The sequence below is a fragment of the Mus musculus genome, chromosome 2, assembly GCF_000001635.26.
Source record: "Mus musculus strain C57BL/6J chromosome 2, GRCm38.p6 C57BL/6J".
Taxonomy (NCBI): Eukaryota; Metazoa; Chordata; class Mammalia; order Rodentia; family Muridae; genus Mus; species Mus musculus.
The window spans coordinates 172,322,482-172,383,429 of NC_000068.7; the positions used below are offsets into that span (position 1 = coordinate 172,322,482).

Consider the following 60,948-nt stretch of genomic DNA (forward strand, 5'->3'; position numbering starts at 1 on the left):
GTTTATCTGGTTTGGTTTGAGACTATTTAATTACATAGCCCACACTGCCCTCAAATCAGCTATGTAGCCCAGGCTGGCCTCTAACTCAGATCCTCAGCCCTTGGCCTCTACAGTGCTTGTAGCACAGGTGTGCCCACCATGCTCACGCCAGCCTCTCCCTTTCCCCACAGCATCTGCTTTTGTAAAATGCCTGGTAACTCCTGTTTCTCTTTCTCTGCCCCCACACCCCGCCACCTCCCGTCCACTTCACAACCTGTCAAAAACCCCACGGCTTTTGTGCTTCTTAACAGTCTTCATAATTCCTTCTGGAGTCATGGTCTGAGTCTTTAACATTTGCCCTGCAGTTTGCCTCTAAATGTTTAAAACCGATAAGTGACTTCTGTGTTGTTGTAAGATCGTGTGAAGGGAGTGGGAGTAGTATTGCTTTTAGTGCCTGGGAAGGTAGCTATTGCTATTGGTTACCAGTATTTTCATGAAGTGAACACCAGTTGTGGGTTAGCCAGACACCAAAGGAGTCCTCAGTAGTCTTACTTCCTGGAATCCACACCTTTGTGTGGCCCCAGCATTGAACAGCAGTGCTTAACTAATGGACTATTACAGACCAGTGGTGCACGGGTTTCAAAGTGAGGTTGTAAAGAGCACCTTGGCCTCTGCTGTGTGCCTTTAGGATTACCCAGTGCTCTGTATGGTCTGGAGAATGACCTGGGGTGGCCATGCTTTCAGTTCTGAGTGGACGAGTTTACTAAGTGTATATATAGCAATCAAAAGTAAAAGGGACAAATAGCAAGTGACGGGTAGATGACAGATGACAGACAGACAGACAGATGACAGACAGACAACTAGATTATAGATATAAATATATAGATGACAATTACTGATAGAGATAAATACATACATAGATGACAGGTTATTGATTGATAGAGATAGATACAAAGACAGACAGACAGACAGACATCAAGACAGGTTGTCACCATGGCTGGACAGCTCATGGTGACTCCCTTTCCACCATGGTGGAGACATTCCATGGTTGAACTTCTCTCATCTCCTTCATCTCCCATTACAGGAACTTTTCTATTATGAGATAGGCCATAGTAACCTCTGCTAGAAACAATTTGCCTTCTTTCTCAGCTGTTCTTGGGGCACGATATTTTTGTTCCTGGACTGTTTTACTGTTTTCTCCCCTACCCCTGTGACAGAGTTGTGGGACCAGCCCATTCCCAAACAAGGGGCCTTGGAGGACACTTTGAGACAAACATGGTTGGCTCTAAAATGAGGAAGGAGGCAACCCTGCTTCAAGAGACAGCTTCTGGGCTGGCGAGGTGGCTCAGAGGGTAAGAGCACTGACTGCTCTTCCTAAGGTCCTGAGTTCAAATCCCAGCAACCACAGGGTGGATCACAACCACCCATAATGAGATCTGACACCCTCTTCTGGGGCGTCTGAAGTCAGCTACAGTGTACTTATATATAATAATAAATAAATCTTTGGGCCCGAGCGAGCGGGGCCAACCAGAGCGAGCAGAATTGACCGGGGGTCCTAAAAATTCAATTCCCAACAACCACATGGAGGCTCATATACATAAAATAAATAAATCTTTAAGAGGGAGGGAGAGGGAGGGAGGGAGGAAGAGGGGGGAGAGGGAGGAAGAGAGAGCGCGCTTCTCCATGAGCTCTGAGTGCTTGGCCCTTGTGCACCCTCCAGGGCATCCTTGAACATCTCACTGCTCTGACAAAATGCCTGATAGTAGCAACGGAATTGAAGAAAGGTTGATTTGGGTCCATGATCTAAAAAGGAATACCATCCCTCCTGGTCAGAAAATACAGCAGTGGCAGCATGTGGCAGCTGGTCCCGTCTGTGGTCATCAGGCAGAAAGTGGTGGATGTTGGGTGTTTAATGGCTTCCTCCTTTTCTCCCCCTGGATCAGTCCAGGATCCTAGACCATGGAAGAGTTCAATCCGCCCTTAGGGCGGGCTCTCCTTCTCTGTTAAACTCCTCTGGAAATGTCCTCACGGTTTCTGCCTAAGCTGTCTCCTGGGTGATTCTAAATTCAGCCAAACTGACAATAAAGATTTACTGTGACACAGACGCATCCTTTCTGAGGAGCAGGCGAGGTGTCTCAGTGGTTAAGAATGCTTGCTGCTAGTTGAGAGAGAGGGCCATTAGAAGGCTTCTGTGACAACGCCTCCCCGCCCCTGAAAAGTAACAACCTCGACAGGAAGCCATGGAAGGGAACTCTTACAAAAGCATGGTAAGGATGCTTAAGTGAGCTCTGCACAATTGATTGCTTCTGGCAGGGGTGGGGTGGGGAAGGACTCCGGCTTCTTTAATGGGTTGGCCCCTGGGAGTTTGACCGTGTTCCAGTGGGTGTATGAGCAACACAGGTGGACTTGTGCAGGTTTCTTCTGCTATTTTCTTTCTTCTTTTGGGGGTTGGGTGGTGGGGAGAGTGGTCACGGGGTGAGGAGTTGGAGGTGGGAGGACTTGGAAATGAGCGTCATTGGGGTGCATTATGTGAAACTCCCAAATCTTCAGTAAAAATATTATGTTAGAAAAAAATGCTTAAAAGCACACTGAGTTGGTATCAGTTTTAATCTTTTTATCCAAACGCTGTTTCATTTGTCTTGAATTTAAGTGCTTATATTCAACCTCTTAATGAAAAGTATATGGATATGTGAAGTTTCGTTCCCAGCGCCCACTTTAGGTGGCTCCCATGCCCCTGTGACAATGGCTCCAGGGAATCCCACACTCCCTTTGGCCTCAGTCACAGCCTTACTCCTATGACATACACACAGAGAGATAACACTCGCAGACACATAAAGATAAAATACGTAGATTTCATCTGAACTTCTGACCAGAAAGAATGCGGCTGATAAGAAAATGTCAATACTGCTTTAAGTTCCTCCGTGGCAGGGAAATTGACTACACAGGAATCGACAATCGTTAGGGATTTACTAGAGACACAGCCAGGTTTCAATAACACAAAGTTTATTCCAAATGGCAGCATCCTAAATCAGATAGCGGTCTCTCTGTCAGAGTCGATCCTTTCTCCCTGCGCGAAGTCAGCTTTCCTTATTAAGCAACTCTCTCCCGAAAGCTGAGAGTGTAACTTAGTGGTAGGGCTCACCATGCATAAGGCCCGGACATACACACACACACACACACACACACACACACGCACGCATGCATACGTAGATACACATAAACATATACACATACACACACACATACACATGCACATACATGAACACACACAGGAATACACATTCACACAGATGTACAAACATGAACATACACATGAACATGCACACACACACACACACACACACACACACACACACACACACACACACACTTCTAGAAGCCAAATCAAAGCCAGTCCTCCACACTTCCTAGGTCACAGCTCAGCATCTCACTGAGACCTTTAAGATTCTCTACTTAACAAGGGGGGAAGTCTCCCAGGAACTCACCACTGGGCAACAGTGCCTCCTCCTTCCCCTTCCAGTGCACTCCAGACAGTTGCACTATTTGCCACAGACTCTGAACCTGTCTTCAGCTTGGACCCAGAAATGTGTGAATCAAAGAAGTCCTTCTACTGTTCTTGCCCAGGTGATACTGGGCAGGTGGTCCCCTGTCCCAGGTGATTCTGGACAGGTGTCCCCAGTCCCAGGTGATTCTGGACAGGTGTCCCCAGTCCCAGGTGATGCTGAGTAGGTGGTCCCCTGTCCCAGGTGATGTTAGGCTGGTAGTCTCGTGTCCCAGGTGATGCTGGGCAAGTAGTCCCCTGTCCCAGGTGATATTGGGCAGTTGGTCCCCTGTCCCAGGTGATGCCCTGTCTTAGGTGATGTTAGGCAGGGAGTCCCTTGTCCCAAGTTATGCTGGGCAGGTAGTCCCCTATCCCAGATGTTAGGCAGTTGGTCCCCTGTCCCCAGGTGATTCTGGACAGGTGCTCCTCTATCTCAGATGTGTTAGGCAGGCAGTCCCCTGTCCCAGGTGATATTGGGCAGGTGGTCCCCTGCCCCAATTAATGATAGGCAGGTGGTCTCCTGTCCCAAGTAATGTTGGGCAGGTGGTCCCCTGTCCCAGGTGATGCTGGGCAGGTGGTCCCCTGTCCCAGGTGATGCTGGGCAGGTGGTCCCCTGTCCCAGGTGATGCTGGGCAGGTGGTCCCCTGTCCACACCTGAAGAGAATATGCTCTAAAAGCTAGCGCTGCTCTTATCCCAGCCCCTGCTCTTATCCCAAGTCATTTGCCCAAGCAATTGCATTGCACAAAATGGGAACGACGCTGAATGCATTTACCTGCACAGAAGAGCTGGCTTGCGGGATAGAAATGACATTGAAAGCTTTTATGAGCACAAAGGAGGGCCTTCTCCAAGTCTGAACCTGGAGGACAGCAAGCTGTGCTGCACTGTGTGACAGTACGAGGCGCCACGTTCCTCTGTCTCTCGTAAGACCATCCAGCAAATACCTCGAGGGTCACCTGCAAGAGGCAGAGGCCACTCCCATCCTGAAACTTTTTGTCCTCTTTTCTACTTTGGCGACGCTAAGAGAATTACATCTGTTTCTTATTGGTTGGCACGTATGACCAAGATTGTATTTAAGAGCTTTTTAATGTCTCCAAAACTGGTGTAAAGGCTGGAAGACGGCCCAGCTGGTAAAGCACCTGCTGACTTAGGTCGTGTGAGCCATGAAGCTAGAGAGGAGACAGTGAGAGGGAAGAAGAGGTCTTAGCAGAAAGCGGACATCTTTACGTGAGGCTTGGAAAATACATGTGATATCAAGGCAGAGGGGACATTTCAGGGAAGAGAGAACCCAGCAAGAGTTGAGCAGGATGGGGCAGGGAGAGTGGGCAAAGGGACCAAAAGAACAAGTATGTTCAAAAATGCCATAAAAATCCAAAAATTCAAAAGCTTGCATTGCTTCTACACTTTCCTGACATGATACTTCGTCCTTTTCAGTCATGGATAAAAAGAGACAGAGACAGAGACAGAGACAGACAGAGACAGAGAGAGGGAGATAGAGACAGAGAGAGGGAGACAGAGACAGTCAGACAGACAAACAGACAGGGAGACAGGAAGAGAGAGAGAAACAGAGACAGGGACAGATACAGAGAAACAGAGACAAAGACAGACAGAGACAGATAGAGGGGGAGAAAGAGAGAGAGAGAGGGAAACAGAGACAGGGACAGAAGAGACAAGACAGAAAGGAGGGAGAGACAGAAAGACAGAGAGGGGGAGAGAGAGACAGTAAGACAGAGAGGAGGAGAGAGAGACAGAGACAGACAAACAGAGAGAAAGAGACAGAAAGGGGGAGAGACAGAGACAGACAGAGAGAGACAGACCAACAGAGAGGGGGAGAGACAGACAGACAGAGACAGACAAACAGAGAGAGAGACAGAAAGGGGGAGAGACAGAGACAGACAGAGAGAGACAGACCAATAGAGAGGGGGAGAGACAGACAGACAGAGACAGACAAACAGAGAGAGACAGACGAGGGAGAGAGAAATACACAAGAGATTTTACATCCCGCAAGTCAATTAGCAGAGTCTTCTGTGTGACAAACCACCACTTCACAACCTGCAGAGATGGTTCCTGCTCAGCAGACATCAGCTACCCAGCGGCACTTAGCTGGGGTGTCAGCCTCCAGCAGGCTACCCAGACCTGTGCATGAGGTAGCCGCAGTTCTAGAAACAACAGCAGGACCAGGGAAGACCTTTTGCAGGCTGAGTTCACAACACACGGAGCATGACTTCTGCTCAACCAACCCTGTTGATCAGAGTTTAATCAACATGCTAAGCCAGAGCCAGGGGATTCAGAAGCAGCCTCCAGCCCTGGGTAGGAGGAGGCAGATTCCTTCCGGCAGCATTTTGATGAAAGGGTTGGTCACTTGAGGTATACAAGCCGGGAAGTACTGGCCTGGAACGAGTGAGCAATGGCTCCTCAGACACACACGGTCCCCTGCGCAGTGCTTCCCTCTATTGGTTTGCTCAATTACGTAAGCTTCCAGTGCACAGGGCATGCGAAGACTGACCACTAGCATCCCGAAGTGACTTCCCATCCAGTATATCCCAGATCTCAGACAGACTTCTCCCCAGCATATCCCAAATCCCAGCAACCTCCCACCCTAGTATATCCCAAACTTTACCCCAGTGTACCCTAAATTCCAGAGTGACCTCTGACTCCAGGATAACCCAAATTCTAGAATGACCTCCTGCCCCATGGTATGTCAGTTCCCACTGTATGTGGCTATGTGACTTCTACCCCAGCAAACTGCAAAGAGCCAACACAACTACAGCTGCACCCTGACAATGCTTTGTCTTCCCAAGAAATCTCTCCTTTCTGCTCACCCTGCTTGTCCTTCTCCAGCCAGTAGCCAATGGAACAGTCTGCACGGCTAAGGGTCCTTAGTTGGTAACCCATAACCCGGATTGTGAACAGGCACCACTCTGGAATGGGATTTACATGCCACCATGTTGGTTCCACAGCCGCCACTCACTCGGGGTCTCTCAGGCCCAGAGCCCTCAACTGCAGATCTGTGCATGCTGTGTTTGCATAATACTCTTTGGAGATATGTTCATTGAATAGTACCTTTTGTACAAGCACAGGATCGTTTTGAACATGCTAACAATATTCAATAAGGAAATAAACCAACAATGGTTCGTTTCTTTGTATTTAGCCCTGTGTCCCCCAGTGTGATGGAGGAATGGCAGCATCCCACAAGAAGCAATTTGCACTCACACAGAGGCGTTTTGTTGAAAGGTGGAAAGACTCTGTAACTCAGGAAAATCATCTTTTAAGTACTTACATTTGCAAATTACAGCTTTCACAAAACTACCGCAAATGTTATGGGCTGCTGTAGCTCTGCCTCTGTGATCGTGGCCGTGGGAGAGCCTACAGCGCCACCTTCTGGGTATTGGTGTCTGCTACAAGGGTGCCCTGTGCTGAGAGCCGCTCTTGTGGCGACTGACCAAAGCAATCTGCACTTGATAGCCTCAGAGCCACGCAACTCGCAACTCCGCAACTCGCCGTCATGCCGGGGTGGCTTCTGCAGTCCCCTGAAACCTCTTACCTAGTGTCTCCCAACAAAGCCAGCAGCTCTCCCCCATCAAGCATGCCAGAAATGTACGGGAACAGGAAGAGCTCCCAGGAACTGGCCAGCCACGTGGGATAGCACCCCCATCCTCCTTCACCTTTCTGAGGCCTCAGTTCTCTTACTTGAAAATTTAAATGAAGCCAGACTTTTGGGGTTGTAGTGCCAAGAACCAACAGCAGCTGGAAACATTAAGCCTGCGCTTCCTCTAAAGGATGCTGCAAACATGGCCATGATCATCACCAGCACTCCTTACAGTGGGAAGAGGTGGGCATCATGGGATTAAGCACCCAACAAACTCAGAATATTGTCATCCCATGGACGCAGGGGTATTCCCGCACCATTCACCGATGGGAGAAAAAAATCTCATTAAGAATCTTGTTCAATGTTAACTAGAGCCCTTGGGAGTGTTCTGTTTTCCTCTGAAGGTCCGATGGTTTTAGTACAAGCAATAGACAATAGACAATAGACAGACTAACAGGAGAGACACCACACAGGTTTATTATTGTGAGCAGCAGCTAAACAGGGTATGGCGAGAAGAGAAGAGAAGAGAAGAGAAGAGAAGAGAAGAGAAGAGAAGAGAAGAGAAGAGAAGAGAAGAGAAGAGAAGAGAAGATCTTCTGAAGGTCAGACGGCTGAGGTTTAAATCTCTCTTCCTGGTGGGAGAGAATAAAGGTGCTGGTGATTTTAGAAGAAGGGAGAGGTTTAGGGTGGGCAGGTGCAAAAGAGTCAAAGCTGGGCTGGGTTCTTCCAGATGTGTGACTGAGGCTCCCTTCTTGCAGGTTTAATTCAATCTTCCCTGGTTAATGAAGTTTCGGGCAGACTGAAGGCCAGGACTGAGGCAAAGTACTAGCCTAGTGTGCACGAAGTCTTGGATTCCATCGTGTGCCATGCAGGGTGGTGCAAGCCTGTCGTCTCAGCACTTGGAAGGTACAAAAAGAAGGATCAGAAGTTCAAGGTCAGTGAGTTCAAATGCCACCTGGACAATTTTGAGAGCCTGTCTAAATGAAAAGAGAAGGAGGAAGAGGAGGAGGAAAAGGAGAAGTAAAGGCTTTCTCTTGGCAAGTAGAGGAGGAAACTTGGATTATCACCAAGAGTTGGGAAATTGTGTAACCCAGGGAGTCTGACAGAGCCATGGGGGGTCTTATTTATTTATTTAGTATTCTTTGAGAATTTCATACGGTATGTATAATCATATTCTTTTCCATTCCCCAACTCCCTCCCCACTTCCTACTCACCCAACTTCATGTTCTTCCTCTCTCTCTTAAAAAGAGAAAAAGAAAGAGAATTTTTAAAAAGAAAGAAAACAAACAAACAAAAAAACCAAAGGTACTGAAAAACTCGGAGTCCAATTTGCATTGGCCAATGACTCCTGAGCATGAAGCTGGTCCTCGACTGCAATGGGCATGCTCAGTGTCACTCCATGGATGACAGCCGCTTCTCCCTCCCCCAGCAGCTATCCTTTACAAACAGCTTCCTGGCTAGACCTGGGCCCTGGTTTACGAAGCTACTGCTCTGTGCGGGGACCTCAGTCTGGCTTGAGCTTGTACAAGTTCTGCCCGTGTCATTACAGTCTCTCAGAGATCATTTGTGCAGCCACCTTGCTGTATTCCCAAAAGTAACCCCACCACTGTTAATCTGTGTCCTGATTTGGAAGATAATGGCCCCATAGATTCATCTGCTTCATGCATGGTCCCCAGTAGGTGGAAATGTTTGAGAAGGATTGGGAGGCGTGGCCTTGTTTAAGGAGGTGTGTCACTGGGGATGGGCTTTGAGGTTTTAAAAGTTTACACCACTCCCCAGTTAGTTATCTCTCTCTCTCTCTCTCTCTCTCTCTCTCTCTCTCTCGTTCTCTCTCCCCCCATACTGTTTGCAGATTGAGATGTAAGCTCTCGACTACTTCTCTAGCTCTGGGCTCACCCACCTTCTGTCATGATGGATGAGGACTCTTAACCATGTCTCTGAAACGGTAGGCCTCAGATAAACGCTTTCTTCTATAAATCACCATGGTTATGGTGTCTTGTCACAGTAATAGAAAAATAACCAAAGCAGCAGTAGGTAGCTGGAGTTAGGTATTGCTGTGACTGGCCTGCCATGCTGCTCTTTAAAGGAATGCGGAGGGTCGGGCAGTGGTGGCACATGCCTGTAATCCCAGCACTTGGGAGGCAGAGGCAGGTGGATTTCTGAGTTCGAGGTCAGCCTGGTCTACAGAGTGAGTTCCAGGACAGCCAGGGCTGCACAGAGAAACACTGTCTCAGAAAAAAAAAAAAAAAAGAATGCAGATACTTTGGGAGTTTGGACTAGGAAAGCAGGTGAATGCTGTAACGTTGAATGCTGTGAGCAAGGCTTACTTAAAGAGTCATACTAGTAGGAGCCTGGAAGGCTATAGTATTGAAACCAATGTGGGCTATGGAGGCCCAGCTCAGGAGCTTTCAGAGGGCACCAGCAGCTGGACTAAAGACCATTCTGGTGATACATTCTGTGGTTGGTTTTTGCCCTTAATGTGGGTCAAGGGGAACAGTCCTCCGTTGCGGCAAACTGCACAGCCACGATGGAAATGAGTACGGCAGTTCCTGCGAAAGCCGGAGTCAATGAACCTCCAGCCCCAGCGATGTCACTCTTAGGCATAGGATGCTCCATCCTATCACAGGGGCACCTGCTCAACCGTGCTCAGTGCTGTTCTAACCATAGTGGCCAGAAACTGCAAACACCTTAAATGCCCCTCAACAGAATGGATAAAGAAAATGTGGTACATTTACACAGCGGAGTATCACTCGGCTGTTATAAAAAATAAATAAATATGACATAATGAAATTTGCAGGCAAATGGGTGTAATTAGAAAAAAAATCATTCTGAGTGAGGTAACACAGACCCAGAAAGATAAATATGTCATGTATTCACTTTTATGTAAATACTAGCTGTTAAATACATGATAACCAAGCCACAAGCCATAGACCCAGAGAGGTAAGGCATAGCTCAATGTCTCTCAACCTTCCTCATGTTATGACCCTTTAATACAGTTCCCCATGTTGTGGTAACCTCCAACCATAACATTATTTTTGTTGCTACTTCATAACTGTAATCTGGCTACTCTTGTGAATCATACATTAAATAGTTTTTTGAGACAGAGCTTTGCTAAAAAGTGTTGAGAACCACTGGCATAGAAGAAAGGACTGCGATAGGAGACATACTGAAGGGAGAATAGAATAGGTTTTATGGGTGTACTACAGCCTTGTGGAGGACAGGAACAGGAAGGTTGGAGGGGAGGAGGAGGGGACATGGGGTTGAGTGAGGGAATGCACAGCAAGACAGCTAGAATTGAAAAAGAGGATCTGCTTCCTGCTAAATTGAAAAGTCTGGGACTAATTCATTGGAAGACGAGACTTCAGGACAGACTGATATTAGCTCTGTTGCACGGTTATTAATAACCCTTCTATTACGCGCCTTTAAATGGAAAAGAGCAAGCAGGGCAAAAAGAAACACCAGATGTACAGTCTAGGGAGAAGAAGCACACCAGGAGATTTAATGACGGAGCCCAGGCTTGTGCTGAAAGACAGAGACCCAATGAGATGTGGAAGAAAGAGAGTCGCCCTCCAGGACAAGGCCCCACCCAGCTGATCCTGCCACTGTTGAAAGGAAGAGGTCTGAGAAAGTTTCCATTCCTACAAAGCAGCAGCAATCAAAACGTATGCCTATGTAATTCAAGGAGGAGGTAATCAGGCAGGCAAAGTCATGCCAAGCAGGCAGGCAAATTTGGCAGCATGGACCATGAGCTTCTGGCTTTACAGTCACAAGGGACATGGAAGTTAAGGCTTGCAGGGTCTTCCTCCATGGTTAAGGAAATCTGCTGAGTGCAGCCCATGATGGGCACCCCTCATGAAAGCCCCGGGAGGCCACTGCCTGTGAAAATGAAGCCTGGATTGCATTGAAGATGACAGGATGTTGGAGGTGCCCGTTCCCTGAGATGTCTGCCAGAGAGAGCTTCACACAGAGTGGAACCAACCTAAGAGAGATGGAAAGATGCTGCAGGCAGCAAAGCCAGAGGGTAGAGCCATCTAAGACCTCTGATGTTAGACGGGAGCTTCAGAATTGGAGTTTGGTCCTTGCTTTGGCCCAGTATCTCCTCAACGTTCCCCCATTCCTCCTTTTTGGAATGAACCGAGAAGATATCAAGATGCAGTCATTGAATAAGTAAATAAGCTCGCTCCCAGTCCTAAGGAAAGCTCTTTCTGCCCACTCTCGAAAGCTTTCATAATCAAGTCTGTGAAATAAGCAGACAATATGTAAACCAACCAAAGAAACCCCACTGTCTGCATCTGCACAGGAAACTCAAACAGATTGGAAGGTCACAGCCCAGCCAGATGGCTGAAGTTCATACAGCACTCTGAGCACAGAAAGGGCTGTGTGCCTGGGGGCTCCGGTCGGTCGAAAGAGGTCATCAGCAAGGGACAGAAGTGACTGAATGGTGCAGAGACACAGCTGGGCCTTGTCTCCGAGGACAGGCCTCGTCACAGTAGCCTCTCCCTGCTGCTGCTGTCCTACTGGGATTCTTTCAGAGGTGGATGTCACTGTGGCAGAAGGTCACCTTTTTAGAGCTGTCCCTATGTCTACAGGGTCTCCAAAGTGCCAGTTCAAAATAGGTCAAAGAAGTGGGGGGCACATTCTGCAGGCCCGTACCATCACTCTGTCCAGGGATGGCACAACAGGGAAGTGTGAGAAAGTTAGAGTTATAGTCGTAGTAGGAAGAAGAAGAAGGAGGAGGAGGAGGAGGAGGAGGAGGAGGAGGAGGAGGAGGAGGAGGAGGAGGAGGAGGAGGAAGAGGAGGAAGAAGAAGAAGAAGAAGAAGAAGAAGAAGAAGAAGAAGAAGAAGAAGAAGAAGAAGTTGTTGTTGTTGAGTTTTTAAATTTCCCACTGTTGCAGTATAACAGGCTGACAGGCTTTTCAGATATTGACTTTAGCCATCATACCTACGCTCCTCAGACCTGAGTCAGAGTTCCCTCTGTCCGTTGGTGTTAGTAATGGCTTCCCACATTGCCATTAGCGAGCATTTCATACAAAGCACCCTTCACCGGCCCAGTTCTTCTGGATCCCGCCGGAGTACCCAGAAATGATGGGCTCTTTCTGAAAAGCAGTACAATTCTCGGAATGCTCTGTAATTCTGTCCTCCAGTCAACGACTCCCCAGCCACTGATGACTTACAATCAGCGCCTCTCCGCAAACAGCTCAATGTTCCAGGCACCTGAGATGCTGTGTCCTGAGCTGCCCACCCTCCAGCTTAGGCCAGATGCGCCTATCAGCTTCTTCTCAAAATAGGTGAGTGAGAAAAGCCACAATGGACCCGGTATGTACTGACATACTGGCCTTGGGGCGACAGCATCCTGACTAATGCTGGGAACACACTGAGTCTCTCTCTCTCTCTCTCTCTCTCTCTCTCTCTCTCTCTCTCTCTCTCCCATCCCTCCCTCCTTCCTCCCCCTTCCCTCCTCTTTCCCTTTCCCCCCTCCCCCCCCCCATCTCTCCTAAAACAGAGACTGCCTTTGTGCCTGGTCTACAGACAAGGAAAGAGAAAGTCAGAGGTGTGGACGGGCTTGCTCACTCACATGGTAAGTGTGAGTTAATGCTTACTCACATGGTGAGTGTGTGTTAACGCTAGGCAACCAGATCCCTAAGCCTGAAGCCATAAAACAACCCTTTGCCTCAATGCGTTGGGCTGATCTTCCATCTGATTTGTAGAAACAGAGAGAGAAGGCCCACAGGGAAGAAACTGGGAGGAAGCCCAGAGCTTCATTACTAACTCTCCTTGTCTATATTCTTACCCTGTGGTCTGCCCAGGCTGAACATACTAGAGACACTGTCCAACAAAGGCCTCCCGCAGCGTTCACTCTAAGTAGAGGGGAGCAGGCGTGTACCCAGCGCCACACTAGGAAGTGGTTAAGCCAAAATCTGGCCAGCTTGTGTTTACAGCCACGATTCTTCCTCAAAAGCACGGGAGAGAAATGAAGACAGTCTGGAATTCAGTCCGTATCCAGGACTGGGAAGACGGCTCGATGGAAGGAAGGGCCTAAGTGTGAAGTTCCCCAGAGTTCAGGTGAATTCCAGGTGTGCTTGATGTCCTACCTGCTACTCCAGCCTCAAGGAGCAGAGGCAGGAGATCTCCAGAGCAGTCTGGCTAGCCAGAGTAACCACATCAGTGAGCTCTGGGTTCCATTGAGAGCCCCTGTCTCACTGAATTAGGTGAAAGGGTAAAGAGAGATGACTCTTGGGCTTTTAGACCCTCATCCTAGCTGCCTGGAAGTCAGTATTCTGCTAGCAGCCCTCAGATGAAGATGGAGAACTCTCAGCTCCTCATGTACCATGCCTGCCTGGACGCTGCCATGTTCCTACTTGGTGATAATGGACTGAACCTCTGAACCTGTAAGCCAGCCCCAATTCAATGTTGTCTTTATAAGACTTGCCTTGGTCATGGTTGTCTATTCACAGCTGTAAAACCCTAAGACAATGCCCATGCATGGAAAGGTTGCTTCCCAGAAGTCACAGAGATGTGTGTTTCCTTATTCCCACATTGCAACAAGAGAGCTGGGGTTCAAGAGTTTTTTTTTAATATTATTGATTTAGTTATTGGGGGGTGTCATGTGAATGAGAATGCCCAGGGAGGCCAAGAGGAAGTTGGGTCCTCTAAGGCTAGGTGACAAGTGGTTGTGAGCCAGCTGATACAAGTTTTGGGAACTGAACTCAGTTCTTCTCAAGAGCAGCAAGCCCTCTTCACCTCTGAGACATCTCTCCGGGCTGCCCCTCAAGTTCTCTTCTGATCATGGGACCACACAGCTAGTAGTCACAAACAAGCTCCAGAATTTAATTCTGATCTGTTTACCCCCAGAGATAATGTCACGATCCTTAGGTAGGGATGAAGAGTCAGAGCACCTGACAGCTATGTGTTGGAGACGTGTACTGACTGAAGAGATAAGTGAACAGGGGGAGAGTATCTCAGAGAACAGGATGCTGGCAGGATCTGGGGGCTCAGGACACCATGAGTAATGGGAACTAGAGGGAGGCCAGTGGATTCAAGGATCAAAGTCCGGTGCTGACAACGGGCTGGAAAAGGAGACCATCCATGTACTTACTGCCGAGAGATGGTGTCAATCATGGGACCAGTGCGGTTGGCGTGAGAATGTCCCCCATGGGCTCATAGATTTGAATACTTGGTCACCAGGGAGTGGCACTATTTGAGAGGATTAGGAGGTGTGTACTTGTTGGAGGAAGTGTATAACTAAGTGTCTTTGTTAGGGTTTTACTACTGTGAACAGACACCATGACCAAGGCAACTCTTATAAAGGGCATTTAATTGGGGCTGGCTTACAGCTTCAGAGGTTCAGTCCTTTATCATCAAACGCAAGAGCATGGCAGCATCCAGGCAGGCATGGTGCAGGCAGAGCTGAGAGTTCTCCATCTTCATCTGAAGGCTGCTAGTTGAAGACTGACTTCTGGGCAGCTAAGACAAAGCCCACACCTACAGTGACACACCTACTCCAACAAGATCACACCCTCTAATAGTGCCACTTCCTGGGCTGAGCCTATACAAACCATAACGCTAAGAGTGGTCTTTCCAAAAAGGTAAGGTTCCAAAAGCTTATTCCAAGCCGAGTCTCTCGCTCTCCCTGCTGCCTGTGTGTCCAGTAGAGCCCTCAGCTTCTTCTCCAGCCTTAGATCTGCCTGTGTGCTGCCATGCTCCCCGCCACGCTGATAACGGAATAAACCTCTGGCACTATAAGCCAGACCCAAATGAATGCTCTCTCTCTATCGCTCTCTCTCTCTCTCTTGTGTTTTGTTTTGTTTTGTTTTGTTTTGTTTTTTGTTGTTGTTTTTCGAGACAGGGTTTCTCTGTATAGCCCTGGCTGTCTTGGAACTCACTTTGTAGACCAGGCTGGCCTCGAACTCAGAAATCCGCCTGCCTCTGCCTCCCGAGTGCTGGGATTAAAGGTGTGTGCTACCACGCCTGGCTTATGAGTGCTCTCTTTTATAAGAGTTGCTATGACCATGGTGTCTCCTCACAGCAATAAACACTGACTGAGAGGGCACCACGGAGGTCCTGGATCTTTGGAAATAACTCTCAAGCACACCAGTCTCAACAGCAAAAACACAGGCAACGCTACTAAAGGGAGCAGCGATGTCAGAATATCCATGAACACGGTCTGACCCCACTTTCATCCAGTCCTGGGAAAGTACTACAGCAGCACTCGGGTGTGTGCTTGCCTCCTGACCATCGGGTGGCAACTCAACAGACAGCCTTGCTGGGAAAAGTGAACCGCAAGCCAAGGGAAGCAGAAGGGAGCGGTAGCCATGTTGTCATGGCTCCTCCATGTTGTCATGGCTCCTGCCCTTGTAGAGCCCAGGCCCATACGCATTTTGTCTTGCTTAACCTTCTGCTATCCCACACTGTGGCTAAATAGACCTTTCCTCTTTATAAATCCCTTGCCTTGTGTATTTCATTGTGGTTAGAGGAAGCTAACCAATGCTCCTTCCTTCTGAGCAATGCTTTGAGATAAGATTTCACAGGGGCATGGTTCCCAGGTGTTGGTGATTTACAGTGGCTTGAGCACCAGGAGCCAGGGCCACTGACAGATTTCACAGGGATGTGAGTCCCAGGAGGACAGGGGCATGAACACCAGAAGGCAGGGCCATGATGTCTCAGAGGCCACAGAAACTGTGCTGAGCTCCCTCCTGCTTTCAAATAGCTTCCAGTGGGATGAGAGTCAATACTTTGCTCTGCCATTCACTGAGAACCAGCTCAGAGTGTGAGCCAAGCCGGGCTCCTCTCCTTCCCGCTACAGAAGGAAATCATTTTCTATAATGAGGTCTTCAGGCTGTTCCCTCGGAAGGAAGGCTCGTCACCTGTCACTCAGCCTCCGTCTGCCTCATTACTCTCGAGACGAACAGCCAATTTTCCTGGATTCCTGTGTCTTCCTTCCCTCCGTGTCGTGCAGCTGTGAGTCTGATTTGCAAAAAAGCCATCACCTCATAATCTGACCATCAGAAAGACGTAAAGGGGGCATGCTACCAACCATATTTCTGTTTTAAATTCCAATAAACATGAGCTGAAGCGTGAGGTTTGAAGGTGCTTGTTTCCATCGGCCTCTATGGCCCCTCCCCTAAGGGCTTCTGGGGAGAGCATGTGTTCCATCCACACCCATGTTGATTCAGTGTGTGTCCGTGTGTGTGTGTCCGTGTGTGTGTGTGTGCGAGTGCACACGCGTGCATGCATGTGCACACTCACACACTTGTGTGCATGTGTACAAGTGTGTGTGTGCACGAGCATGTGCCCCCACGTGCATGTACACACACATGCACACACACACACAATGATACACATATGTAGGTCAGAAGACAACTTGTAAGAGTCAGTTCTCTCCTTCCACTCTGCAGGTCCCAGGGATCAAACTCAGTCTGTCAGTCTTGGCAGCAAGCACCCTTTCCCCGCTGAGCCATCTCACTGTCCCAACCCTGTTTTTCTTCATGTCATCTCTCTTGCTGTATCTACGTGAGACCAGACCTGCAGACGCTGCAGAAATCTCGCCATATCTTTACCACAACTTCTTCAGGACGGCACACAACATCCAGGAGCCCCGTGAAGAAGGGCACACAGATACCGACAGGATCAGAACCCCAAGGAAGGAAAGCAGGACACGTAATCACCAGCCACCGGCTCCCCAGCTCAGCTACAGGTCACCATGGGCTGCACAGGAAGGATGCCACCAGAATGTCATTGGTGTGAGGTTCAAGCCAGCTCCACGCTGTGTGATTGATCCTTAGTCTGTGTGTTTGCATCTTTTCTTGAAACAAATTAAATCATAACCTGAGTCCCCATTAGGCCACCCTGACCAAAATTCCATCCCTACATCCTGCATGAACACGCCAGGGGAAGAAAGGTATAGAAATTGTGGTACACAGAATATTCTGGGATGTCTTAGTTAGGGTTTTACTGCTGTGAACAGACACCATGACCAAGACAACTCCTATAAAAAAAAAAAACAACATTTAATTGGGGCTGGCTGACAGGTTCAGAGTTTTAGTCTGTTATCACTAAGGTGGGAGCGTGGCAGCATCTGGGCAGGCGTGGTACAGGCTGAGCTGAGAGTTCTACATCTTCATCTGAAGGCTGCTAGCAGAATACTGGCTTCCAAGCAGCTAGGATGTGGGTCTTAAAGTCCAAGTCCACAGTGACACACCTTCTCCAACAGGACCACACCTTCTAATAGTGCCATTCCTTGGGTGGAGCATATACAAATCATCACACAGGAGAATCTCGATGTCTTCAGTGCCGTACCAAGGGGCAATTTGAGATTTCGGGAGCTACTAGGTGTTCAGTTTAGATCAACATAGAAGATTAAGGTCCCTTATTTCTACCTTGCCCCTGAGAGTGTATCTCCAAAATGTCCCCTCAGTTCAGGTTTCCCCAGCATCCCTAGCTGCTCTAATTTCATTCTGTGACTATGGCAAATCCTATGATCAAAATCTACTTAAGAGGGAGGGAGGGAGGGGTTCCTTTTACTTATATCACCTGTCACTGTCACCATCCATTATTGAAGGAAGTCAGGGCAGGAACCCAAGGCAGGTACTTAAATCAAAACCATGGAGGAATGTTGCTGGCTAGCTCACTCTCTGGCTTGCCCTCAGGCCCAGTGCTGGCCAGCTTTCTACACAGCTCAGGGCTACCTGCCTAGGTGGGAACCAGGGAAGAGACTAGGCCCTCCTTCATCAATAACTAATGTAGACAACCTGCCGTAGACATGACGACCACAGTCCAAGCAGACCTAGAAAATTCCTCAATCAAGGTTTTCCACTCAAATGACTCTAGGTTGCGGCAAATTGAAAATGAAGGCTAAGTAGACACCAGTCTTCCTCTGTACACTGGTCGATTCTGGAGGCTTGTGTGGTACCACGGAAGCCTCACAAGGCTTGGTACTATAGCTATGGCTATCCCTACCTTGGAAGGTTGAAAGACTTAGCCATAGGAGGTGGGTTCAGCCCGTTTGAGCAGAGCTGGGAGCTCAGCCTGAGACTGTGGTCTCAGCCGGTCTGTACCGCACATCCTCCAGAGCACCCGGGTGAAGCAGGAGTTGACAGAGCTCATGGTAGCAAAATCCACAGCCGTTACGAAGCAGTTCTATTAGTTACACAGTCGTTCTGTTAGCGGAGAGACACTCCCTTAACTCTGAGTGGAATTCTTCATCTTCAGTCTAACCCGAGGGCCACCATGCCTTTCTGTGAGGGTCATGGCCAGGTGACACTCTGGACCAGAGGAAGGCTCAGCCCCACAGTTGGTGCCCTGTCTAGTGTCTGGCAGGATGGTCACACTTTATTTAAACAGAGAGAGTTCAGTGCCCCTGGTCAAGCAACATAAGGCCCTTAGCTCTCAGGCTGCTGGTCTGTCTGAGGCACAGCCTTCATGTCCCTGCCTGACCAAGCTAACACATGGGATCTGGATTGAGGACAACAGACCCTGGCCCTAAGAGGCCTGCAGTTGGTGTAGTGCCCACTAATTGGCATTTCTAATCATTTTGGAAGAGGGACCTTTCATTTTCAATGCAAACCGAGTCTTTTGTTTATTTCCTTTCTTACTTCACAGCATGCTCTGCCCTCCTCCACCACCCCAGGCTGTATTTCCACCGAAGCCTGGGGAGGGGGGCCTTGTTAGAGTTCCCTGCATCTCTTCCTACTTGAAACAGATTTTGCCACCATGATTTTGTCACAGGGACTCTTCCCACTGGGTGCCGGAATGTTTACCAAAGCGTGACACTTTCCTTTTCCTTTTTTAAAAAAAATGTATCATCATCCTCATTATCATTTTTGACAGGATCTTACATAGCCTAAGCTGGCCTTGAATTTACTATGGAGCTGGAGATGACCCTGAGCCTCTGCCCTTTCTCCTTCCATTTCCCAAATGTTTGGATTACAGTTGTCCCACAGCATTCCTGGCTTACTTTGGGGTTCCTTTTGTCTATGTCCTCGCTGGTTCTGGGATGCAGGTAGAAGGAGCTGGTGCAGGTGTAACGTGGACACATAATAAACAAAAGCCATTGGGGCCACTTTTGCCTGCTGGTGGCAGAGGTCTGGGTCCGGTACACTGTTGTCATCAGTAGTGGTCTGCAGCGCTTCGCTGATCAATCTGCTGAAAGACAATGACCCAGACAGAAAGGCTGGGAGCCCTTCCTGGAAGGGATCCAGCCCAACTCTGCAGGAGTTCCTGACAGCCAGTCCTTAAAGCACTGAGAACTGGTTCCTTGATTCCGAGCCCTTTGCAGCACTGAGGAGTCTCACCAGGCCCCTTGTCAAGGACAAGGACAGAATGAGGGCCTAATCCCTTGCAGATGGCACTCCTGCTGAGGGACCTCTGGTGACTGTACTCCTGAAACCTCAATTCCTCATGTACAAAAAAATAATAATAATAAACAGAAAAGGGTCTGTGGATAGTAAGAACATTATTAAGCCCTGGACTCAATGCCCAGCACAGAGGGGAAGAGAGAAAGAGCACAGAGCAGCTGGGCTGAGTCTTTGGTCCTGCACGGCCCTGGTTCTCCTCTAAAGCATTTGTGATCTTGGTGGCTGCGGTTTGTACTCTTATAAAACTTTGAACTATTGTCTCTGGACATCCTATACAAGCAGAATGTCTGTATTATCTGAGATTTGAGGACATCATCCACAAGATGGACAAAATTAAGTTCAGGCATGGACGTCTGGGTGGGCTCAGCCTAAGATCTCCCTGGGTAACTTTTCAACCATTTATTTATCAAGGGATTTATTGGCAGTAACTCCTTAACACCTGACACTTGACATCTCCCTTCCCTGTGTGGTCAGATCAAACCAACGGGGACAAATCTCATCCCAGCCAAGAGGGACAATTGAGACCAAACCACCAGATGGCTGACCAGAGAGGTCTTCAGAGAATACTGTTCCGAAACAAGGTGGAGGAGTTGTCAGATCAAAATGAAGTCACACTGTACACAGTGAGTGGCACTGGCCTGTAATCTCAGTGTTTGGAAAACCAAACAAAGGACGACTATAAGTTTGAGGTCAGACCCTGTCCGAAAGCCGGGGACAGGAAAGCACAGCCACCTGTGTCAGCCTCTCCAAAAATAACTCCAGTTGAAACGTTACCTGATGCGAGTACCCGAAGTGCCTGAAATGCCTTCCGACCTCAGATGCTATTTGCGTTCTGTTTGTATTTCTGATGCAGAAACATCTTGGAGAATTTGAGACTACCTCATAGCTGCTTACTGTACTCCGATGTGGTCAATGATGTGCCGGAGAGTTCTGTTACGGAGGGGAAGCCATTCCGCCAAATGAGTAGTGTGCGTGTTGGAAGGGTGTCTCCGTCCTCATGGCATGAAGCTGGAGTGTGTGAGTGTGGGAAGGATGCTGTCCTCCACGTGGCGCAGAGCTCCTAAGTGTGAGTTACTACTAGCCGTGGGGGGTTATAGAGGGCAGAAGGGAGGAAGAGCCCTTTCACTTGCCGTATTCTGGACACACCTGTACTTGGGTGTGTACATTCAGAGCATCTACACACACACATTATTGATCATACGAATGAATGGTCAAATGGTCAATATGAACGAATGGTCAAAGGCTGGCCATTCCAACACACTGTTCCTCATCCTCTGTTAAATTTAAAGGGAAAAATTTAAATGTATTTCTCTCTCCCCCCAAGAACCATAAAGCAGAAATCACAAACTCAGTTCCTAGGAAGCCAGAGCGGGAGGCCTGAGTGAATAAAGGAGACCCAGACACAAGAGCATTGTGGGACCTAGGAGGCCCTCCAGATGAAGTGCTGGGAGCCCTCTCTGACACCTTTGAGACATTCCGGATCAAATGCCCTCTCCTTTTGTGCACCAGGCACTAGGTAACAGCCCACTCTAACATTTGTGTCAAGACTTCTCCCAACAGTCTTACAAGAGGAACTCTTAGGGTGTCTTCAATTTACAAGCGAAAAGGTGAAGCTCAGAGAGGCTGAGCCACTGACTCCAGGTCACACAGCTGGAGTTGCAGGACCAATGTGACTGAGGACTATACCTTTATTTTTTTTTGGAGGGGGGGGTTCGAGACAGGGTTTCTCTGTGGCTGACCTAGAACTCACTTTGTAGACCAGGCTGGCCTCGAACTCAGAGATCCACCTGCCTCTGCCTCCCAAGTGCTGGGATTAAAGGCATGCGCCACCACGCCCGGCTTAGGACTATACCTTTAACTCATCTTTATAGCTTGAACACCCTGAGCAGAAGCAGTCCACACAGGATCAGTCTGCCTCCTTCAGACACTGGTACCGGACTACCACAAACAGAGCTCAGGCATAACCAGCGTGGTTTCTGACTCTGAGAGCTCTGCCAAGCTGGAATCCAGCCAGCACATCTTGAGAATGTTAGCTTTATACATTTTATTCTTTTGGGTCAAGGAGACTGAGCTTGGGGGCTGGTCTGGAGCTCCTGCCTCTACTTCCCAAATACTGTAGTTATAGGCTGGGCCACGGTGCCTGTCCTGGGGACCGCTGGCATTGTTTCACTGAAGTATGATTGCTCTGCATAAAAGTGAGCTTTGCTTATTGTGGTGACCCTCACTGCCCTGTCAGCCCCCTGCTCCTTGAATCCCCGCCCAAATCCCACTCACAATCCTAGATAGCCGCTGACCTTTTTGGGGGGGGGGGTCCAGAATTTTGCCTGTGAACTTTGCATTCTCTGAAGATGAAATCCTCCTGCATGTTGTGTTTGTGGCTGGAATTTTCCATTTGGCAAAGCAGTCCTGAGACTTGTCCCTAGGATGAAGGTGTTCACGCCTTACTTTAAAAAAATTTTTTTATTATTATTGCATGGGAGGGAGCATGTGTACAGGCCAGAGGAGCACTTTGTGGAGACTGTGGCTCTCTCCCCCCACCTCCCAGCCCCCACCCCCACCTTGCCTGGGCCCCAGGGTGGAACTCAGCTTGGATAGCAAGTGATCCACAGATGGAAGTTCCATTCTCCAGCTGACAGATATCTGGACTGCCCTGCTATGAGTATTGCTGTCTTCTGAGCATGTGTGTAGGACAGGTTCTCCTGGGGTCGAGGCTGGCCTTGAACTCTTAATCCTTCTGTCTCAGCCTCCTGGGTGCTTGAGTTACAGATCTGCACCACCATGTCAAGATAACAGTTTACTATTATTTCTTTAAGTTATAAGAACAGAAGGGTTAATTTTGGCTCATGGGCCTAGAGGTCCAAGGTAGAGGGGCCACATCTAATGCCAGCAACGCCTTCCTGTGGGCCCAAGTCCCCAGGCAGTGCATAGTCACCAGGTAAGAGAGAGTGCCCTCTTGTCAGATTTTAGTCCGACAGAAATGTGAGTCTTTGCTTCTCTTGAGACACTATGGGAGCGGAGTTGCTGACCAACCTGGTTTGTGTACTTTTAACTATCTGTGAAAGTACAAAACTTTTCTCCACAGTGGCTGCTTTCATGTTCACAGCCGCGATATAGTAGGCTCATTTAGAGGGCTTCTTCAAGTGAGAGTTAACCTCTATAGTTCCTTTCTTCTTTAAAGCATTCACGTAAGCATCAGTCTTCCAGGTTTCACCCATTCGGCTGAGAGGAAAAACAAAGAATGCATTAGCCCTCGCTTGAAACAGCCGCCAGCCGCGCTCCACAGTCCGGAAACTCAAAATCCTGGAAAGTTCTGAGAAAATGCATTCCACAAAGAACTGGCCTGAGGTCCTGAGAACTAGGCTGATAGACTTGGCAGGTCCCCAGCCCCGCCCACTCCGCTTCAGGAGGCGGAACTTAGCCAAGGAAGCGGGGCTGAGGGGCGGGAACAAAAGAGAGCGAGCGTCTCCAGATGCCCCACCCACTCATGGATAGGCTGCTTCTGCGGAGGGCGGAGCTGTTGGGTGGAGCCCAAAACCTGCGCTCCGCTATAGAGCCCCGCCTATCCCACGCTCAGCTCCGCTCCGGGGGCGGGCCCTAAAGGTGTTGGGGCGGGGCCTGTCGGGGGGTGGAGCTCGAGGCCCCGGTCTCGGCCCCGCCCACCGCGCTGTGTTGGAGCTGATTCCCGAGTGGGCACACTGGAGCTGCGCTCGCGGCGCGCCATGGCCGGGCTGTTGACGCTGCTTGGCCCGGCAGGAAGAGTGAGCACCCGGCTGCGGCCCCTGGCCCCTTGGCTCCTGGGAACCGCCACCTCCTGTGCTCCACCGCTCTGGGCCTTAGCCTTGTCCCATCCGGTTCCGGACGCCCGACTGCTGCGCACGGCCCGCGGGGACTGTCTCAGCCGCCAGGTAAGACTCCCCACAGCCACTCGGACCCTGATCCCCAAGTGGCCGGAGCGCCGTGCCAGGGCCAGCCCCAATGGACAATTTTTACATTGCACCTGACCGAAACGGGTCACCTCCGGGGTCCCTGAGTTCTCAGATTCCTAGAATCCGAGAAAAATCTCTTTCAGTTAGCAGCCGGAGAAACTGAGGCTAGGAGTGGAATGGTGCGCTGCCCAAGGTCATGGAGTCGCCCGCCGAGCCCCAGTTTCGAAAGCCAGAACAGTGGCGTTACCGAGCCGATCGCAAGGGGCCTGAATTCTATATGAACTTCCAGTCCGGCCCCTGGACTTGTTCCTTTTGAAGTTCAGTTGAGGCCTGGGCACTGGGCCCAGGAGGCGGCATCGCCGGTGCCGCCGGTACATCTACCGCTTCCCTGTGCTCCTTGCGCCACCCTTTTATCTAGCTGGAAGAGCAGGCTCAGAGCAGGCAGTCCATCCCGTTTTGTTGTGGTTACTTGCCCTGAGTGCTCAGAGTGAAAACCAGCTTCCATTCAGACAGCAGCATATCTCAAGTAGGTCTCAAAAAAAAAAAAAAAAAAAAAAAAAAGCAGGAGTTCAGAAGTAGTAGATCGGAAGCGTCGAGGTCTGGGGGAGTCTGAAAGAAAGATCACTGCCATGAATCGGGCAGTTCTGAGTACTGTCTGCTCCCGTGGCTTTTCAGTTAGGGATTGGTCGCTTTCCTTGAGTGCCGAGCACAATGATGGAAGGACTTCCTTCCCCTCTCTCCTGCCTGACAGACAGGACACTGGCCTCAGCTCTGCTCCTGAGCACAAGTCAGGATACTCACAGCGTACCGTGCTTCAGGGCACCGCATAGCTTCCCTCTCCTCCAGAAAGTCTTCCCTGACTACCAGTAGTGTGCCCCCCCGCCCTATACTGTCTCTTCTCTAGCGCTCAGATCTTAGCTGCCTTCACGATCTGGTACAACCTCTCACCTTGTTCTGCCACATCAGCCCTGTTGGTAGCCTAACCCTAACCCTAACCCTAACCTTAAACACACACTCTGCCTTGACAGGTGTGTTTACAGCAAGGATAAGTCTGGTCTCAGGCTCATAGGATCCATGTCTCTGCTTGCTAAGTCAATCACTTTGATCAAACGCTATCCCTTTTCCATGTCTGTAAAATGAGATGTTACTAAGTCATTTCCCAGAGGGTGAATGTGATAGGCGACAGCATGCTAGCTGGCATCTGGTACATCATGGCTGACACCAGTGATTTCTGTCATCCGTGTCACACCGCCCAGGGCCTCCAGAGCCCAGGAGCTGAGCTTGTACTTCAAAAAGGATACTCCTCAAGAAGCCAACTGTGGGGGAGGGACCTGCCCTGGGACTCAGTCCGGCATTCCCACTCCACCTCCAACCTGCCTGCCTTCACTGGGAGGCCAGCTGGGGTCTCCAAATGTTCTAGATAGTAAATCAAGTGTCTTGAGTGACATGTCAACCTCTTGCCTACAGCAAGGACTGCACTGTGCCAGAGATGGGGAGATACGCCACACAAGGAGCCCTTTCAGAGCTCAGGGTTCAGGGTCACATAGACCAAGTGAGTGGAGGCCACTTGTGACCCTGGGGGGGGGAGGGGGAGGAGTTCGTATGCAAGTGGCTTGCTGGCTGGCGTCCCTTATCTAATGAGCAGCATCCCTCCTGACTCACTCCTTGCTTGTCTTGGTGTGTCTCCTCCCTAGGTTTCACTGTTTGTTCTCTGCTCCCTAAAGTCAGAGTCTTCTTAGAGGTCTGTCCGTCTGGTTTGTTGCAATGTCCCTGCTCTGGAACACTCTGACAGGCACAGTGCTGGGTCTGGGATTGGGCTGTGCTGCCTCTGGCTATGTGCTCACACACACACACACACACACACACACACACACACACACCCCGGACTTTGCAGATCCTCTTCTGTTCATGGGGATATTGTGAGGATTGCACTAAACTAAGATTTTCATGGCACTCAGAACACGGCCCAGTACAAAGTCAACACATACGGTACTTATCAAATGGATGGGAGCAAGTGTTACCACACAGCGTGATCAACTCAATCAACCTTCTTTTTCTAATATGGCTTCCTCTGGTTGTTTTGAGACAAGGTCTCCTGTATTCCAGCCAGGCTGGCCTTCAACTCAATAGGCTTGAACTTCTGATCCTCCTGCCTCCACCTCCAAAGGACTATAGGCTTACACCGCCAAGCTGGGTTGATACTGTGCTAGGAAATGAGAGTATTGCATGTGCTAGACGCTCTACCACTGAGATGCATCCCCGCCTGAGCACTTTGAGGTCAGTGTGTCAGTGTGTCAGGGAAGTCCAGAGCCCTTGCAGGTGGCAAACAGCAGTACTTCGTGGGGAAAGAGTATCTACCGGTGCCCCATTGCTTGCCAGCCACTCTCATGAATCCCTTTGCTTCAGCTTCTTTAAATCCCTCTAGGACTTGGAAGAAAAATGCATGGTCCTTCATGTCTTGCCAGAATGGTCATTCCCTACAGGAGAGACTTTTCTAGATGTTCTGGTTCTGGGGGACAGGAAGAAAAGCTGCCTCGGCTTTCTTTTATTGGCCAGCCCTTACCACTCCCCCCTCCCTGAGACAAGCACTCCCCTACTAAAAAGCTCACAGGGGCTCTGGTCCCTTCTGATAAGTAATTCTCTCCTCCCCTGGGCTGCAGATGGGGTGGCCAAGCTGATAAGACAATCTGCAGACCATCCCAGTGCCCGCACCTCCATTAGGCCAATGTCAGTCAAAAGCCCATTGACACTTGGCCCAGGCAATCTCAGTTATGGCCCAGTCTCCGTGCCCCAGAACAGCCACAGCTGTCTGCTGAGGCCCCCTTTGTCTCATACTCTCAGGTTTGGCAAAAGGCCTTCTGGCCCAGAAGGGAGAATAGAAAGGCAGCCAGACTTCCAGCCAGAAAATAAACAGTAGCTTCTACCAGGCTAGAGGAGCAAACATTAGGGCCAGACATTTGTTTGTTTTAGAGAGGGGAGGAGGCTGGAGAGATGATCCTGTGATTCAGAGCACTGTCTGCTCTTATAGAGGACATGGGGTTCAATTCCCATCACCCACAGGACAGCTCACAACTCTCTGTAACTCCAGTTTCAGGGGAATCTGAGGCCTCTGGTACATAGATATACATACGTGCAGATAAACACCCAAACCCATAAAATAAATACTAAAATTAGATAGGGGAGCCTTGCAAAGCCCAATGGAGATACAGTTTGCTTAGGACTTGAAGGCTACAATGCAGAGAGACTCATGAAGGATTTCCATCTAACATGAGGGATGGACACATCCACACTCCCTCCCTGTAGCACATCCTGCTAGCGGGGCCAGCGCAGAGGCCGGGTGAGCCAGGGCTTTCTTCTCTAAGTTTAGTGATTACCTTCCAGGCACCTCCAGACATGATGATGACAAGGCCCAGTCCTCAGGCCTTTACCCAGATCTGCAAAAAATCAAGGTTGGGCTCACAGGCAGAGGGACAAAGAGAAGGGTCCTCTAGCTGCCCCCTGCTCTGAAACCACAGAAAGTAGGATTTGTGCACTTGGGGCTGGCGAGGGACATGGGAGGGTGCTGAGCCTTATCCCACGAGTAGGAAGTGAGGACCCAGAGCTGCAGCAAGTGGCTGTGTAGGTGCAGTTTGGGGACTCCTGCTCAAAACACAGTAGTACCATTTCCCCCTCAGTAGGGGAGTCCTGTGCCATCCCTAGCATTCTGGTGCATCCACTTCCTTGCCTTTGCAGAGTTGCTCTGCTGCAAAATCAGGGAGCAATCTGCCCAGCTGCAGGATCAATAACCAGAGGTGGCATCGAGAGCCAAAGACTCAAAAAAAAGCCTTCGGTCAGAAGCATTCTCTTGCAGAGGTGTGTTTTGTCTAATCCAAGTGTGGCTGTGACCTCTGTTGTCTGATCCAAAGTTCCCAGGCTCAGAAGATGATCCAGCGCATGTTAAGATCGTCCCATGTGAGCAGCCAGGTGGCTTGGCGGGTACACTTCTTTCTTGCCTTGCACACCTGGCAACACTGAGCCCAATTCCAGTTCCCGCTGTGTGGTTTGAATGAGGATGTCCCCATAGGCTCAGACATTTGAACACTTGGTCGTGGTTGGTGGCACTGTTTGGGGAGTTGCAGCCTCTCCGTGGGCGTGGCCTCTGGGTTTCTGGTCCTCCCCACGTCCAGTTTGTTCTATGCTTCCTGATACGGTATCTCAGCTTCCTGCTCCCACTACCACGCCTGCCGCTTGCTGCCACCGCACCAGGATGGATTCATCTGTCGGGAACCGTGGGCCAAAATGAACTCTTCCACAGCTTGCTTTTTGGCCACGGTGTTTTATCACAGCAGCAGAAAAACAAATATTACACAGACACAAAGGTGGGGGAAGAGAATCCACTCTACAAAGTCGTCCTTTAACTCCATGTACATACTGTGACATGCATGCCTGTGATGCCTGCCTGTGTGCCCGTGTACACACACACACACACACACACACACACACAGATTGGCTAATTTCTTCCCCCACCCTGGTCAGTATTTTGTCCAGGACTCGGCCTGCCCTACCGTGTTTCCTGTCTCAGTAAAGGCTCATGGCTGTTGGAGCTCCATCCTGTTCAGCCCTGCTCCCCTCTCGGGATAGTGCGGACCTGGTGTTGTGTGCTCACACCACAGACTCGGATGGTCTGAGCTGTCACATTAGCCACTTTTCTCATTTCGGTGACCAAATATTGTGCAAAAGCAGCATTAGGAAGGAAGGACTCATCGTGGCTGGGCTTTGAGACTATTCCATCTTGGTGATATCATGGGGTCAGCCCATCCAATTGCCTCTGCCGTCAGAAAGCAGAGAGACATCAACGCAGGTGTTCAGCTCACTTTCTTCTTATTCAGCACCAGAGCCCTGCCCAGGGAATGGAGCCTCCCACATTCATGGTGGGTCTTCCCTCCTCCTTGGAAAAGCTCTCACAGACCTACCCAGAGGTGTCTCCTAAAGCTATTCTAATCAAGTGTCACACTTCTGGCCTTGATAACAAGCCTGTGTCGCTCCTCTGGTGCTCAACACATTTATTAGCTCCCTCGCTAGAGGTCCGAAGTCTAAAACTTGCTTCACTGGGCTAAGGTCAAGGTCACAGCTGGGGTAGTTTGTTTCCTGAGGTTCCTGGGCAGAATCCATGTCCTGCCTTTTGCTGCGGCTTCTAACAGCCTCCCGCCCCACCCCTGGCCACACCGACACATCGTAAGCAAGCAGTACAGCATCTTCAGGAACCTGCTAACACCTCCCCTTGGATTCCAATTCGTGCCCACTCCTTGCCCTTCTAAGGACCCTTATATGTTCTCACTGGACCCACCTAGGAAAATCCAAGTCACCATTCCCAACATCCCAACATCCCAACATCCCAACATCCACGGCCAGACTCCATCCGCCAGGTCCTTCTGTGCTAGGAGAGGACCTGGACGTCCCCCGGCCGCAGTTCTGCTGACACAGCCTGGCTTAGCGGGAGTGGTGGTCACTGACATCTGAGGAGGAGGCAGGGGTGCAGAGATCAGATAAGGATAAAGGCCGGTGGCAGCTACCAACCTAACTAACCTCCCCTTGGTCTGTGAACAGGAGCCCAACAGGACCCCCGAGCCAGGAGGCAGTGTCACCGGCACAGAGAAAAAGCTAAGCAGAACACAGCAGCTGAAGAAGGTTTTCCAAGAGTACGGGGCCGTGGGCGTGTCAATGCACATTGGGATCTCCCTGGTGTCCTTGGGGATATTTTACACAGTTGTTTCCAGGTACAGTTTTCACCTGTGTTCATTATTGTTTGTGGCTGGGTGTGGCGGCGCACACCTGTGAGTGTTTGGGAAGCTGAGACCAAAAGTTCCAGGGCAACCTGGGCTTCAACATGAGGCACGTCTAAAAATAAAGGAAGGAAGGAAGGAAGGAAGGGAGGAAGGGAGGGAGGGAGGGAGGGAGGAAGGAAGGAAGGAAGGAAGGAAGGAAGGAAGGAAGGAAGGAAGGAACGAAGGAAGGAACGAAGGGAGGGAGGGAGGGAGGGAGGGAGGGAGGGAGGGAGGGAGGGAGGGAGGGCGGGCTGGGGGTGTGGCCCAGTCGGTAGAATCACTTGCCCAGCCTTCACAAAGCCCTGAGTTCTGCTCCTCAAACTGCATCAGCCATGCACCTGTAATCCCAGCCTTCAGAGGTGGATGGAGGCAAGAGGGTCACAATTCAGGTCATCCATCCTTGGTGACATAGAATTTGAGCCAGCTTGGGCATGAGACCTTGTCTCAAAAGTATTGTTTTGGATTTTTTTGTTATTGTTTGTTTTCTTGCTGTAAGCTAAGCTAATGTGTGGGTTATTGGTTTGTTTTTTTGGTTGGGTTTTTTTTTGTTTGTTTGTTTTTTGTCTTGTTTGCTGAAACCAACTGATCATCCAGGTCCTTACATTATTATATACTTTTAAAGTGGAGTTCCTCTGGGTCAGCGAGACAACCCAGCAGGCTAAGGGCTTGCCACACAAGCCTGATTGCCTGGGTCTCAGTCCTAGAATTCACAGTGGAAGGAACTGATTCCTGACCTCTGACCTCCACATGCATGGCATGGCGCGTGCATTGCCTACACTCACACAATAATCATGAGTTGTTGTTTTTTTTAATAAAAAGTAAAAATACTGTTAACCCAGACAAATCAATTTCTTGCTTTAATCCCTGCTGTAATGTTTTCTTTGTCTCTTTCTCTCCCCACCCCTACCCCCAGTGGCATAGACATGTCTGCAATCCTGCTTAAACTTGGCTTTAAAGAGTCCCTGGTGCAGTCCAAAATGGCAGCAGGCACCAGCACATTCGTGGTGGCCTATGCCATCCATAAGCTGTTTGCTCCCGTTCGGATCAGCATCACCTTGGTCTCTGTGCCCTTTGTCGTCAGATACTTCCGCAGCGTTGGACTCTTTAAACCTCCAGCCACCAAGCCTTGACGCCAGTCTCTTCTGATCTGCAAGATTTGGGCTGTGTGCAAGGTGGCTTTCTTTCCTGGTGGGGGAAGGGAGGGGCCGAGGCTAATTGCTACGTTCCCTGTGGGTTGGTTTTACTTTTATCATCAAACATCTGGTGTTTTAATTTACTTTTTTTTTTAATGCTGTTCCTCATGTACATGACTTAAAAATGTCACCAAGGCATCAAAATGAGTTGACAGCCAGGCCTGGTGGTACAGGCCAGTAAAGCCAGCTGCTCTGGAGGCGGAGGCAGGAGGATCTCAAATTCAAGCCTGCTTAAGCTACTTATAGTTCAGGGTCCGCTTAACAATTTATAAGACTGTGTCTTGTTCACCAGTGAGAGAGGGCTGAGGTCATTACTCACCTGGCACAGACGGCCTAAATGCAATCCCCAGCACAAAAAGAGACTGCCTACAAATTGTTCCTCTAGATCATCGGGGCAGAGGTGCTGTCTATAAAGCCCCCCCGGGGGCTAACCTTTGCTCAGATTCTTAAAAAGCAGTGGTTAATTTGCTGGCTTTTCAAACCCTGCCCGCCCTGGTTTGCCTGCGGTTTAATATGCAATATTCAGCAGACAGCTGCTGGCGCTACAATTAGTGAGGCGAAAATAACCACGATCCACATTACCATCAAGCCCTTGACATTCGCAGCACTTGCTGTGGGGAAAGCAGGCCAAGAACTTGTCATGTGCCCCATCCACTTCGAGGCTGGATGGGATGGGGCTCCAAGTCTGAGATTTCATTGATACTAGGCAATATGGTTTGTAAAATACAGAAACACTGCCCAATTGTGATGTTGTCAATGGGCTCCTGATGCCCATATTCTGGGGAACCTTAGATACTGCCATAGAAGCTAAAAGCACCCTAGCTTTCTTAGACAATCCACTTAGCTATCTGAAACTTGAGGCATTCCAGACCTGACATGTTTACAATGCACCACTGAACTTTTTTAAATTGAATTAATCAGATGTATATTTGTACCACTTTGGGGGGTGGGGGGAGGTTGAGAGGAAAATATTGCTCGTTCTAACTGTAAAGAAACCAAGAAATAATACAAGCTGGGGAAAAGAGATGTCTTAATTAGGGTCCTATTGCTGTGATGAAACAAAATGACCAAACTCACGGTTCCATACAACACTTCATCAAACACAGGGAGGGCAGGCACCTGGAGGCAGGAGCTGACAGCAGAGGCCAGAGAGGAGAGCCACTTACTGGCTTGTTCAGCTGCTTTCTTACAGAACATAGCCTGCCAGCTCATGGGTGCCAGTGGTTCTCAACTTGTGAGTTGCAACTCCTTTGTCAAACCTCTAGCTCAACTCAAAACAGTAGCAAAATTAATTGTGAAGTAGCAATGAAAATAACCTTCTGGTTGGGGGCCACCATGAGGAACTGTACTAAAGGGTGGCAGCATGAGGAAGGTTGGGTACCGCTGGTGTAGAGGGAGGTTGGAATAGAAAGTCAAGCAGAGACTCAAACTGAGGCTTCCTCCTCCACGAAGTCAGGAGCAGACAGAGCAAGAATTGGCTCCAGGGCTCAAGCCTGCCCTCTGGGCAGCCTGGCGTGGGGACACTTGTTCTGTTCTGTCATATCCAAAACAAACTCCATCCCCCCCAAGGCAGCCCAAATATCCAGAAACGGGCTCACCTGGACTATAGAATTTCTGCTGGTCAGATAAAGACAGCATTCCTCGGGAACCCGTGAAACTGGTTCTCTCTCTACCAAATGGAGTCATTCTCCTTACTTCTGGCAGAAGGGTCATAGCTCTCCCAGTAGTAGACCTGTGGTACCTAACGGCGTATCAGGGCATGCTGGTATCACAAGACCCTGATACACATTTCAGTGTTCCTAGCCCTTCTTGTCCTCCCTACCCTAAACTGCCCCCAACTCACAGGCTTCCCGTCCCCCAGCTGCCTGTCCTTATAACCAGCTATTCTCTGTCCTCTTGGCTCCTGGTCCTCTCTGTGCTCGATTCTCTATCCTGTGCCAGTTTCCTCTCCGTCTCACGGATCCCCCGGCCATGTTCAGTCCACCCCTCTCTCTCTCTCAACTTCAGATGCCTCTGGCTGTTCTCATGTCTATAATAAGAACCTCCCCGCAACCATACGAAGTATAACCATACATCTATAGTTCTCCCCCGGGGAGCTAGTGTTTGAACTTTGAAGTCTGCTCAGCTGCATGGTGGAAAGGACTGTGTTCTTTTTTTTCTTGCACACAATTCCTTTGAAATTACATTGACAGCCAGGAGACAAAGGAGAGAACTGTTAACTAGCAGAATGCATTTTATAGAGCTCTGGCTAACCGCCTCTTAGCCCACGGTTACCCAGTCATTTGTCTCAGTTAACATTTAAAGGAGTTTTTGTGAGACAAATTCTCCATTGTGAGATCTCTGAAGTGGGATTGTCTTATTTTCCTTAGTACAGCCCACTGCCAAAAAGCTTCCTCTGATGTCAAATCAGGATGTATTACCGAAACTGATTCCAAGGACATCCACATAGCTGAGCCAAGATGCTCCAGGCCAGTGGCAGGTGGACTGGAAGAGGCCTCTCCACTGAGCCTGTGTTCTGTGCTTCAGGCTCTGGATCATCACCCCCGCTGCTCTCCCATTCCGGTACCTAAGTAACATCTATGCAAAGAAACACATTAAAAGCAGCAATAAAACTGCTCCTACCCACAGCCACGGATCTTCCAAACCTAGCCCCGCTCTCAGGCCTCTACCCAGCAGCCAGAACACAGCAAGAGTTGAGGTGAAGCAACTAAAGCACCGTATAAGCCAGCAAGGCGCACAGAGCTGCTCCTGCCTATGTGATCTTTAAGTAGACCAGGAGCCAGGAAACCACTTTAAGATGTAAGCCATTGTGTGTCTCTAGTTTCTTAAGCAGACCAAGTGAATGGCTTACAGTCTGAAACAAATAAAAGCCTTTGTAAAAGTCTGCGGTCTGCCGTCTGGTAAGCCATCACTGCCGCCAGGAAGAGCGCCATGGGAATGTGGCACTCCTCTGCATGTAGGATAGTCACAAACTAGCCGGAGCTAGAGGAGGCAGTGTCCCGTGCTCAGTTTGCCTCCCTGGATTGCATCTCACTTAACTGCAGCTTGGGTGGACAGTACTAGCAATATTGCTACTTCAACAAAGCCTTAGCACAGGACGGATGACTAGAGGCCTCTTGTCCCAAGAGGATAGACTTCCACTCAGGCATGTTCTCAAGTTCCTGATGGTGGTCCAGTTGGCCATGAAAGCCTGTTTCTCTAATTCCAAGTTCCCCCTCTGGTTGATGGACAGATGGCACTGGCCACTATCCAGCAGGCCAGAAAAACACCAGTCGCTCATGGCTAGCCAACAGTGAAGAGATACTCAAATGATTACCCACGTACTCCAGGTAGATGGTATACATATATATTTAACAAGTTTGCATACATGACAGAACTCCAACATAAAAAATAGCCTTTAACATGCAGAAAAAGAAACCCCCGAGTCAGGTCTCAAGACAAGGCACAGGCTCCGTAGCAGTGGCTGAGGATCCAAATCCCGCACGGGCTTCAGACGACTGGAAACAAGACCCTGAATGGGTGTCACTTAAAAGTCAAAGTCTATGCAAATCTTTATTTTGACATTTAAAAGATTACATACCCATTCCAACAGTTTCCCTAGGCCTGGTGACCCAATAAGTTATACACACACTCTGGCACTTGAAGGCTACGACACAGGTGATCTCTGGTAAGTTTCCCACAGTGAGACCCCCCCCCCCACAAGGACACCTTGGGGCACAGGCCCAGGGTGAGGGTAGGGGACAGCTGCAGTGGAACCTTCCCTCCAGATTACTAAATCAGGAAAAGCAGCATGGTTCTTGGGGTTTCCTGGATGCATGGCCAAGGACTAGTTGCTCAGCAAGGCACCCTGAGGGCAGCCATGAGGGTCCAGGAGGGTGGCTTCAATAGGGTGTTTCTCACAGTTGCACGGTGGCCGTGGTTCAGGATTCCCTAAGATGATTTGCTGGTTGGCTCTTTGCTAGTGTGGCCAGTTGGAGGTTTGGAAGAATTAGCTTTGATCCAAGGGTGCTCAAGGACTTCCGCTAGTGTTAGCCTTTGGCTTGCGTTGTGTTTTAACAGTCTTGAAATGAGGTCCCTGGCTCCCTCTGTCACAAAGTCAGGGAAAGTGAATTCAACCTGCAGAATAAATGATAAACCAACACAAGCATGGGTCAGAGGTGAACATGAATAAACAAAACACCAGCCCTCGGCAGAAGCCTGACAGCAGCAGCTCACCCGAGATATCCTTCTGTAAGTCTCCTGGTACGTGTGTGCCTCGAAAGGAGGCATCCCCACTAGGAACTCATAGCAGAGAACGCCGAGGCTCCAGAGGTCCACCTTCTCGTCATGCATCCGGCCTTCAATCATCTCTGGGGGCAGGTAGTCCAGGGTGCCACACATTGTGGTTCTCCTAAACCAAACGGAGACTGGGGTTGACACACAGACATACCATGTGGTGATGTGATGAGCGCTCACTATGGCAGGCCAGCGCGCTCAGACAGGTGCCCACCTAAATGGTCAGGGGGAAGCATGGAGCCACCAAACTTCCCCCAGACCCATCCAACTCACGTCTACGGCTGTTCATGAAATCTTTTTTTTTTTTTAGGTTTTTTTGAGACAGGGTTTCTCTGTATAGCCCTGGCTGTCCTGGAACTCACTTTGTAGACCAGGCCTGCCTCTGCCTCCTGAGTGCTGGGAATAAAGGCATGTACCACTACTGCCCGGCTCTGTTCATGAAATCTTATAGCTGCTTTAAAGTCGGTACTTTAAGTAAAAGCAGCTATGAGCAAGCACACACACCTGTGTGGACGGTAAGAGGGAAACATAACCAAGCCCTGTGTGCTGGTTTATCTTTTAATCCCAGCACCTGAGAGGTGGAGAGGGAAGGATATTGAGTTCCAGATCAGTCTGGTAAGACTGTCTTAAAAACAGATCTTAGTCGGGTGTGATGGCTCACGCCTGTGATCCCAGCAGCAGCCAGAGGGCTGGGGCCAGAGAATGCCTGCTTGGAGTGGAGTCTGGGCTGCATAGCAAGATACTGGAGGGATGGCTCTGCTGTGGAGAGCATGGGAGGCTTTAGCAGAGGGCCTGGATTCAGTTCTCGGCACCCCATGGTGGCTCACAACCATCTGTAACTCAAGCCCACAGCTGACAATTCTTTTTCTAGCCTCCTTGGACACTAAGCATCCATGTGCACAGACAGGCATGCAGGCAAAATACCCATACGTTGTAAAATAAAAATAAAATCTTTAGACCCCTAAACCAAACAGCCAAACAGGACTACAGAACCCAGGACGTCCCCTGAGGTACACGGCTGCCGCCTTCATTTATAGACTCTCCCTTTCTAGGGCTTTCCTTTCCTACCCCCCAAAATTAGTCGCACGCTGTAGCCCAGGTCGGCTTTGAATCAGAGTGTAAACTAAATATTAGTTACTAAGAATTATGCTAACTTTGGTGGTCACAATGGTGGTGACAGTGCAAGCAGTCCCCTATCTTAGGGGATGCACACTGAAACATCACATTGTGATGTCACAACTGACTTTAAATGTCCCCTATCACCAATGTCCAGGGCTCTAGGATGGCGCTGTGTCCAGGGTTCCAGAATGGAGCTGTACCCAGGGCTCTAGAGTGGAGCTATATTCAGGGCTCTAGAGTGGAGCTGTGTCCAGGGCTCCAGGGTGGAGCTGTGTCCAGGGTTCCAGAATGGAGCTGTACCCAGGGCTCTAGAATAGAGCTGTGGACCTCTGTGCCACCATCACCAACTCAGCATTTTCTATCCGTTTGGGTTTTGAAAACAAAAGCTGGAATCAACCAGGAACAGACAACAGAGGCTTTTGTGAGATTCCCAAAGGATGGTCCCCAGTAACCAGGCAGCTAGGATGGGGACTGAATTTGAAGTTATTGGAGTAACTGACAAGATTCTCAACTATGATCTCTCCTAAAACCTGCAAGCTGGGTCTCTCTCTTGATGCCACCACTAGTCAGGTTACAGTCCTGCTTAATCATACAGTCCCATGACACCTGCAACTCTGGGGTTTGTGTCACTGGGTAACAGGAGCTACCACCGACATCAGTTACAACAGCCTGCCCCAGAGCTGCTGGAGACAAACAGGTGACCTTAAACTGCACCAGTGCTTAAGAAAACAGGCTGTACACTTTTTAAATCTGCATTTCTTTGTGTGTTTGAGAGTGTGTGTGTGTGTGTGTGTGTGTGTATGTGTGTGGAGAGAGAGAGAGCGAGAGAGAGCGCTCACTACATAGAGCAAGGCTGAAGGACAGCTTGGCAGGTCAGTCTTTTCCTCCACCAAATGGGTCCCAGGTCTTGAACAAGCACCTTTATCTGTACCTGTTTAGCTTTCTCATCTGGCCTCAGAGCAAGTTCAGGACAGCCAGTGCTACACATACATACATACATGCATGCATGCATACACACACACACAGCCCCCAAAGTTGGCAACACTTTTGACAACAGATGCACACTTTAAAGACACCCCATTCAAATGAGAAAATCAAAGTTATTCAAACCCAACTCAGTTTTCAAGTTTGAAAGTACCAACTTCTAAACTGTTGCATAAGATGATGTCTCCGCTGCAGTTGTAAGGGAACCTTTACAGCTACTGACCAGCAGCAGGAGACAGGCACCCCCAGAGCTGCACCCACACCACTGTGGTTTTGAAGTTCCAATCAACTGGTGTCCAGCTTCACTCCCTACTCTACCCCCACCCAACAAGGTACAAGTCTCTCCAGGACACACCTTTGTTTACCAACCATCAGCCATATCTCTAAGTGCATCACTCTCCATTAACCTCTAGGGACACTCAGTATCCATAAGCCAGGGTGACAGAGCCCAGGTCCCAGAAAGAACTTTATCGGGTGTTCCTAAGGTTTCTGCTAACCTGGAATCCCATACCTGGAAGATGGAGCATGCACCGACCACCCGAAGTCTGCAATCTTCAACTCTCCGTTTGAGCCAAGCAGTAAGTTCTCTGGCTTAATGTCTCTGTGGATCACTCTCTTTGAATGACAGTAAGACAGAGCGTTTGCCAACTCAGTGATGTACTGTTGGGAGAAGAACACAGGAGACCCAGGGCTTAGGTTTATATGTAAGGCCATCAGGCAAAACTGCAAGTTGACCCAACAAGGACTAACGTGTTTCTTTTCATGTATTGAAGCAAACACCATAGAAAAAAGGGGTGAGTCTGTGAACACCAGCTGCAGATTGACAAACTCAATCAGGACTCTGCTAACAGGATACTCACAGGAGTAAGATAATCTTGAGAGGCAGGGATGGCACTGGCTGTAAGCTGGACTTACAGAACTGCACAGCTAGTGATAGGAACAATTAATGCCCTGACCAGGGGCAGACCTTGAGCACCCATGGCCTCCACATCTGAAGAATCTATTGCCAGTCCCACAGTCTGCTCTGCATCCCATTAACAGGATACTCAGGATAACTCTGTTAAGTTTTAATCTACATGAGAAGTAAGCAAGCAAAGACGGAAGGCGGTGGGCATTTCCCAGCAAACCTGTCTTTCTATTTGCTTCTTGTTGTGGTGGCCGCTTACTCAGCACACATGAGCCACCTCAGCTCTCGTGTGTCAAGAGCTCAATAGGCAAACAAACTTTGCTTTCCCAAAAGGAAAAGACGACCAGGCTTTGGTACTGTTATTTGTATGAAGCATCACCCATCTCAATGTTTTATAAACATTTTTCCCCCCATCATCCTTGTGATTGGTTTAATAAAGAACTGAACAGCCTAGGGCCAAGCTAGAAAGGATAGGCGGGACTTCCGGGCAGAGATAGGAACAAGAAAAGTACCAAGTGTGAGGATTCGAGAGCTAGAAGCAGAGGAAGAAACAGACTGGTTGTATAAAAAAAGAGGGAGGGAGCCATGTGGCAGAAGGCAGATTAGTATAAATGGGCTCACGGAAGTTATACAAGCTAGTTAGGAACAAGCTTAAGCGAAGGCCAAGCTGTCACATTAATAAAAGTCTCCATGGCATTACCTGGGCGGCTGCCTAGTCAGGACAGTCCAGTGATATGATTTCTTATTAATGGCCAATTATAGAAAACGATTAGTGTAGGTGGCTGTAAGCCAGGTGGGCATGATGGCAACCTTGAATTTCAGCATGTAGGAAGCAGACAAGGTTTGAAAAAGAAAAAAGACGCCGGGCGTGGTGGCACACACCTTTAATCCCAGCACTTGGGAGGCAGAGGCAGGTGGATTTCTGAGTTCGAGGCCAGCCTGGTCTACAAAGTGAGCTCCAGGACAGCTAGGGCTATACAGAGAAACCCTGTCTCGAAAAAGCAAAAAAAGAAAAAGAAAAAAAGGAAAAGAAAAAGAAAAAGAAAAAAGAACTGCTGTGCTTTAAGGACAAGAGGCCACAAACGGCTTTGAGAAGGGAGGAGAGACTGAGAGGAGACGTCTGCAGGAACGACACAGGACAGGAGCTGAGGGAACTACACTACACAGGCATCTAATGGCAGACATAAATAGCAAATAGCCAATGTCACATGCCACTGGAAACCATGACCAACAGAAAGATGACTACCCTGCCAGAACTACTGATGCCCAAAACCATGGTAGCAAATGCCCAAGGTGTGCTGGTGTGGAATGACTAACTCCACCAGCTGATGCAGGCACACTGAGACCCAGGCAGGCAGATGCAGGCGCGCGCGCACACACACAGAGACACACACACACACACACACACAGGAATGCATAACTAACAAGGAGGCCATGGGTGATGCACGGGTACAGTGAAGCCCAAGAAGAGGGGGTATCCACAATGTCCCACATACAATGGATGAGCTCAGGAGAGATGAATACTGATCACTAAACAAACATGCACGAGCCCCATGCAATCTCCCCAGCTGAGAGCTACAAGCAACAACAGCCCAGCAGCAAGAGTTCCCAGGAGACCTCAGTTCCCAGTAACATTCTCCAACAAAGGAGCCAAGATCCTTAGGGAAGAAATGGCTGCTTCTAGGACCAGGCCTGCCTGGAAGTGAAGATGAGGCCAAGTACTCAGTACCAGAAAGAAAGCTCACACAGCCAAAACCCCACAGTGGTGGCTTATGGAGAAACCTGGCAGAGCGCCAGGAGACAACACTGGAACAACAAAATACATTAGCGCTGGCCAAACAACAACAACAACAACAACAACAAAGTTAAAAGACAAGAGCAACTGGTTATTCTTCCAGAGGCCCCAGGTTCAGCTCCCAGCTCCTACCTGGGTGTTCACAAGCATCTGAAACTCTAGCCCTGGCCCCTGTGCACAGAGAAAAATGCTCTGGACCCTGTGCACAGAGAAAAATGCAAGCCAAATACCCACATGGATAACATGGGTAAATAAACCTAAAAGACAACAGGAAGAGGGAGCCATCTCCTAGCACATGGCACCAAATAAGTCCCATTCCATCCCCTCCTCAGGGAGAGCGTGCTTACTGGCTCTGAGAGTTCAGCATGGGAAGGGGGACACTGACTTTCAATAGGACAAAGATCACCCAAGGAACAGGACACTAGCTTACCACCTCACAAGCGGTCACACAGTGATGCCCAGTGCTGACATGACAAAACCTCACTTTAAACCAAGATCTTCTCAGTACCTCTGCCCTTTGTAGTCACAAAGAACACAGACGCACTCGCAAGAAAAGGGTGGGCTTCAGCACGCCAGTCATGCACCAGCATTGCTTAGTTATAAAGTATAAGAGAAGCAATGTTCAGGTAAACACACACGCACACATACACATACACACACACACACACACACACACACACACACACACACACACACACACACGGACTCAGTATAGAGGCAACTAACTAAGCTGCTTTGCCTTTCTTCTGTTTCAAATATTTGATCATAACTACGTGCCCTTTCTATGAGGACAGAGCCGACGCCAGCATAAAGGAAGGAGCGCACTTACAGTAGCTGTTCTCTGCTCGTCAAACTTGGAGAGTTTTTGGAGCTCTCTATAGACTGTTCCAAGGGGCGCATATTCTAGAATCAGATAAACTCGGGTGGCGTCATGGAAATAGCCATACAGCCTGAGGATGTTGGGGTGCCTGCAACAAAGAACAAAGACTGTGACATGTGGCTTCAGAGCCAGCTCCACATGGACTGCTGACCCCTCAAAAAATAAAGACAGTGGGTGTCACAGCGCTCGCACGAGGTCTGAACCCAGATCTGAGCACAGATCTGAGCCCAGCCAAAAGACACCTTAAACATGTCCACGCACAGATTTCAAAATAGAAGCAGATCGAGTTTAGTTCTCACTGCTCCTTTCAGACATCTTTATCCTTAGTGGGAAACAGTGTCAGCTGACAGCAATCTCTCTCTCTCTCTGAGGAGGGAAGCACTTCTGTGCAGGAGCAGGCCGTGCAAACAGGAGTCACAACCAAGGCAGGCAGGGGGGCAGTGGGCAGGTGCCCCAGTCCCCACCCTGCCAGGTGACGGACGGCAAGCCAGACAGCAGAGGACACCAGAGCCTCAGCACTGGCATCTGTGTCAAACTCAGAAACACTGAGAGCCAAAAGGGAAACCAACACTACCAACTCACCCAGTGTCTCCTCCAATCTCCTCCTGATGAGAAAAGCCCAAGTACACTGCTGGCTTTAAGCCTTGGGCAATGTTTCCCGAGGGCCACGTCACCCAGTCTACGGGAAATGTCAGCTTTAACCATTCCCTGAAGCAAGCCAGGAGGGGCACTGTCCGGGTCCCCCAGCTCCTCCGGCAGGAGGACCACTCACCGCAGGTGCGACTGGATCTCCACCTCTCTCCGAAGCTGGTGCTCCACGTTCGCCTTCTCCAGCTGTGTTTTAAACAGCACCTTCAGAGCCAGGATGAACTTGCTTTGTCTCTCCCGCGCCAAGTAGACATTTCCAAACTTCCCTTTTCCTAGTGGGCGGCCAATGTCAAAATCTTCCAAAGTCCACTGCCTTCTACAGAGTAATGTGAACAGTTAAAATATGAAATCACTAGCCACAGCTCACAGCCATGCCACTGAGCAGTCAGCCTGGTCGTGCTCAGAGACATTCCGTACACACCCTCAACGAGCATCAACCCCAAGGCACCAGAACGAGCCACAAGCTTTAGAGCCCAGCGTTCCCTGTCCACAGCAGCACTCTGCTCCAGGACAGACTGACTGGCAACCCTCACCACCATAGGACAGCAACAGCACTGGACAGGACACCCTTTCAGGACCATGTGAGGACCTCCTCCCTGCATCCCCAGAGAAGCTAACAGGCTGTGGGTTCGAGAGTCACTCTGGTGGGAAACACAGAGCCACTGTCACTGGTAGGAGCAGGGAAGGGCCAACAGGCCACTCCAAATTACTATCCAAATTGTGTACAAGTTCATGGGATTGTAGCATCTTTGGCAGGTTTTTGGTTTTTTGTTTGGGTTTTTTTTTTTGGTTTGTTTTTACTACTTTTTAAAATAAAGTTTTAACAAAAATCTTCTATGAAAAAGTAATTAAGGAAATAAAAAGAACTACTTTTGAGCCCCTGCTAAGTTTGAGTTTAGTGGGGATGGCATGAAGACAAGTGTCGCACAGCCCGACGGGTGCTCTCGTAGCAGAGACAGCAAGCTTACTTTTTTGTGTCTTCGGTCTTCTGCAAGGATGCCTGCTCCTTTTCAGAATCATTTCCTAGGAAATAAGTTAAATAAAGTTCTTTTAAGCAATTCAGTAAGAAACTAAGAGAAGCCAGATTGAATCCGTCAGCTTGGACAGGAGTTTGAGCCAGGACAGCTGAGTTACACCAACCAATAGAGTTCAGAAAGAGCTAGAACGGTAAGCGTGTTCTGCAGGAGATCTGAGAGGCCAGACAGTCCTAGGCCTAGACTAGATTACACAGAGGCTGGGAGTTTCCAGGCCCAGGCCCAGGTTAGCAGACGGAGTAAGCTTCCCAGACGACAATTACTTCAGGTGAATAAAACTTACTTTCACAATGACCCCAAACAGGACTTGAAACCAGAAGAAGCCACCCAAAATCCACTCCAGCCGAGTGTGTTTCGGATGGTGGAGTGACAGTGGCCCAGCTGAGAGGTGGGTCTGAGGGCAGCACTGGCTTCCTTTGCCTCCATCTGCTCCTCTGCCCTCAGAGCTTGCTGGAGCATCTCTCCCTTGCTGAATGATACTACATAAGCTTCAGCCATCTGCCCCTTCCGGTTTCCTGCTTTGTGACTAGTACATATGCACTCGATTCACATGGGTTTTCTCCAGACTTAGCTGTCTGCCTTGACTCATTTGTACAGACTGTTTTTCTTCATGAGGCCCAGCCTGAGTTCTCTCCCTCCTTACACTGCTACAGCTATCTCCTCCCATCCCATCTTTCAGGTCTTATCACGCACTGGTCTTGCATCTGCTTCCTAAACGAAGTGGCAGGTTTGCCCGTGCCTCTCCTTTCTGGAGTTGTCCTGGGCTAAGTTAACTGCTGCGTTTTAGTCTCTTCTGTGTAACATGCTGTCTACGTGAGTGCCTGCCAGGGCTGGGAGGATGCAGGTCAAGGCAATCCCAGAGGCGCTGTAAGCACCCACCAGCTGCCAAACAATCCCAACATCAGCCCGGTTCTGACACAGCCAAACCCACTACACAGTGAAAGTCCTGGAGCCTGCAACGCTGCTTGACCCACCCAGGCCCAGTAATGCTGAGCCAATGGCTGCAATCGCTGTCCTCTCTCTAACCTTTGAGATTTGGTCTCTGTGTGATTGTGTGGGGTTATGGTTGCCATGTTAGCAGGGACTTTCTGCATTAGGATTCCTTTTGTGTCTTCCTGAAAAAAACTATGTCTGAGTCTTTTGAGGAATCCTAAAATTAACTTTATCTGGTCACTATTTGGAAGTCTTCCTAATGCCCTGGAGATCATTAAGCACAGATAAGTACATAGCTAGATGAGGCCATCACTCCAGGAACCTTCCTGGGCTATCTGCCCCTGAGCAAACTCAAACAGTATAATTGATGCAGGGCAAACAGAGACAACTGACAAACTCTGACTGGGTAGGAGAACAGGCTACGGATTCAACATCTCTTTTTAGTATAGGCTTAGAGGTCTCTAAAAATGAAGTTTAAAAATAGGGAGTCATGCAGGGTACACTCCTAAAGGAATAAAACTCAGTAAATAGACTGACTGAAAGGGGCTTGTCCTACTTTATAGTGTAGATGGTGAAACAGTAAAAGAAGTTGGGCATTAGTATTTGCTCATGAAAAGATGGGTTCAGATATTCTCTGTCTGTCTGGAGTGCTTTCAAACAGCAAACACTGCCATCTTAAAAGTAGGATGTCATATAACAAATGTGTTTGTTTTGGAGGTGACATTCTTTAGAGTCTTTAAATTGAAGTTATAGGTTAATAAGAAGAATCTGCTGGGCAGTGGTGGCGCACACCTTTAATCCCAGCACTTGGGAGGCAGAGGCAGGCGGATTTCTGAGTTCGAAGCCAGCCTGGTCTACAGAGTGAGTTCCAGAACAGCCAGGGCTGCACAGAGAAATCCTATCTCGAAAAACCAAAAAGAAGAAGAAGGAGAAGGAGGAGGAGGAGGAGGAGAGGAGGAAGAGGAGAGGAAGAAGAGGAGGAAAAGGAGGGGGAAGAAGGAGGAGGAGGGGGGATGGGGGAGGAGGTGGTGCTCTGTTTGTATTTTCTAATTATGACTGAACTTGTGAGCCTGGACATGTAATGTAATGAAAAGTCCAACATCCCCCTTACCACCTCACCTGGCTCCCTCCCTCCTCTAGCCAACTCATCTCCTCTGCCAGCTAGCCTGTCAGGAAGGACCCTCCAACTCCCCTCTCCATGCTGGGGAACTCCTCCCTCCCAGGCCCTGGGAACCCAGAAGTCTCTCCATTACATCCAACATTTCCTTCTGCTCCGGGCAGAGGACATCTGCGAGCTTGGCCAGCAATGGTATCTGCATCCCAGCACTGGTGGAGCCCAAACCCAGACACACTGACATGTGTGACATACACCTGAGCATGGAGATCTCATTCTTTCTCTCCTCCTCAACAGACATGGTACAGAGGCTAGGACATCAAGGATAAACGCCAAGCTATGCATTTGAGCACCCAAGACCACTTACCGGAGGCTGCAGGCTGCTCATTCTTCTGGGGGTTATTGAGCCGGGACACAGGCCTAGGAACACTGGCAGCTGGCAACTGCTTTGGTGCCGGCTTCTGACCTGCTCCAAGTTTCTGGGCTTGTGAAGGGACACGCTGGGAGTTAGAAGGACACAGGACCCGCTGGGCCTGGCCACTGCTAGCAGATCCTAGGTTCTGAGACGGAATCTGCTCAGTCACCAAGACGCGTTTCGGACCGAAGGGAACAGTGGTCTGAGATGGAGAGAAGACAGGCGTTATGGCTTCAGGAAAGGCTGCTGCTACCCCAAGAACCAAGTGTCCTTTGCAGTCTAACAAAACCCCTAATATCTTGTATGACAAATGGGAATGGGGGGCAGAGAGAGGACTGAGCAGTCAAGAGCACTGCCTGCCCTCTCAGAGGCTCTGGCTCCCATTCCCAGCATCCACGCGGTGACTCACAACCACCTATAACTCCAGAGCCAGATCTGACCCTCTCTTCTGGCTACATGCAGGCAAACATTCATCCACAAAAGATATAAATATATAAACAACTCTTTAATAAGTAAAGTAAAGGGGAGGCGGCTGAAGCTGCCTTATTGTGCACGCGCCCTAAGGGAGGACTCGACCGACTCAAACCCCGCTTCCTTAACCACTCGCGAATAAGCCGCCATCCAGGGATGGAAACCCTGAGCACCTGTGAAACCCAGCGGCCCGGACGCTGGCACTCCACACCTGTGATCCAGTACTGAGGCTGAGGCAGGAGGGGCACTGACTGAGTTCTAGGCCAGCCTCTGCGCCTGAGGCAAACTTTATTGTTACTGAAAGTTTATATCAAATCCTTGCAGCAATTTTACGTTTAGGAGAAAAGACGATAGAATCATCCTCAAGCAATTTTGAAAAAAAAAAAACAGTCTAAATCTAAGGTTATGCTGGGCTTCCAGGGCGTATTGCCGTTCTCTCAGATCATCCATCCCCTGGGTCTTTCTATCACAGCACTTATTTGACCACGTCTCACTGTGTAATCCTGGCCAGTCCCAGACTCACAATATAGAACAGCCTGGCCTCTATCTCAGTCTGCCCACTACTGACTCCTAAATACTGGGATTAGAGGTGTGCCCACCAAGCCCCACCCAACAGAAATATTTTTTAAGAATGTTATCTCCAAAACTAAAATGCATAGAAATTATGTTTTTCAATAGGAAAAAAAGGACAAAGAAGACCACGGAGGCCTTGAAAACAATCACTACTGCACGGGATGATCTGTGTTGTGTCAGTCTTAACGAGATCTTAAGACTAAACTAATCACACTCAGAGACGCTGGCACTCCCTCCTCCTTAAATGAGGCGCTCAGGATCCACCATGAGCTCAGAGGGTCTGAGGTTTCCACAGCAGAGCCATTTCCTGAAGAAACAGAGGCTCAGGTAGCCTCCAGGCAGGGTCAACCTAAAGTTTCTACCCAAAGCCACGGAGGAAAGGATTCGATTCCACGAGCACTGTACAGATTTGCTCAGGGACTAAGGTCTTTTACAGCCAAGCCTAAGGACCTGGGTTAGGGTCTCTGGACCCACTCTGACAAGTTGCTCTCTGACCTACACAGTGGCATATGCATAGGTGCACACAAACAAAATGCACATCATTTAAAAAATACCGATTGTGGGGGCTGGAGAGATGGCTCAGCGATGAAGAGTACTGGCTACTCTTCCAGAGGTCCTGAGTTCAATTCCCAGCAACCACATGGTGGCTTATAACCATCTGTAATGCCCTCTTCTAGTGTGCATGAAGACACATTCATAGTCATAAAATAAGCAAAGAAATCTTTTGTTTGTTTTCGTTTTGGGTTTGCTTTTTGTTTTGTTTTGTTTTTAGTTTTTTTCAAGACAGAGTTTCTCTGTGTAGCCCTGGCTGTCCTGGAACTCACTCTGTAGACCAGACTGGCCTCAAACTCAGAAATCCGCCTGCCTCTGCCTCCTTGCATCCCCAGTGTTGGGATTAAAGGCATGCGCCACCACGCCCGGCAGAAATAAATCTTTTAAAAGCCGAAATTGTAAATACAGGTAATTCTGTACCTTAACAGGCCTGGAGACACAGTTTTCTTTACATCTGTCCATGTCACCTGAAAAAGGAAACAAGAGCCTTTCTTTTAGGAGGAGTCCAAGTCCTTCACCTTCGGATCTACACCAAATGACCTTGATGGTTCTCACTCAGCTCAAAGATTTACTACAAGAAAGTTGCACATGCCACAGGGTTCCCCTTTTCAGATCAGGGAAGCTAGGCAGGAGGCAGAAGCCCTGAGCAAAGGACTGCAGTTGCAGCTACCTCACACTCCTGGGCCCCAGACCAAGGTTAATAACCAGCCCTGCAGTTTAGCTTTCCCATAATAGCTACACCAGGGTCTTATCCCTAAGAGGTTTCTATTTCCTGTATTTGCAGTGGAGCCAGGATTTGTTTGTTAGGTTTGGATTTTTTTTTTGAGACAGGGTCTCCCTGGGTAGTCCTGGCTGTTCTGGAACTCATTATGTAGGTAGACCAAGCTGGCCTTGAACTCACCGAGTTCCTCCCTCTGCCTCCAAAAGGCTGGGATTAAAAGAATGCAAGACCACACCTAACCTTTATGTTTGTGGTAGAGACAAGAGTTCCATGGATCCCAGGCTGGCCTTGAGCATGCTATACGGTGGAGGATTACTCTGAACTCCTGATCCTCCCGCCTGCAGTTCCGCAGTGCTAGGACCACAGAGGTCATCACCATCCTCGGGGTTCCAAGTGCTGGGAATGGAATCCAGGGCTGGCTAGGCAAGCACCCTACTAACTGAACTACATCCCCAGACAGGCTCTCACTTATTAGCTGTGGCTGGCCTTAAATCGAAGGCTAACCTCCTGCCTCAGACTGCTGATGTAAGCAACCACACATTTAGGTGTGTGTGTGTGTGTGTGTGTGTGTGTGTGTGTGTGTGTGGTGGGGATGGAGGTGTTGAGGTAGGGACGTATGTGGATGTAATTTAGGCTGGTTTTTCGGACCTACTGTGTAGCTGAGGATGACCTTTGACTTGATCCTGCCTCCACCACCTTACTGTTGGAATAAACAGCGGCGGCCACCACGAAGGCAGTGTTCAATCCTAAAACTTCTGGAATATTCTACAAACTGAGCTTTAGCGGGTCTGCGCTTTGAAACAGACCCTCAAGTAGTCCCGACATAAACTGCTCAGAAGGCTGCGGGAAGAGCAGCACCAGTCCTGGGCACTCTACGAGGGAACTCCCGTTCATCCACAGACTCGTCGAGTCGACTTAGACTCTGATTCTCCACCCGAAGCAGTCCCCAATAAGCCGCAGTTCCCGCATCCACCATCGGTTTGCAAATTACTCGGTTAGCTGATGGTCTGGATCCCCATTCCCACAAGAACCTAAAACCAAGCCGGGAAATCTTAAACGTCTGGACCTTTCTTAAACAGAATGCAAACCCACTGAGACAGTCCATTACCCCGACGCCACACAGCCTTCCCTATCCGTTTGCAGCATCCAGGCTCGCCCTCAACAGCCATGTCCCTTTCCAACTCACAGGCAGGAACCTGCTCCCGACCGAAGCCTCCAAGCGATCCCGGTAGCTCAGCCGTTACAATTCAAAGGTTCTCCTTTTAAAATAGGAGTCAAACCCTCTACTCCAAGAGCTGATTGGCTAGAGCCGGAGCAATGCCGTTCTGTGATTGGCTCACCGTAAACGCGACTATGGGAAGCTCGTTCCCTGCCGTAGCTGGGCGCAGGCGCACTGAGCTGTCGGAGCCCGGAAGTGGTGCACCAACGGCCCGTCCGATCTGCGGCCGTTCTATCGCCCGCCGTGCTCCCCAGGATCAGGCGTTCGCCAGTCACACACAGCCCTTTGGATTCAAGGCAGTCGCGGAGGTGATTAGTTCGGAGACGGTGAATGAGCGTCTCGAACGTGCCAGTGAGTAAGATGGCGAGAAGGGCAGACTTGCGAGGGAGCAGGGATGCTCGGCGCTCGGCTGCATGCCCTTTGCACGTGCGCACTGGGTGTGCACTCCGAGCGATCGATCGGGCACGATTCGCTCCTCCATTTTTCTAGAAGAGAGCGGGAGACCGAGACCCTGATCTGCGGGTACGGGGTCAAGGGGGCGTAAGGAAGCGGGCTAGTGTGGTTGGCTAGGGTCTGTAGTGGATCACGTGAAGGACCGGGGCTAACGGAGAGGATGGCAGGAGGCCGCTCGCCCCAAGTCCGTGTCCTAGAGTTGGCCGGCCCGGCCTGCACCCCGGCTCTCAAAGGGCCTCGGTCCCGGTGGGTCCAAGCCGGAATTCCGCCCTGAGCAGAAGTGGTCGCGCGGCTTCGCTTTGGGCCCCCTGCATTCCCCGGTGTTAGCTTTCCGGGGGCGAGCTCCTCCGGTCTCGTGCCTCGGTGTCCCCTCCGGGAAGGATATAAGTTATCTGTGTCCCATTGGAAGTTAAGCGGGGAGTTAAGTAAAGGCTCAACCTCCTTCTCCCACCCCCGTTTTCTTTAAATGTCGTGATACAACCCCAGATGTTTCCTGACAGGAGTAAAGATGATAGGTCAAATGGTTAAGTTCTGGGCTCTGGAGTGTGCAGGCTCCCCCTCAACTTTGAGGGGAAGGGGAGGGCTTAACTTGAACGGGTGCCCTAGATTCTTAGAACACATTTCACCCTCTGTTGTGTCCCAATATCTTATGCAGGGGTAGATTTGTATTCATTTCTTTCTTTTTAAAAAAAAACTTATTTAGCTTTATTTTACATGCATTGGTGTCTAGGTGGCAGGCCCCTTGGAACTGGAGTTAGAGACAGTTGTAAGCCGCCATGGGAATTGAACCCAGGTCCTTTGGAAGAGCAGACAGTGCTCTTAACCACTGAGCCATCTTTCCAGCCCCCATTTCTTTCTAATGAACACGAATATATTGAATAGCTTCGTTTAGTGATTGGATGCTAATTAGGTGCTTGGCACCGCATCTGCCAGTAGGACCTGCATGGTGTTATTATTGTTAAGAACTCTGGTCAGTACTATGCTGTGTGGCCTTGCTAGTCATTTGGTTTAAAACTGAGCCCGGGGTGTCTGTCAGCAAGCATTGTAACTCTTGGCTGTTTCTCCAGGCTACCTTCTTGCTTGATGTCTCCAGACTCCTATAGTCAAACATCTAACCACACACATACTTATCAAATTACCCACCCAGGTTGATTAAGAAATCAGTTTTGTTTGGAGAGCTTAGATCTTAAGAGTATAATGTGTTTGGATTTTTACATTTATTTGTTTTGATGGTAATCATTTTTTTGTTTGTGATAGGGTCCCACTATGTAGTCCTGGCTGGCCTGTGATAGGGATCTATAGACAAGGCTGGTCTCAATATCACAGGGATCTGCCTGCCTCTGCATCCCAAGTGCTGGGAATAAAGACATGGGGCATGTGCTTGACACATTTTTATTAAGCAGTTTAACTTAGGATCTTCCCAAAGCATTGAACTTAGCTTATTTTTTCATTCTGTTATCCTTATTTGTTTTTTATGATGTATTTGTGTGTTCATGTACTACCTCATCAAGTTGTATAATTATAATAATGAGCTCGGTTGCCTGGAAACAAGTTTTAAAAATAAGCACAACAGTCACTAGTAGATTTACATTCCAGCTGGTGTAAAGTGGTCCAGGCAGCCACCGAAACATTGCAGACTCCACAGTTGACAGAAGAATCGGAGGGATAGCAACAGGGAATAAAAGTTTATCAGCGAAGAGAAGATGGTCAGGGATCCTACTGTATCTATCAGTGATGTTATTTTAATAGTTTCTTTATGCACTTTCTGTGCACCATTTTGATTAAACTCCAGTAACTTAGGTAACAGCTGAGGAGCCTGAACAGAGAAAGCAAGGTCGCCATCCTAAGATAAAACACCTACTGAAGCTGAGATTGAAGTGTGTGTTACGCCTGGCCTAGGAGCCCTGTGTTTCCAGGGCCTGGGGTGTGCCTCTCCCTGCCTTTTACTCAGTGCCTGGTTTCTCTTGCAGCGGTCAGGGAAACTGTCATACTCTTCTGCAAAATGTACAGAACCAAAGTGGGTTTGAAGGACCGGCAGCAGCTCTACAAGCTGATCATTAGCCAGCTGCTCTACGACGGTTACATTAGTATCGCCAATGGCCTCATCAATGAGATCAAGCCCCAGTCGGTGTGCGCCCCCTCGGAGCAGCTCCTGCATCTCATCAAGCTAGGTAAACCGTGGGTGTGGATTCCAGAAGGACGGTCTCCAGGCTTGCCCGGGGCAGTTTATGAAATCACTCCTGTGTACCTTCAATGTGGATGTATGCAGAATACAGTGGTGGTACTGAAAGAGTGGGTGGAGTCCAGGGGACGAAGCTGCTTCTCATATATTGTACCCATCTGCCGGGCACTCCCCTCAAGTCCCAGCTCAGGACTCACGGCCCTCTCACCCCTATAAAGATTACCCTGTCTCCTCCATGCTCCTCCGCTTGGTTCCCTACTTAACAGACACTGCTTGCTTTGTTCTTTGTCTCAGTTCCACGCCGTCTTCACCTTCCCGTTCCATACTCACCAGGTAGACCAGAATTTCTGTTGATATTAGGATCGTGGGTTAGCCATTGATACCTGTTGAAATAAATAATTTATAAAGGGACCTGGTGCTGGCAAGTTCCAGCTACCCACCCCAAAGATTTACACACACCCACAGCCTTTATGTTTGACATGCCTTAAGCATCACTGCTGCTGGGCCACTTCCTAGCCTTACTAAATTTTATATTCTACCTTGGCTGCCCTGGACCCAGAGGGCTGCCCAGCTGGGCTGCACTCTCCTGGCTTCTTCACCCAGCCATGCCTCGCTGTCCTCCACTCTTCTCAGGCATTGTCTCCTCCACCTTCTCTTCCTGGCATGGTGGATCTCCTCCCTCTTCTCTCAGTCAGGAATCCTAAAAGTCCCACCTCTGTCCTGCCCAGCCATTGGCTGCTGACATCTTAGTGTCTTAGTGTGGACAGTCATATAAGCAGTTTTGGAGACACAAATCAACATTATAATGCACTCAGCATAGGCCAAACCCACTACAGATACCTGCCTTACCCCCTCCGCAGTGTTTGAAATCCCCCAGCTGCATCCAACGTTACTCCGAACATTTATGGGAAGTTTGTTTTGTTTCAGGTTGCTTTCAGTCTATTTCCTGCTTTCAGCAAGTGATTACCACACACGCACACACACATGCACATAGGGAGAGGTGTTTTAAGACTTTAATTCTAGATATCCTTAAAAGTGTATAATGTTGGGTTGGAGAGATGGCTCAGCTGTTAAGAGCATGACTGCTCTTCCAGAGGTCCTGAGTTCAAATCCCAGCAACCACATGGTGGCTCACAAACATCTATAATGATATCTGATACCCTGTTCTGACACATAGGGTATATGCAGATAGAGCACAAAATGTATGCATAAAGTAAATAAATGATCTTTTTTTTAAAAATACATGACATTGAAGCAATATAATATTGAAGACTTGTTCTGATGGGTTGTATTTAAATTTTTTAAACAGCCAGGCAGGTTCGTAGTTATAGCTGAGGCCGCTTTGTTTTGTAAAGCAGGAGTTGAGACCACAAGAGTTCTTGATGTGCTTCGAGTCCCTGTACCAATTACTGTTATTTTTATGTGATACATGAGGTTATGTTTAATCCAACCCTCTCCTGTTTGTTATGAGGGATGATTTTTATTATTTTGTGTGTGTTGTTTGCATGTTTGTGCATATACTATATGAATGCCTGATGCCTACAGAGGCTAGAAAAGGTCACCCAGTCTCCTAGAACTGGTATGAGTGGTTGTGAGTCACCAAGTGGATGGTGGCAACTGGACCCAAGGACAGCAAGCACTCTTTACCATTGAGCCATCTTCCCAGCCTCTTTGTTTTATTTTGAAGACAAGGTTTCCCTGTGTAGCCCTGGCTGGCCTGGAACTTAAATTATGTAGACCAGGCTGGCCTCTGCTCTCTGCCTCCTGTGAGTGTTGGGATTAAAGGTGAGCACCGCCGGGCTTGGTGGAACACGCCTTGAATCCCAGCACTCGGGAGGCAGAGGCAGGCGGATTTCTGAGTTCGAGGCCAGCCTGGTCTACAAAGTGAGTTCCAGGACAGCCAGGGCTATACAGAGAAACCCTGTCTCGAAAAACCAAAAATAAAAATAAATAAAGGTGAGCGCCATCATGCCCAGCTATTTGTTTACCTGCTTGCTTGCTTGCTTGCTTGCTTGCTTGCAATAGGATTTCATGTCTCCCAGGCTACCATGAACTCAATATGTATATTAAGTTGTGGATCTTAAACTCAAGATCCCCCTGCCTCAGACTCCTAAATTCTGGGATTACGGGCTATGTCATAAATAACAATAGCCCTAAAGGTTAGAGTTGAAGGCTGGAGGACTAGCTCAGTGGAAGCCTATTTGCCTGGCAGGTGTGAGGTCCTGGGTTGTCCTCAGCAGCACAGAATAAACCAAGTGTTGTTTTCCATTCTGAATGGGAAAGATGGAATAATGGCCACACTGCTGCTTGCGTTGCACTTTGTTGTCTGGTTAGAGCAAGTGAATGGCTGTGGAGGCGGAAATCCCCTTTCCCAGCCCACTCTGCCCATGGAGTGCGCCTCACATAGCATGGAATGGACAGGGCTCACGATCCATCCGCTCCAGGATGGGTCTTTGCATTTACAGATCTTCTCATGCTCTTCTCTTGATTCCTTTAGGGATGGAGAACGATGACACTGCGGTCCAGTATGCCATTGGTCGCTCTGACACGGTTGCCCCGGGCACAGGGATCGACCTGGAGTTTGATGCAGACGTTCAAACAATGTCACCAGAGGCTTCCGAGTATGAAACCTGTTATGTCACTTCCCACAAAGGCCCGTGCCGCGTGGCCACCTACAGCAGAGACGGGCAGTTGATAGCCACAGGATCTGCTGATGCTTCCATAAAGATACTGGACACAGAAAGAATGTTGGCCAAAAGTGCCATGCCAATTGAGGTACCATTCCCGCCTACCACTGCTCCAGACAGCGTGGCTGTGTTGTCACCAGCTCTGGTTTGCCCCGTGGGACTGTGGGCGTGGATCCATGCCTCTGTGCCTTGAGCATCTATCTCTCCTTTTCTTGTTGGTCCAGGTCATGATGAATGAGACTGCACAACAGAACATGGAGAACCACCCAGTGATCCGAACTCTTTACGACCACGTGGATGAAGTCACGTGTCTTGCTTTTCACCCAACAGAACAGATCCTGGCCTCGGGCTCAAGGGATTATACTCTGAAATTGTTCGATTATTCCAAACCGTCTGCAAAAAGAGCTTTCAAATACATTCAGGTTAGACCTAACAGGAGCACTTGACTTTCTGATACAGTATTTCAAGTGGTCTCGGTGATCAGCCCTACCTGGTACTTAGATAAGATGCCATTGAGGGGTCACTGGCTGTCCTTTGCCCAAGCAAGACTGCAGATGAGCAGGGTATGGTAGATCACACAGTAATCCCAACACTGAGGAGGTCTGCCACAAGTTCAAGGCTAACCTGCTGCATAGTCAACTCCTTGCCAGCTTGAACCATAGAGGGAGACCCTATGTCAAAAGGGGGTTTAGGAGTGGGTCACTTTTATGACACTGGGATCAAGCCTCAGGACTGGGGGGGGGGCACAACCAAAACAATGGAGGGGGGCAGAGGGGAGACAAAAGAGGAAAGCGCTGCCTTCCCTAAAAGTACCTATACGCCACCGAAGTGCTCCATGCAGTCTAGTCTAGGCTTAGAATGTTGTCAGCTTCTGACTCACTGATAAATAAGCTCACATTGCTGGCTGCTCCAACTCAGCTGCTCAGGCTCAGCTCTCCAAGTTCACTGATGCAACCTGGCTTCTCTCCATTCCTCCTGAGTTGCTCTGCTTGGCCTCATGCTAACTTTGGCAATGTGTTCTAATCTTCTGGCTCCTCGGTCTCTGGCTTCACCTGGGTCTAGCTTCTTCCCTCTTCACCCTGTCTCTCAAACTCCCTGTAAAACTCTCCCTCTCCCTCTCCCTCTCCCTCTCCCTCCCCCTCCCCCTCCCCCTCCCCCTCTCTCTTTCTGTCACTGCCCCTCAAGCAGCTTCCCTTTCCTCTCTCTTCTCGGGAGAACTGGGCACATGTCATCTCTGATTCGTCACTTTGCCACTCAGACAGCACTTTCTAACATGAGTGCTTCCTTCTACAAAATAAATTTTCTGTCATTGTTTGAGATTAAAGGTGTGTACTAAGGGTTTGTTTTTATTCCAGCCAGAGGGATTACAGGCGTGTGCTAAAGGTGAGCCACCACTAGAAACAGGTTTTTCCAGTAAATGCCATGCTCTCAGGGTTCACAGTTAGAGTGTTGATCGCCTGAGAAAAGCATCTGGTCCCCTGCTGAGTCTGTTGCCAAAATCTCAGGTTTCCTAAACTGCTCTGACCTTCATCGCCTGGGTTTCCCTTAGAAATCCCTAGAGCAGATTAGGGAGGCTCTTTCATCAGCTGCTTTAATCCATTTGTAGGGGTCCACTGATTCCATCCCATGCTCATTTGCAAGTACAGTTCCTGTCTGGGTTTAGGACTATGTGATCAGTAACTAGTTCTAGAAAGAACCAGTTTTCTGTGTCCCAGAAAGTGCTTTTGTCCCTCTGTCCCCTGCAGCTCGGTCAAGTGCAGGTGACTGACCCTGTGCCTCTGTCCTCAGGAAGCCGAAATGTTGCGTTCCATCTCTTTCCACCCTTCTGGAGACTTCATCCTGGTGGGAACTCAGCATCCCACGCTTCGCCTGTATGACATCAACACCTTCCAGTGTTTTGTCTCCTGCAATCCCCAAGACCAGCACACCGATGCCATCTGCTCCGTTAACTATAATCCTAGTGCCAACATGTACGTCACTGGCAGCAAGGACGGCTGCATCAAGCTGTGGGATGGCGTCTCCAACCGCTGCATCACAACCTTTGAGAAGGCTCACGATGGGGCAGAAGTCTGCTCTGCCATTTTCTCCAAGAATTCCAAGTACATCCTCTCAAGTGGAAAAGACTCTGTAGCGAAACTCTGGGAGATTTCCACAGGGCGGACGCTGGTGAGGTACACAGGTGCGTGAGAGGCGCTGCTGGGGTCTCCCGGGGATCGCAGTGCTGAGCAGGAATGAGGCACTGGAGGAAAGGGATTCAGAGAAGGCTCTGGCCCATCCCTAGGTCAGCGCAGATGGCCTCAGAAGAGATCCCAGTGTCCGTATGTGAAGTAGACCCTCAGACAGGAAGACAAGCTCAGTTCCCCTTTAGTTCCTGTTAGCTTTAGTTTGTAGGGAGTGGTTGTGCCCAGGCGCTCTTTATGGTGATTATGTTTGGATTTGCCCAGCGCAGTCGACAGCTCAGGTCTGGGTACAGTGAGTGGTGTCTACTGCTGAGCTCTATTCTGTTCCCTAGCAGCTAAGAGTGGTGTTGGGCTAGAAAACCTCTGTGGTGGTTCCACTGGTTCCTCTTGTGAGGTGAGTGCGACTCGCATTAAACACAGATTCAGAGCTCGCAGGAGACCCGTATTGCAAGGAGCTGAGTTAGCCTCTGGACAGGGACATGGAAGAGCTGGTGGCACCCAGGCCACTAGGGTGCAGCACAGTTCCTCTGTGTGGCACGAGCTAGTTACTGCTTAAAGGGCCACTTCTGTGACTTTATGTGATGTCTTAGAACCAGGTGCTCCTGGCATGCAGAAGTGTTCAGAGTGAATGAGAAAGCTTTCGGTTTACAAGTGACAGCCCTTGCTTCCCAGGGGACAGTGCACCCAGACAGACATGTTCCGAAGTGCTACCAGGAGCTTAGGGTGCTTATTTTAGTAGGGCATTGGAGTTTTTGTTTTTGTTTTTCTTCAAAGGAATATATAGACACGTTCCTTATTCCCTAATTCCTAAGTCAGCTCCCTGACAGTCAGGGAGTAAGGGTTTCCCAGCTGTTTTTGGTTTGGTTTGGTTTGGTTTGGTTTTTTTTGTCTTTGTTTTTGTTTTTTTTTGTTTGTTTGTTTGTTTGTTTGTTTCGAGACAGGGTTTCTCTGTGTAGCCCTGGCTGTCCTGGAACTCACTCTGTAGACCAGGCTGACCTCAAACTCAGAAATCCGCCTGCCTCTGCCTCCTGAGTGCTGGGATGGGCTGCCACCACTCCCAGCTCCCATCTGGTTTTAAGATATACTTAGAAAGCAGAGTGTTCTTGCAATGGCGACAGAAAGGGAAACTGAAGAAGATGTTAGATGTGCTGAGTTCATGGTACACAGGTCAGTGGTCTTAGTCAGTAAATGGGCTGTGGGTGGAAAAAAGGTGAGCCAGAATTTACAAGGGGAAAAATCAAAATGTGCAGTATTTTGCAAGGGAATTGAAGGGGACAGTTGGTTATAAAATGAGCAGCCATAAACTCTGAACTCTGAAAAGAGAACTGGTGGTGTCTTTCTTGGCTCATCAAACTGTCTACAACTCAAGGGACTGTTGTTTTATTGGTGAAAGTTTGAAAAAGTCAGCCCATTTTACTGCTAAGTCATTTGGTAAATAGTTCAGAAAGGTAATTGTCAGGTCAAACATTTAAATATGTGGCTGGTAAGTCTGTCCGTGCACACAGAATGGCGGTGTCGGCATGACTGAGAGTCACTGGAACTTAGGAATATACTCACAGTTCACTGCAGAAGCCAGCGTCTACTACAGAGCATTGAGTAGCTCTGCCCTGCCCCCATCACTACACGCAGCCTTTCAGATAACCTCTCCTGGTAGCATCTCCTTAGCGCTGTGTGCTGAGACTCGTTTGTCACTTGTTTTCATTCTCAGCACCAGAGAGAGTAGACACTAGAGAGGTGAGAAAGGGCAGGCTTATAGTAGGCCATCTACCCCGCTAACTATGAAGGATATGTCTTTCCTCCATAGCCGTGTTCTTACAGATCTCATGCACGCATGCTCTCAGTGAAAGTGGCGTGTGACTTCTGGTTTCTGCAACTGGAAGTGCGTGTGCAGTATGTGGGTATTTGGGAGGCCATCATGAAATGCCCTGGCTGTCTTAATCTTTTATGCATTGCTTTAAACATGAACCAGCTATTCATAGTCATGAAATGATAAAGTTTCCTTTTGAAAGGTGAGTGTTCATATGGTTTGTCCCAGTAAGTCTGAATGGTAGGAGTTTATCCTGAGGAGATAAAGGTGCGTACAAAAGATTTTACCCAACATTGTTCAGTGGCTACAAGCTGTGTGCCCAGCAGCAAAAGGATCATTAGGGAAGGCAGACAAGGCCTAGCACTGTGGGTTTGACCACTGTTGGAGAGAGGTGCTGTGTCACAGACCACCTGCGAGTGACCAGAGTGAACAAACAGGCCTTGGGTGGTGGGTCTGGGGGAGTCAGTGTGGGCACAGCGCTAGAGCAGTGTGGGGGTCTGAGGCGACCTCACATCATCAGGCTAACGTGTTGGTTCGTGTGACAGGCGCAGGTCTGAGCGGACGGCAAGTGCACCGGACACAGGCAGTGTTCAACCACACTGAGGACTATATTTTGCTGCCGGACGAAAGGACCATCAGCCTGTGCTGCTGGGACTCCAGGACAGCTGAGCGCAGGAACCTGCTGTCCCTGGGCCACAACAACATCGTGCGCTGCATAGTGCACTCCCCCACCAACCCTGGCTTCATGACGTGCAGCGATGACTTCCGAGCTCGGTTCTGGTACCGGAGGTCCACCACTGACTGAACTGGCCCCATCCTAGGGTTCTTGTCTCAGGACTCTGCCCTCCTCCCTGTGTCCTCACCGGCTGCGGAAGTGAGCAGCTTGCACCATCTGTGGCGGGGGTGTGGCCGCCTGGCTCCTGCCTTGGATCTGTGTGTGGAAGCTTGTTTTTTGACCTTGACGTAGACGCGTGGTGGGAAAAGTCCTATTACAGTGATTTCCATGTGGTCTCCACCAGCTTAGTGAGTGCAGGACTTGGCACAGCCTTCAGCTCTCATTCCTGGAGAAGGACGGCGTGTGGCCTCGGGATCACACTTGTCACTTCCTGCGTTGTCCTGCCCCCTCTGTATTTTCTTTCCAGATGCATTTTGACACATGAGGAGGGCTACATCTCTGAGGAGCCGGGTTCCATGTAGAACCATCTTGCAGGGATCCCAGTCCCATCCTGAGGTGACATTGTCCTGGTAATAAAGCTCAGATCTACAACCTCACTGTTCCTCCTTCTTCACGTCAAACGGAGGCTTTCTAGCCCCCGCCCCCTCCTGTCTTCCACCCTTCTCGGTACCAACAGTGCAGTGCTTCTGTTAGGAATGGTGACTAGCCTGCAAGCCCAGTAGAGCAGGAGGATCAGGAGTCTAAGGCCTTAGCTAAACAGCAAGTTCGAGGCCAGCCTGGGCTACATGAGCCCCTTTCTCACAAAACAAAACAAAACAAAACAAAACAACCAAATAGGTGCCATAGCCCATACCTTAATTCCAACTCTTGGGAGCCAGAGGCAGGTGGATCTCTGTGAGATCCTAGCCTGGTCCAAACATGAGTTCTAGGGCAGCCAGAGCTATAGAGTGAAACCTTGTCTCAAAAAAGGAGGTTAGGATCTGATCTGATCAGTCCGAGCCCCGAGAGCCTGCCGCCCCCAGCTGGGGTGTCCCAGCCGAGGCGCCCCGGGGCCCACGCTCCTGGGAGGCGCTGCAGCACTCCAGCTGATACAGTTTTCTCTCTCGAAGCGCTTGGGAAGCTGGCAGTGTTCTTCTGTCTGGGTTAAGTCACATGCAGATGACCCTCTTACTAACACAGTCTGCTTTCTGTCGCTCCTGAAGAAGAGGCCCTCAGGACCTGGGCAGAAGTATCTAGAAACAGTGTAAGGCCACCGACTAAGCAATGACAGGCCCCAGGAAGTCACTTTTGAGTTGTGAGAACTTTGACATAAAAGATCTGTTCCCTCCTCCCCACTGGGGATCCCTGGGTTTGTGGTGTTGTCCTAAAGAGCCGTTTCTGTCCGCAGGAAGTAGTAACGGACACTTTGATCTTGCGTGTTCTGTCCGGTGTTTGACCCTGGCCACCTGGGGGTGATACCCATAGGTTAGGGACAAGGACAACCAGTGCTGTCTAGGCAAGCTTTGTTCCTCTGGCGTCCCTGGTGCTTTCTGGCTGTGGCACAGCAGACTTGACACCTGTGTTGCCACCCGCACGCCAGCGAGAGGTTCCAGGGTGCTGCGGTCACTTGGGAATTAAAATAATGCAGCCTCCGGGCCTGCCTCGGTGCCAGTAGTTTGAGGGCTGACAGGTGCAGGATGAAGATGCTCTTCTGTTTCCAAAACAGTTCCTCCCCACCCCCAAGCCCTCCTCCTTGTCCTCTTCCTCCTTCCTTTCAAAAACCACACTAGCGTTTGAGCCGTTGCACACGTCCAGAATATCACACACTCATTCTCGTCACAGAACACCTCGCTAATTGTACCACATAACACCCTGGCATTTGAATGAAAAATTTATGTCTGGTCAGGATAACCTACCCCTTCTATGTTGTTTTTTTTAAAGATGTGATTTCTAAAATAAATTTTTTTTATATAACAGTGACGTGACGTAAAGGTAGTTTGTGTCTTTGGAGACTGCCATGTGACTTTTTGACCTTGAACAGCGGTTCTTAAGCCGTGGCTGTGGGTGGCGTGGCTCACAGCTTGGCACATAGGCTAGAAATCCTAGGTGCGTTCAGATGGGCTCTTTACCCTTCTACTCTGAACAGAAAGGACCTGAGTATAGATCCCTTTCTTTGGATCAATTCAAGAAGATTGTTTTTGCTTTGCGTCTTGGTTTTCTTTAGAAAAGCAACATGGGAGAATCTGGTCTCAGCCCTAGCCCTGACTAGATAGGTAGTGAAGCTCATCGTTTGTGTGCGTGGGTTGTGCATCCCTTGGGTGCTCAGAGGGCTGCAGCTCCAGTCTCCAGCCAGCACTTGAGCAAGTGGAGTTGCTTTCCCAGTACGATGATATAAACAGTTCAGTGGTGAGGGGGCATTTGCTCTCAGGGAGACCTGAGAAATGTAAGCTAAAGCCTTCCTGAGACCCTTGCAGTTAAAATGTGAGCAGAATTTATTTTTAAGCTCTGGATGGTGGAGCTAGCAAAAAAAGCAAGAAAATTTCAAAGAGAAACAAACACAGGATTAGCAGACCATCAGAGCCAGCAGGGTTGTCATTCGGTGTCAGATGACAGTTTCTGAGCAGAGCTAACACTGTGCCCTGTAGAGTAGGAACTTTGATCCAGACCCGAAAGAGAAAAGAGAGGAAAGAGTGAGGTGACATTGTTTTGGTTTCGAGTCCCAGAAAGTAAGATTGAGCTGAAGATGGCCTTCCAACTCCATCAAAAGAAGTTTGCAGAAGTCTCCGAGCTCTTGCCCTAGCTTGAGACTTTACAGGGAGAGCAGGAAGGAGCCGTGGAGAAGGTCTCTGGGAGCCAGCCTGTGTCCGAGCTGTACCTCAAACATGTACAGGCTAGCACTACCCAAAGTCATCTCCAATGGAGAAGCAGGCAAGTGCCTTGCAGAAGCCAGCCCAGTTCTC

General features: G+C 49.3%; 3 protein-coding genes and 1 long non-coding RNA gene across 9 annotated transcripts; 3 read left to right on the top strand and 1 right to left on the bottom strand.

The window, feature by feature from the left end:
• The first annotated feature begins 1,852 nt into the window (after positions 1–1,852).
• On the top strand, positions 1,853–16,186 carry Gm14273 (predicted gene 14273). The gene is made up of 5 exons (NR_166167.1): positions 1,853–2,246; positions 7,866–8,041; positions 8,960–9,052; positions 12,612–12,686; positions 15,135–16,186. It is a non-coding gene; the product is annotated as a predicted gene 14273 (long non-coding RNA).
• Positions 16,187–23,088: 6,902 nt separating this feature from the next.
• Positions 23,089–33,268, top strand: Fam210b (family with sequence similarity 210, member B). Of its 2 annotated transcripts, XM_006500059.1 has the most exons (4): positions 23,089–23,366; positions 28,974–29,143; positions 30,105–30,363; positions 32,754–33,268. In XM_006500059.1, the coding sequence occupies exons 1-3, from the start codon at positions 23,181–23,183 to the stop codon at positions 30,319–30,321; spliced, it is 573 nt and encodes a 190-aa protein (XP_006500122.1). In that variant the 5' UTR covers positions 23,089–23,180; the 3' UTR covers positions 30,322–30,363; positions 32,754–33,268. The 2 variants fall into 2 exon arrangements, with proteins under 2 accessions (XP_006500122.1, NP_080188.3); NM_025912.4 differs by having other exon boundaries at positions 23,096–23,366; positions 30,105–33,268.
• Positions 33,269–33,708: 440 nt separating this feature from the next.
• On the bottom strand, positions 33,709–48,405 carry Aurka (aurora kinase A). 3 transcript variants are annotated; one of them, NM_001291185.1, is made up of 9 exons: positions 47,992–48,089; positions 46,505–46,551; positions 44,441–44,690; positions 41,961–42,015; positions 41,117–41,308; positions 40,294–40,432; positions 37,274–37,422; positions 34,600–34,774; positions 33,709–34,500 (listed from the first exon to the last, which is right to left on the bottom strand). In NM_001291185.1, exons 2-9 carry the CDS (start codon positions 46,544–46,546, stop codon positions 34,315–34,317), a joined length of 1,188 nt encoding a protein of 395 aa, NP_001278114.1. In that variant the 5' UTR covers positions 46,547–46,551; positions 47,992–48,089; the 3' UTR covers positions 33,709–34,314. The 3 variants fall into 3 exon arrangements, with proteins under 3 accessions (NP_001278114.1, NP_035627.1, XP_006499138.1); NM_011497.4 differs by having other exon boundaries at positions 47,914–48,089; XM_006499075.3 differs by lacking the exon at positions 47,992–48,089 and adding an exon at positions 48,146–48,405 and having other exon boundaries at positions 33,715–34,500.
• Positions 48,164–59,968, top strand: Cstf1 (cleavage stimulation factor, 3' pre-RNA, subunit 1). Of its 3 annotated transcripts, none has more exons than XM_006500072.4 (6): positions 48,164–48,375; positions 50,448–50,648; positions 53,157–53,434; positions 53,571–53,768; positions 55,135–55,525; positions 57,879–59,968. In XM_006500072.4, exons 2-6 carry the CDS (start codon positions 50,480–50,482, stop codon positions 58,136–58,138), a joined length of 1,296 nt encoding a protein of 431 aa, XP_006500135.2. In that variant the 5' UTR covers positions 48,164–48,375; positions 50,448–50,479; the 3' UTR covers positions 58,139–59,968. The 3 variants fall into 3 exon arrangements, with proteins under 3 accessions (XP_006500135.2, XP_030107848.1, NP_077161.1); XM_030251988.1 differs by having other exon boundaries at positions 48,252–48,332; positions 57,879–58,605; NM_024199.2 differs by lacking the exon at positions 48,164–48,375 and adding an exon at positions 48,522–48,546 and having other exon boundaries at positions 57,879–58,605.
• Positions 59,969–60,948: the final 980 nt, after the last annotated feature.

Bases quoted from the DNA above. Each gene is read 5' to 3' on its own strand.
- Fam210b (XM_006500059.1), top strand. From the start codon at position 23,181: ATGGCCGGGCTGTTGACGCTGCTTGGCCCGGCAGGAAGAGTGAGCACC. The intron at 23,367-28,973 runs GTAAGACTCCCC...GTCTGTGAACAG, and splicing joins GGGACTGTCTCAGCCGCCAG to GAGCCCAACAGGACCCCCGA. The intron at 29,144-30,104 runs GTACAGTTTTCA...CCCTACCCCCAG, and splicing joins TTTTACACAGTTGTTTCCAG to TGGCATAGACATGTCTGCAA.
- Aurka (NM_011497.4), bottom strand. From the start codon at position 47,974: ATGGCTGTTGAGGGCGAGCCTGGATGCTGCAAACGGATAGGGAAGGCT. The intron at 46,552-47,913 runs GTAATGGACTGT...TTCCTTTTTCAG, and splicing joins GAAGGCTGTGTGGCGTCGGG to GTGACATGGACAGATGTAAA. The intron at 44,691-46,504 runs GTACAGAATTAC...TCTCCATCTCAG, and splicing joins GTGTCTCCAGGCCTGTTAAG to ACCACTGTTCCCTTCGGTCC.
- Cstf1 (XM_006500072.4), top strand. From the start codon at position 50,480: ATGTACAGAACCAAAGTGGGTTTGAAGGACCGGCAGCAGCTCTACAAG. The intron at 53,435-53,570 runs GTACCATTCCCG...TTGTTGGTCCAG, and splicing joins AAAGTGCCATGCCAATTGAG to GTCATGATGAATGAGACTGC. The intron at 55,526-57,878 runs GTGCGTGAGAGG...TTCGTGTGACAG, and splicing joins GACGCTGGTGAGGTACACAG to GCGCAGGTCTGAGCGGACGG.